At 42.4% G+C, this 72,089-nt stretch overlaps 1 protein-coding gene across 3 annotated transcripts; it reads right to left on the reverse strand.

Annotated features, from left to right (window-relative positions):
• Positions 1-1,718: 1,718 nt before the first annotated feature.
• Positions 1,719-24,332, reverse strand: LOC128695117 (golgin subfamily A member 6-like protein 25). Of its 3 annotated transcripts, none has more exons than XM_070091402.1 (2): positions 24,190-24,332; positions 1,719-5,864 (listed from the first exon to the last, which is right to left on the reverse strand). In XM_070091402.1, the coding sequence occupies exons 1-2, from the start codon at positions 24,221-24,223 to the stop codon at positions 2,020-2,022; spliced, it is 3,879 nt and encodes a 1,292-aa protein (XP_069947503.1). In that variant the 5' UTR covers positions 24,224-24,332; the 3' UTR covers positions 1,719-2,019. The 3 variants fall into 3 exon arrangements, with proteins under 3 accessions (XP_069947503.1, XP_069947505.1, XP_069947504.1); XM_070091404.1 differs by lacking the exon at positions 24,190-24,332 and adding an exon at positions 23,931-23,952; XM_070091403.1 differs by lacking the exon at positions 24,190-24,332 and adding an exon at positions 6,820-6,964.
• Between the last annotated feature and the right edge of the window lie 47,757 nt (positions 24,333-72,089).

Consider the following 72,089-nt stretch of genomic DNA (forward strand, 5'->3'; position numbering starts at 1 on the left):
TATAAAAACATACGAAAAAACACTGCAAAGTCGCTGTTTTAATAGAAAATCATGGTCTCAGTTTTTTTCTCTCATTATACACAGTGTGCTGCAGGATTTTTTTATGTGGTGCACACATACCACATAGATGCATTCTCTCATATCTAGGCCCAAATGTACCACTCACAGTTTATCAGAGTGAGCTGAGCTCATGGCGTAGATCTACGGTTTGGACCCTGAACGTAGTCGTAGATCTACGGGACGGACCCTGAAAGGGTTAATGATGTGTTTGGCCCAAGTTTGAAAAAATACCTCCTGGAAAAGAAATTGCCACTCAAGTGCCTCCTGGTACTGGACAATGCTCCTGCACATCCTCCAGACTTGGAATACAAAGTGTTTTGGGACTTCAATTTTATAAAAGTGAAGCTCTTGCCTCCTAACACCCCTCCTCTCCTCCAGCCCATGGACCAGAGGTCATTTCTAACTTCAAAAAACCTACATGAAAGACAAATTGTTGGAGGAGCTTAGTTTCATCACAGTGAAGTTCTTGCCCCCTAATACCACTCCTCTCATCCAGCCCATGGACCAGCATGTCATTTCAAACTTCAAAAAACTCTACACAAAAGCAGTGTTTCAAAAGTACTTTGAAGTGACTTCGGACACTCTGTTGACCCTAAGACAGTTCTGGAGGAATCACTTCACTATCCTCCATTGCATAAGCCTTATAGGTAAGGCTTGGTAGGGAGTGACTTCCAGGACTCTGAACTCTGCTTGGAGAAAACTGTGACCAGATTGTGTCCAAGAGAGAGATTTTGAAGGGTTTGAGGCTGACCCTGACCCTGTGGACTCTATTGTGGCACTGGGGAAGTCCCTGAAGTTGGAGGTGAGTGGCGAGGATGTGGAAGAGTTGGTGGAGGACCACAGGGAAGAGCTAACGACTGAAGAGCTGCAAGAGCTTCATCTCGAACAGCAACAGACTGCAGCTGAGGAACTTGCTTCAGAGGAGGAGGAAGAGGGAGTGAAGGAGGTGCCTTCTTCAGAGATTAAAGAGGTGTGCGCAATGTGGACTAGGGTGCAAGCTTTTGTAGAGAAACACCACCCTGACAAAGCTGAAACAAGCCATATCTCCCATGTTTAGTGACGAAACCCTGTCCCACTTTAGGGAAATCTTAGAGATGCCAGAAACAGAGCACTCTGGACAGTTATTTTGTGAGACAGGGGTCCAGTGACTCTCAAGCTGGTCCTAGCGGCAATAAAAGACAGAGAAGGGAAGTAACCCCAGAGAAGGATTTGCTACCTAGTCTTTATGGAGGGGGATTTCCCTTCCAAACACTAATTCCTTCCTCTTTCCTCCTCCCTATCTTCCAGAAGTCAGCATTAGCCTTCAATAAAGGTATGTAACACATAATTGTTAAGAAGAATTTTTTTGTGAATATTTTTGTTTGGAACAGATTAATTGTATTTCCATTAATTCTTATGGGAAATATTAATTCAGTTATTGGCCATTTCAGTTACCGGCTGACCTCCTGGAACGGATTACGGTCGATAACTGGGGGTTCACTGTATGTCTCTATCGAATTTGTAAAAGTCAATACTTCTTACCTAGTGTGAAACCAAAATAATTACAATAGAAAGATTAAATTAATAACAGAATTTCTTGTATGTAATTTTTCTGTATTACATTTTTATTATACTACTGCTAAAAATTATCTTTACAAATTACTTTACCTAAAACACAATATTAAAGCAGTATATAGATTTAAGATGTCTTACCTTTCACACAAGCTGGAATAACTGAACAAACTTCAAAGGTCTGCTGCTTCGTAAGGCCCAGGTATTCTAAGAAGGTTAATGCCTATGTCACAGTGTCCATTCTAATTCACCCTCCACACCTAGTTTTTTAGTTTACACATTTCGGTCTTTCTTGTTAATTGCTTCCCTCACACTTTCCTCTATATAAATTTTTTTCACAATTTATAATTTTCTTATTTATAAACATGTCAGGTACACTTTCACTTAATCTGGCCTTCTTTGAAGACTTTACTTCTGGACTTCCAGAATCTGAGGACTCGGCACTAAATTGTCTCCACTTTGAACTTTCCCCATGACTAGAACTACTGTATTTGTAGGCAAACTGGCTGCTGGGGTTGCATTTGATACATCACCTTTGATATTTGTGTCACACGTCCTTGACTCGACTTCATCTGAGGAACAGAGTTGGCTTGTTGCCACTAAACTCTTCTGACTGGTGGCTGCACTATTCAATAAAGGAACACTTTTATCTTGTTTATTAATCTTTTCATTTTCACACAACACACTCTGCTTTTCAGATTTTTCCTGACTCTTTTCACATGCTTCTGTCTGCTTTTGAGAATTATTTAACATATTCTCACTAAGCTCTTTTTGCTTTTCAGAATTATGTTGAATCTCTGTCTTGCATGATTCTTTTTCTACTTCAGAATGTTGCTTAACATCTTCCCTGTGTGAATCTTTTTCCTCTGAATATTGCTGAACCTCTTCCTCATGCAAATTCTCTTCTTCTGAATGTTGCTGAACTTCTTCCTTCTTCTTGCACATTTGTTTTTGTTCCTCGTCACACTGCTTAACCTCTTTATCTAATGACTTGCTTTGCTCTTCAGAACGTTGCTGAACCTCTCTCTCATATGCTTCTCTCTGATTTTTTGAATCTTGTTCAGCTTCTTTCTTGCATGACTCATTTTGTTTTTCAGAAAGATGATGAATGTCTTTTTTGCATGATTCACTCTGTTCTTCAGAATTTTTGAGAACAACTTCCCTGCATGACTCTTCTGGTTCAGAGTGATGCTGAATTTTTTTGTGACATGACCCACTTGATTTTTCAGATTGCTGTTCAACTTCCTCTTCCATTTGCTCACTTTCTTTAGAATGCTGTTGGACCTTTTCCTCTACTGGCTTTATTTTCTCTTCAGAATGTTGTTGAACCTCTTCCTCACACAGCTTTGTTTGTTTTTTAGAATGATGCTCATCTTCCTTGCATGACTCATTTTGCTTCTCAGAATGTTGTCGAACATCTTCATTGAATGACTTACTTTCATCTTCAGAATGTTCATGCGCCTCTTCATCACATAATTTTTCACATTTTTCGAAATGCTGCTCAATATCTTCTTCCACTGATTTGCTGTGCTGTTCTTCAGAATGATCCTGAACCCCTTGTCTGGATGACTCTTTCTGTTTATCAGAACATTGCTCAATTTCCTCCTCTACCTTCTCATTCTTTTCTTTAGATTTTTCCTGAATGTCTTCCTGGCACAACTCCTCTTGCTTTTCAGAATGCTGCTGAACCTTCTCCTCACATGCCTTGCCCTCTTTCTTGCACAGTTCATTCTGTTTTTCAGAACATTGTTTAACCTCTTCCTTACATGACTCACTTTGTTCAGAATATTCCTCAGCATCTTTCTTGCATGACTCGCTGTTTTTTTCTGAATGTTTTCGAACTTCTTCTTTACATGGCTTACTATATTCTTGAGACTCTTTCATGTATAACTCCCCTTGATCTTCAGAATGTTCCTGAATGTCTTCCTTGCATGATCTGCCTTCTTCAGAATGTTGCTGAACCTCTTTCTCCAATGACTCGCCTAATTCTTCAGAATGCTGTTCTCCTTTTATTAACTCTTTTTGCTCATCTTCTAGTGAATCTTCTTGAGCATCTTCCTCTATTGGCACTTGTTGGCCTTTAGAATGTGGTTCTTCCTCTTCCTCTATTGACTCTTTTTTGTCTTCTTTCTCTACTGACTCTTTTTGCTCCTCATTCTCTACTGACTCTTTTTGCTCCTCATTCTCTACTGACTCTTTTTGTTCCTCATTCTCTACTGACTCAATCTGCTCCTCTTCTTCTGACTCTATTTGTTCCACTTTCTCTGCTGGTCCTTTTTGTTCCTCTTCCTTTATTGAATCTTTCTGGTCTTCCTCTTTTGAATCTCTTTGGTCTTCTGAATGTTGCTGTTCCTCTTCCTCTACTGATTCTTTTTTTTCTTCCTCTACTGACTCTTTTTGGTCTTCAGAATATTCCTGCTCCTCTTCCTCTATTAGCTCTTCTTCCATTTTCTCTATTGGCTCTCTTTCTGCTTCTTCCTCTACTGTGTCTTCTTCTCCATGTTCCTCTATTGTGTCTTTATCTGCCTCTTCCTCTACTGACTCTTTGTTTTCCTCTTCCTCTACTGACTCTTTGCTTTCCTCTTCCTCTACAGACTCTCTATTTTCCTCTTCCTCTACTGACTCTTTGTTTTCCTCTTCCTCTACTGACTCTTTTCTGGCCTCTTCCTCTACTGATTCTCTTTCTTCTATTGACTCTGTTTTGGCCTCTTCCTCTGCCCCTTCCTCTAATGATTCCCTTTTTGCCTCTTCCATTACCAACTCTTTTCCTTCTTTCCCTGTTGACTCTTTTTGGTCTTCTTTTACTGTTTCTTTTTGGTCTTCAGAATGCTGCTGCTCCTCTTCCTCTGCTGATTCCTTTTCTTCCTCTAATGAGTCTTCTTCCTTTACTGACTCTTTTTCTTCATCCCCAATTGACTTTCTTTCCTCTTCTTCTATTAAGGCATCATTTTCCTCTACTGAGTTTTTTTCTTCCTCAAGTGACTCTTTTTCTTCCTCTACTGACTCTTTTTCTTCCTCTTCCTCTATTGACTCTTTTTCATCCTCTTCCTCTATAGACTCTTTTTCTTCCTCTTCCTCTAATGATTCTTTTTCTTCCTCTTCCTCTATTAACTCGTTTTCTTCCTCTTCCTCTATGGGCTGTTTTTGTTCCTTTTTCTCCTTTGATTGTTTCTGTTTATTTGGATGTTGCTGATTTTTTTCAGAAAGATCCTGAACTTCTTTTATGTTTGATTCTCTTTTTTCATCTGAATGCTTTTGAACCTCACTCTGTTCTGCATGCAGTTGAACCTCATTTTTGCATGCCTCACTGTCAGTTTCTGAATGCTGACCTTCACTTCCTTTCTCTGAATGTTCCTGAACCACGCTGTCACATTTCTTTTGATCCTCACCAACACCTTCCTTACACTCTTCATTATTTACATGAACAGAATCAACTTTTTTAAGTTCGGTCTCAGCATCACTTTTAAGTGAAGATGAAATGTTCTGAACTGTAAATGAAGTTTCAGTTTCTGTAAGTTTTGAAGAGTCTGTAGAATTCCCATGTGTACTATTTTCATCATCATTCAGGTGGGATGATTCCTCATTTGTGTTTCCATCTTGATCTTCCTGTGACTGAGTCTCGGATACACCCCTTCTGCTCCGAGTTCTGCGACTTGTCCGCCCATTTGCAGCTGGTGCAGAGGTTTCTACTTGGTCAATGACCTTTCTTCTTTTAGAACTTCTGGGGAAACACTGAGGTGATGCACCATTAGTTTTCTTTGAATGAACTACAGGTGTGCTATCAGATTTTTTTCTCTTGCATCCTTTAATCTTAGAAGGCTTATGTTGTGATTTCTCTGATGCCACACTCACACCTGAGCTATTACTCTCTCTCCGTCCACGTTTCCTTGTAGTAGAGGGAGATGCAACACGGCTTCTAACGCTTCTGGGACTGGAATCTGTACTTCCACCTCGATTTCTTTTGCCTCTACCTCTTGACGATACACTTTTAGTAGATTCATTAGCAGTAGCAGCAGGTAAGCGGCCTCTTCCACGTCCTCTGGTACTAGTTCTTTGAGGTGTGTCTGGTGTAGCAGCACTTCGACGAGTTTTTCTTGGAGGCGACTCCCGTGTGGACTGCGGACTGGCGTGTCTGAGATTCCTCCTTTTTCCACGCCCAGTCCCAGGTGGAGTTACTGATGCAGCACTGGATGTGGGAGAGACCTCTAACCTCCCTCGCTTCCTGGTCGTCATTTTTTCCTCAGTAACCTCATCTGCAAGTGCAAGTACAGTTCAGTAAAATATTAAAATACAATACATAATACTTACATGTACATTTTGTTACTATTTCCCACACTGAAATGGGTGGAATATGATTAATCAAATAGTAATTAAACTACTGGCCATTTCCTCATCTGGCAATGAGAACCTAAAAAGCAATATTCATAACATAGATTAAAAATGGATTTTTCCTTTACAATTAGAAGTCTCTAGTGCCTTGTGAACCCTTCCCAGAGAGAATGAATACGATGATTACTGAGGGGGGTGACCCATAACCTGGAATAACGAGGTAAAGGAAGTGGTAAGGGAGAAAAAGTTAGCATATGAGAGGAAGTGATATAAGGTGATATAAGCAGAAGTGATATAAGGAGGGAGGAGTATGTGGAGAGAAAAAGAGAGGTTAAGAGAGTGGTGAGGTAGTCTAAGGGAGAGCAAATGAGAGAGTGGTTGAGGTTCTGTCAACAAATTTTGTTGATAATAAGAAAACTTTTTGGAGTAAGATTAATAAGTTGAGAAAGAATAATAGACAAATGGGCTTGGCAGTTAAAAATAGAAGAAGGGAGTTATCAGATGGGGAGCTGGAGGTATTGGGAAGTTGGCAGGAATATTTTTTGAGGAGCTCTGAAATGTTGATGAAGAAAAAGAGGCAGTAATTTCATGCACTGAAAAGGAGGTACGAATCCTGTTTTGTTTAGATATTTTCAGTAACTTATTTATATTCCTATTATTTACTGGTTTTCCATTTATACACCTCAATCATATTCTCCAAAATTATATGCAATTCCGGAGAGCAAATGCAGTGCCTTCAGTCTATCTTTGTAGGGAAAGCTTCTGGTACACAGGATCAACTTCGCATGTTCATTCTGTGATAGGAGACCAGAACTGAGCAGCATAATCTACTGTAAATGAGACATTACCAAGAATGAATGAATGTGTGTGTGTACTCACCTAACTGTGGTTGCAAGGGTTGAGTCACAGCTCCAGCCCCTCCACTTCACTGGTCGCTATTAGGTCACTCTCCCTGTTCCATGAGCTTCCAATTCTTTTTTGGCATTTGGGTTGATAAATATCTATATTACAGCCTCTCCTCACTTAATGACAGAGTTCCATTCCTAAGACCATGTCAGTAAATGAATTTGTTGCTAAGTGAGGAGCATACTATAATGGAAGTGGGTTAGTGTCAACCATCTTTGATACTTTAATGTCACTTTTGCACCATTTATACATTTCTGGTATACAGTGGACCCCCGCATACCGATGGCATCACATAACGATTAATCCGCATACCGCTTGCTTTAATCGCAAAAATTTTGCCTCGCATACCGCTTAAAAACCCCCTCACCGATTTTCGTCCGAGACGCGTCCAATGCGCGCCCTCAGCCAGCCTCACATGTGCCGCCGGTGGCATTGTTTACCAGCCAGCCTCCGCGGTAACATCCAAGCATACAATCGGAATATTTCGTATTATTACAGTGTTTTCGGTGCTTTTTCTGGAAAATAAGTGACCATGGGCCCCAAGAAAGCTTCTAGTGCCAACCCTACAGCAATAAGGGTGAGAATTACAATAGAGATGAAGAAAAAGATCATTGATAAGTATGAAAGTGGAGTGCGTGTCTCCGAGCTGGCCAAGTTGTATAATAAACCCCAATCAACCATCGCTACTATTGGTGGTACAGCTGCTGCTGCTGCTGCACTGTCAGCTGCTGCTGCTGCTGCACTGTCAGCTGCTGCTGCTGCTGCTGTAGCATCGTCTGCTGCTGCTGCTGCTGCTGTAGCATCATCTGCTGCTGCTGTAACATCGTCTGTTGCTGCTGTAGCATCGTCTGTTGCTGCTGTACCACCGTCAGCTGCTGCTGCTGCTGTAGCATCGTCTGCTGCTGCTGCTGCTGTAGCATCGTCTGCTGCTGCTGTAGCATCGTCTGCTGCTGCTGTAGCATCATCTGCTGCTGCTGTAGCATCGTCTGTTGCTGCTGTACCACCGTCAGCTGCTGCTGCTGCTGTAGCATCGTCTGCTGCTGCTGTAGCATCGTCTGCTGCTGCTGCTGCTGTAGCATCGTCTGCTGCTGCTGTAGCATCGTCTGTTGCTGCTGTAGCATCGTCTGCTGCTGCTGTAGCATCGTCTGTTGCTGCTGTACCACCGTCAGCTGCTGCTGCTGCTGTAGTATCGTCTGCTGCTGCTGTAGCATCGTCTGCTGCTGCTGCTGCTGCTGTAGCATCGTCTGCTGCTGCTGTAACATCGTCTGCTGCTGCTGTAGCATCGTCTGTTGCTGCTGTACCACCGTCAGCTGCTGCTGCTGCTGCTGCTGTAGCACCGTTGTTGGTGTGGCTTATTGAGAATACCAAGAAACAATTAACCCCAGAGGATTTGCCACCCAGGATAACCCAAAAAAGTCAGTGTCATCGAAGACTGTCTAACTTATTTCCATTGGGGTCCTTAATCTTGTCTCCCAGGATGCGACCCACACCAGTCGACTAACACCCAGGTGAACAGGGAAAAATGCCTGGAACTAGTGCTCATATTGGTGAATTTAAAGCCAGCAAAGGTTGGTTTGAGAGATTTAAGAATCGTAGTGGCATACACAGTGTGATAAGGCATGTTCTGGAAGAAAATGCCAAACAGGACCTACAGTACTCAGGAGGAAAAGGCACTCCCAGGACACAGTGTCTCATCAGTCATTGCTGCATCTTCAATAAAGGTAAGTGTCATTTATTCTTCATTTAGTAGACTAGTACATGCACAATATATACTGTGCATGTACTACTCTACTATTGTGCATGTATCCTTCTCTTTGTGTGTAGGAAAATGTATATTTCATGTGGTAAAATTTTTTTTTTCATACTTTTGGGTGTCTTGCACGGATTAATTTGATTTCCATTATTTCTTATGGGGAAAATTCATTCGCATACCGATTATTTCGCATAACAATGACCCCTCTTGCACGGATTAAAATCGGTATGCGGGGGTCCACTGTATTTTTAAATGTTTATACAGCAGTGTTCTGTATATTGTAATAAACAGAATAGAGGAAATCAGCTCTAATATACATTATTTAGGTATGCATACTGGTAAGAGAGCCCGTTGTAAGTCCAAGTCATCTGTTGGTAAACGAGTACGTCACTAAGTGAGGAGAGAGTGTACAGTGGAACCTCAAGTTTCAGCCGCCCCAAGTTTCGGCCATTTTGAGTTTCGGTTACTTTTTTTAGCTAAATTTTGTCTTGAGTTTCGAACAGTGCCTTGAGTTTCGGCTGCCGTACCAGACCTGTACACACCCACACAAAGCATCCCATGCATGCGTTGCAAGTCAGTCTGGCTTTGTTTCTCCTCGAGTGAACATTACCCTGTGCTTTCATCCAGACATTTCACAATACTCCATTTTTTTTGTGCTTGTTGATTAAGTGCAACTGCTACATAATTAACCATGGGCCCAAAGAAACTTCCTAGTGCCAGCCCTTTGGTAAAGAAAGTGAGAAACACAATAGAATTGAAGAAAGAACTCGTAGCAAGGTACCAAAGTGGAGGAGGAAGAGAGAGGGGAGAATGTGCCTTCTTCAGACATTCTACAAAATTTATGATACTAAAGTAAAAGGAGCCAATAAAGGCTATAGTGCCAGCCAGCGATAGTGTAGCATTAACAGTGTAGCAAGTAAGTTAAGTGATTAAGCGATAGAAAAAGGGCATGAAACTAACTCCTCCAATGTTATTAGAGGTATATACAGGTCTCCCTCAACATTCACATTTTCCACTTCAACGGGCTTCGAACATTCGCAAACTCCCAGCCGCCCAATCATATTTAAAATACCGTATGTCATTACATATCTTAGGAATTGTGGTGGTGGCAGAGTTTGTTTGGAGATAGGACAAGATAGTCCTTCAATATGACACTAATATCAACTCTATGGCTTATTTATCTATCACTATTTATCTAATATGACATAATAAACAATATTAACAACATAGAAACATGACAAATACTTTAGAATGAATAAAATACGTCATTATGTCACGAGTGTTGTTGTGGTGTTGTTGATGGGTGTATAAGGGCCACTGAAACATAAGCCGTACATAGGGGTGGTGGAGGCAGCATCAGAGGCAGTAGAGACTAGAGACGGCGGTGTACCTTTGATATACCTTTGAAGAATTTCGAGAGTACAGTGGACCCCCGCATAACGATTACCTCCGAATGCGACCAATTATGTAAGTGTATTTATGTAAGTGCGTTTGTACGTGTATGTTTGGGGGTCTGAAATGGACTAATCTACTTCACAATATTTCTTATGGGAACAAATTCGGTCAGTACTGGCACCTGAACACACTTATGGAGTGAAAAAATATCGTTAACCGGGGGTCCACTGTATATCTACTCTCTGAGCCCGGCTCCAAGAACATTGGAGGAGTTAGGTTCCTGCTGTCCTTTTTCTATCGATTAATCGCTTAACTTACTTGCTACACTGTTAATGCTACACTTTATCGCTGGCTGGTGCTATAACCTTTATCAACTTATGCTGCTGTAGTATCGTACATATCGTAGAATCACTGAATAAGGCATATTCTCCCCTCTCTCTTCCTCCTCCACTTTGGTACTCTGCTACGAGTTCTTTCTTGAATTCTGTAGTTTTTCTCACCTTCTTTACCAAAGGGCTGGCACTAGTGCAATATTTTACGATGTTTTCATGTGTTTTATGATTGTTCATGGTTCAATAGGTTCAGGAAGCAGTACTGTATTATATTTCCCTACAATATATTGGGGCACCAAACATTAACGATTTTTTCAACATTTGCGAGGTTCTTGATCCCCTAACCCCCGCAAATGTTGAGGGAGACCCGTAGGGCCACTGACAACACTGCCACTGCCACCACCACTATACGGCTTATGCTGTCAGTGGGCCCTGATGACCCAACAACACCGCCACCACTCATGATATACGTAATGACATATTTTATTCATTCTAGAGTATATATCATGTTTCAATGTTATTAATATTGTTTATGTCATATTAAATCAATTGTGATAGATAAATAAGCCGTAGAGTTGATATTAGCATCATATTGAAGGAGTATCTTGGCCTGTCTCCAAACTCTCCTCCTCCCTGTCTTCTATAAGCCAACAAGAGTCTTCAATAAAGGTATGTTATGTTATATTTATTTATATCTATTTCTCATTATTTTCTGTATGCAAAACTATTTTTATTCTTTAAAAAATTAATTTTTGGTGAATATTTTTGGGTGTCTGGAATGGATTAATTGGATTTGCATTATTTCTAATGGGAAATATTGCTTTGACTTTCGAACAATTTGAGTTTCAGCAGAGCTTCTGGAACAGATTACAGCCAAAACTCAAGGTTCCATTGTATTTACTTTCTTAAGTGCCACTGTTCTTTTTTCCATCAATTCTTTTATTTGTCCACATTAACTGCATCCGACATTTTTCCAACCACATCGTCAACCTATCCCAAGTATCCTTTAACTTCTCTGCGGTATCTTGCTTCAGAAATTATTTGGTGGCCCCTTTTGTAAACTTACTTGTGCCACTATTTAAATTGCTCAATTTATTTATGTTGAGTATGAACAACAGAGAGCAAATACTGACTCCTGTGGAAAGCAACTGGTAAAAGGTCCACATTCTCATTTTTCCTCATTTTTGGAAACTCTTTGTAGCCTGTCAATCTGCCATGTCTTGATGAATGATATAACTTCTCCAATAAGATATACTGTACAGTGGAATCTCTACTTACAAGTGCATCCACGTGCAAGTTTTTCCAGATACGAACAGTCGCTTGGTCAATTTTTTGCTTCCAGAAGCGAGCAAAATTTCCAGATGCGAGTGGGCCTCAAGGGAGGTTCCTTGATGCTGGTGAGGGGCTCTTGCTCTTGATCTAGGGAAATGAATCTCAGTTATTTGTTACACTATCTTATTGAAACTTGGGCAATGTATGATGGAAAGATGCTTCTTAGCATACACCAAACATGAAAGAAATTGGCCCATTAGCCATTAGCCTCCCATTAGTGGTATATTTTCGTATGGTTTTTATGGCTGTATTCTAGTTTTTTTGGTCTCACTTGATAGAATGGAAGATATACTACAGAAATAGATATGATTTTGGTTGGTTTCATGACGAAAAGTACCTTGAAATTGAGCTCAAAGTATCAGAAATGTTTGACTCTTTGGTGATGTTCAAGAGTAAACAAATGACGTCACTGTCCAATACCTGTTCGACTGGCACTGCCCCTCAACCTTCACATATTGGAAAGCTCTTCAACACACTAGCAAAAGTGGGAGCAGCCATCATGTGGTAGCAACGCCAGGCAACATGAAGCAGCAGTGGCAGACATCATGAAGCAGCAGTGGCAGACATCACAAGGTAGCAGTGGCAGACAACATGAAGAAGCAGTGGCAGACATCATGAGGTAGTGGCAGACAACATGAAGACAACATGAGGCAGCAGTGGCAGACAACATGAGGTAACACTGGCAGACATCATGAGGTAGTGGCAGATAACATGAGGCAGCAGTGGCAGACATGAGGTAACAGTGGCAGACAACATGAAGTAGCAGTGGCACATATTATGAAGTAGCAGTGGCATACAATATGAAACAATAGTGCCAAAGTGTAGCAATTATAAGTCACTCTGACTTTTTTGGGTTATCCTAGGTTCTCTACACATGAAATCAGGAGCAGGAATGGCCACTGTGGTGGCCCTATAAACCCTAACAACAACAATGGCCGCTGTCACCACCACTAGCCACATACGTAATGACATGTATTTTATTCATTCTAGTGCATATATCATGTTTCTATGTTATTAATATTGTTTATTATGTCAAATTACCTGATTTGTGATAGATAAATAAGCTGTACAGCTGATATTAGGGAAATTATTGAAGTATTTTCCCATGCCTGGAATTCCACTGGAACGAATTAATTCCATTTCAATTAATTTAAATGATGAAAACTGGCTCTGCAAACGAGGAAATCCAGATGCGAGCAAGGTCATGGAACAGATTAAACTCATAAGTAGAGGTTCCACTGTACTGTTATTTTCCTCATTAATCACAGGTAAGAAACTTTATCAAAGACCCTTACAAATTTAGCACTTACTGTGATTATAACAACAATAACTACAACTATAATAATAATAATAATCATAACACTAGTACAGTGGAACCTTGGTTTTCGATTGCCTGGTTTTCGTTGAATTCAGTTTTCGACAACTTTTTTCGTAAAAATTTTGTCCCAGTTCTCATTCATCACGTTGGTTTTCGTCGGTCCGCCGTACCAAACGTGCCCACCTGCCCGTGCCGACACAAAGCATCCCATGCATTCTGAGTAAGTCTGGCTTTGTTTCTTGTCGAGTGAGCATTACCCTGCACATTCATCCGAAACATTTCGTAATAATCCATTGCTCTTTGTGCTTGTTTATTGAGTGTGACTGCTAAATAAACCACCATGGGGCCAAAGAAAGTTACGAGTGCCAGCCTTCTGATAAAGAAGATGAGAAACATGATAAAATTCAAGAAAGAACTCATAGCAAAGTACAAAAGTGGCATATGTGTGGTCGATCTCGCCAGGATGTACAGGAAGTCCTCATCAATGATCAGTTCCATCCTGGCAAAGAAAAAAGAAATCAAGGACTCTCATGTTGCGAAAGGCATAAATGTGCTAACAAAACAGAGATTACAAACAATCAAAGATGTTGAGAAGTTGTTGTTGGTGTGGATCAACGAAAAACAGTTAGCAAAAGATAGTACTACTGTGGAAGTGATAATTTGCAAAAAGGCAAGGCAGCTGCATGAGGATCTCGTAGAGAAAATGCCCGGAACAAGTGCTACTGTTAGTGAATTTAAGGCCAGCAAAGGATGGTTCGACAAATTCAAGAAGCAATCTGACATACACAGCGTGTTAAGACATGGTGAGGCTGCAAGTTCAGACAAATGTGTGGCCGAAGAATTCGTTGATGAATTCAAGGAGTATGTAGAGGCTGAAGGACTCCTCCCCCAACAAGTCTTCAATTGTGATGAAACAGGCTTCTTTTGGAAGAAAATGCCAAAGAGGACCTACATCATGCAGGAGGAAAAGACACTGCCAGGAAACAAGCCTATGAAGGATAGGCTAACTCTTTTGTTCTGTGGTAATGCTAGTGGGGATTTCAAAGTGAAGTTTTTATTGGTATATCACTCTGAAAATCCCTGAGTGTTCAAGAAAAACAATGTCATCAAGAGTAAATTGTGTGTTATGTGGAAGGCTAACAATAAGGCATGGGTGACGAGGCAAATTTTCATTGAGTGGGTCAATGAAGTATTTGGCCTGAGTGTGAAGAAATACCTCCAGAAAAATAAATTGCCACTCAAGTGCCTCCTGGTAATGGACAAAGCTCCTGCTCATCCTCCAGACTTGGAAGAGCAATTCTTTGGAGGAGTTTAGTTTCATCACAGTGAAGTTCTTGCCCCCTAATACCACTCCTCTCATCCAGCCCATGGACCAGCACGTCATTTCAAACTTCAAAAAACTCTACACCAAAGCAATGTTTCAAAGGTGCTTTGAAGTGACCTCAGACACTGAATCAACTCTAAGAGAGTTCTGGAGGAATCACTTCAATATCCTCAACTGCATAAGCCTTATACATAAGGCTTGGTAGGGAGTGACTCCCAGGATGATGAACTCTGCTTGGAGAAAATTGTGGCCAGAATGTGTCCAAGAGAAGGATTTTGAAGGGTTTGAGGCTGACCCTGACAACCCTATGCCTGTTGTGGAATCTACTGTGGCTTTGGGGAAGTCCATGGGGTTGGATGTGAGTGGCCAGGATGTGGAAGAGTTGGTGGACGACAACAGGGAAGAGCTAACCACTGAAGAGCTGCAACACCTTTAGCTGGAACAGCAACAGATCGCAGCTGAGGAAACTGCTTCAGAGGAGGAGGAAGAGAGAGGTTAGAATGTGCCTTCTTCAGTGATTAACCCTTTCAGGGTCCGTGCCGTAGATTTACGGCTTTACGTTCAGGGTCCAAGCTGTAGATCTACGCCATAAGCTCAGCTCACTCTGATAAGCTGTGAGCGGTAAATTTGGGCCTAGATATGAGAGAATACATCTATGTGGTATGTGTGCACCACATAAAACAAATCCTGCAGCACAGTGCATAATGAGAGGAAAAAAAACTGAGACCGTAATTTTCGATTACAACAGCAACTTTGCAGTTTTTTTGTATGTTTTTTATAGTTGTATTTGCGATTTCTTGGTCTCATTAGATAGAATGGAAGATATATTACAGAAATAGAGATGATTTTGATTGGTTTTAGTACTGAAAATGACTTGAAACTGAGCTCAAAGTAGCAGAAATGTTAAATTTTTACTGATGTTCAAGAGTAAACAAATGACCTCACACATCTAATACACGCCAGCTGGTGGGTCTAATATACGTTCACAAATGTGCTGATATTATTTATACAATTATTACAATATTGAATTACAGTAAACCTTCTATTTTTTGGTTTGAATAAAAATTCATTATGTGAATTAAAAATCAAAATAGAATTAATTTGTAAAGCCTGAAAACAAAACTAATGAAAAGAGGAAATGTTAGTTTAGTGCCAGGAATGCCTGCATTGTTTATTCTGGACCCTGTTTTGAAATTGGAATATTTTGAACTTTGCACAAAATTGGCCAAATTACCAATTTCCAATCACTATTTTGTAGTTGAAGCAGTTGAGTTGGCAATTTCTTGTGCTCAGTAGATAGAATAGAAGTAATACTAGTGAAATAGCTAAGAATTTGGTCGACTGGAATAAGGTAATTGGCCTAAAATGGGAGTCAAAGTCAGCAAAATCACTGATGCGTAAATATCGCTGGCACATCAAAATTCGCAAGAGCATAATTTCGTCAATTTTCCATCAAATTTCGTACTTTTTGTTTTATTACCTTCAGGAAAAGATTCTCTACCATTTCATAAGAAAAAATAACAAAATTACTTTTTGAAAGTTCTTGGACACTGGTGTGCACTTTGAAATTTGGCCTCTGGACCCCTGAAAGCGTTAAGGACATTTGTGCAAAGTGGAGTGAGTTGCAAAGTTTTGTGGAGAAATATCACCCTAACAAAGCTGTTGCAAGCCATGTCTGCAACATGTTCAATGACAATGCCTTGTCCTATTTTAGACAAATCTTAAGAGACGCCAAAAACAGACCTCTCTGGACAGATTTTTTGTGCGACAGGGGTCCAGTGCCAGTAAAAGACAAAGAAGGGAAGTAACCCCAGATAGGGACTTGATACCTGAAGTCCTTATGGAAGGGGATTCCATTTCCAAACAACAACCTCTCCTCCCTCTCCCCTCCTCGCTGTCTTCCATACACCAACAAGAGTAAAACCATACCACGGGCGGGATTTGAAACCGTGGTCAGAGAGTCTCAAAACTCCAGAGTCTTCAAATCCCGTCTGTGGTATGTTTTGTTTGCAATCGTGTCATTACGATTTCGTGAACCAACAAGAGTCTTCAATAAAGGTAAAAGTGATATTAAATGTTCATTTATCTATTTCATTAGTCCTTTATATGTATTTTTCAGTGTTTTCTGCATGTAAAACTATCAATTATTCTCTATAAAACGTATTTTTTGTTAATACTTTTGGGTGTCTGGAATGGATTAATTGTATTTACAGTGGACCCCCGGTTAACGATTTTAATCCGTGCAAGAGGGGTAATTGTTATGCGAAATAATCGCTATGTGAATGAATTTTCCCCATAAGAAATAATGGAAATCAAATTAATCCGTGCAAGACACCCAAAAGTATGAAAAAAAAAATTTTACCACATGAAATATACATTTTCCCACACACAAAGAGAAGGATACATGCACAATAGTAGAGTAGTACATGCACAGTATATATTGTGCATGTACTAGTCTACTAAATGAAGAATAAATGACACTTACCTTTATTGAAGATGCAGCAATGACTGATGAGACAGTGTGTCCTGGGAGTGCCTTTTCCTCCTGAGTACTGTAGGTCCTGTTTGGCATTTTCTTCCAGAACAGGCCTTATCACACTGTGTATGCCACTACGATTCTTAAATCTCTCAAACCAACCTTTGCTGGCTTTAAATTCACCAATATGAGCACTAGTTCCAGGCATTTTTCCCTGTTCACCTGGGTGTTAGTCGACTTGTGTGGGTTGCATCCTGGGAGACAAGATTAAGGACCCCAATGGAAATAAGTTAGACAGTCTTCGATGACACTGACTTTTTTGGGTTATCCTGGGTGGCAAATCCTCTGGGGTTAATTGTTTCTTGGTATTCTCAATAAGCCACACCAACAACGGTGCTACAGCAGCAGCAGCAGCTGACAGTGCAGCAGCAGCAGCAGCTGACAGTGCAGCAGCAGCAGCAGCTGACAGTGCAGCAGCAGCAGCAGCTGTACCACCAATAGTAGCGATGGTTGATTGGGGTTTATTATACAACCTGGCCAGCTCGGAGACATGCATTCCACTTTCATACTTATCAATGATCTTTTTCTTCATCTCTATTGTAATTCTCACCCTTATTGCTGTAGGGTTGGCACTAGAAGCTTTCTTGGGGCCCATGGTCACTTATTTTCCAGAAAAAGCACCGAAAACACTGTAATAATACGAAATATTCCGATTGTATGCTTGGATGTTACCGCGGAGGCTGGCTGGTAAACAATGCCACCGGCGGAACATGTGAGCGTGGCTCAGGCCGCACATTGGACGCGTCTCGGACGAAAATCAGTAAGCGGGTTTTTAAGCGGTATGTGAGGCAAAATTTTTGCAATTAAAGTAAGCGGTATGCGAAATAATCGCTATGTGATGCCATCGTTATGCGGGGGTCCACTGTACATTATTTCTTACGGGAAATATTGCTTCAGTTTTCGTCAGACTTTCTGGAATGAATTAATGACAAAAACTGAGGTTCCACTGTAATGGCTATTAGTGAATGCTGGTCCTTGGCAGAACTTAATCACTAGGGTATATTTCACAATACTGTACCTACAACTTTGCTACACCACAGAATAAAATATAGATATTTTTATGCAAATTGTTATTTTGGGAGATATTAACAAAAATAATACCAGTTTTAGTTCAAATGCAACATCAGGAATATTCAATGGTTACTATTTCAGTATTATTATTACAATCAAAACTAAGTGCTAAACCCACAAGGTCATACAGCAATTAGCCAGTCACACTGACTTTGTCAATGTGACTGGCTAATTGCTGTAAGACCTGGCTAATTGCTGACAGTCACATTGACTTTGTCAATGTGACTGGCTGATCACAACAAATGTAAACAAAGAAAGATACACCAGTTCCATTTCTGCCAATAATGGAGGTAGTAAGGTTCTGTTAGGTTTTGTTATGCATTTTCCCAATTGCACAATATATAACTATCATGACAGAACCTTGTTAATATTAAATATCTTAAGACTATATTTTATCAACAAAATAAGCTGAGGACCAACATTCCTTTACTACCATAATAATAATTATGCTGCTCAAACCATTCCCCCGGCCGGGATTGAACACCTTCCTATGGTGTAGAAATATACCTAGTTGGATGAATCTTATTGTGGCTAGCTGGTCTAGTGGCTAACGCGACGGGCTGGAGTTTTGAGACTATGACCACGGGTTCAATCCCGGCCGGGGGTATGGTTTGTTTGCAATCGTGTCATTACGATTTCTTGAGTAATTATGCTGCTCTATTACCAGAAAATGTCATCATTAGAAACTCATGGTTACTTTTATATATATGAAAAAAGAGTTCTCTTTATACTTTCCTTGATACTCTTTAACCCTTTGAGGGTCGACACGCCCTCTCCGAGACTCGTTCTCAGGGTCGGCCAAATTTAAAAAAAAAAAAAATTCTTATGAAAAGATAGAGAATCTTTTCCCGATCATAATGACACCAAAAGTATGAAATTTGATTGAAAACTTATGGATTTATGCTCTCATGAAGTTAGCAGTCTCAGCGATGTTTATGCATCGGCGATTTTGCCCACTTTGAGCCCCATTTTCGGCCAATTCCACTATACTAGTCGACAAAAAATGTGAATATTTCGCTAGAACTCCATTTTTTCTATCGAATGAGTGCAAGAAACCACCCATTTACCAATTTCAACTATCCAGTACAGTGGTCAAAATTTAGCAATTTTGCCAATTTCACACAAATTTCAAAAGATGCCAATTTCCGAATAGGGTCCAGAATAAACAAGAAAGACATTCCTGGCACTAAAATGACATTTCCTCTGTTCATTAGTCACGTCTCAAGGCCCCTCTTACATTCTTTTGCTTCCCACTTTGAATTTTTTTTCTCACAAAAAATAGAAGATTTACTGTTATGCAGACTACTGCATTAGTGTAAAAAATGGTATAAATAATATTGGCGCACTTGTAAAAGAATATTAGACTCACCAGTTGACGTGTATTGGACGCTTGGCATGATTTGTTTACTTTTGAACTTTGGTAAAAATCAAACATTTCTGCTACTTTGAGCTCAATTTCAAGGTACTTTTCATTGTAAAACCAGTCAAAATCATCTCAATTTCTGTAATATGTCTTCCATTCTATAAAATGAGATCAAGAAAACTAGAATACAACAATAAATACCATATGAAAATACAGTCTAAAGTCGCTGTTTTATTCCAAAAAAATGGTCAAAGTTTTTTTTTCTCATTATGCACTGTGTGCTGCAGGATTTTTTTATACTGTGCACACTGACCACATAGACCCATTCTTTCAAATCCCACTAGATTTGAGGGCGCTAGAATTTAGGCGTACTAGTACGTCAAAAACCCTGGGTTGTAAGCCGTACTAGTATGGCCGAAACCCTCAAAGGGTTAATTTGTATTACTAAACTGAAATGCATCTTTCCTATCAATCAATCAATGAGGATAGACTGAGGGCCCTAAATCTGCACTCTCTAGAAAAATTTAGAATTAGGGGGGATATGACTGGTGTGTAAATGGAAAACAGGAATAAAGAGAATGTAAATGTGCTAAAAATATCTAACCAAGACAGGACTTGCAGCAATAGTTTCAAGCTGGAAAAATTTAGATTCAGAAAGAATATTGGAAAGCACTGGTTTGGTAACAGAGATGTGGACGAGTGGAACAAACTCCAGAGTAGCGTCACTGAAGTTAAAAGCGTTGTGCATTTCTAAAAATTAGGTTAGACAGATACTACATGAGTGGGTGTGGGTGGTGTGAGTTGGACCTGACTAACTTGTGCTGGTAGGTCTGATGCTGTGCTCCTTCCTTTTTAAATGTATCTGACTTGGACCAGTAGGTGACTTGGACCTGCCTAGAATGGACCAGTAGGCCTGCTGCAGTGCTCCTTCCTTCTTATGTTCTTAACATTACATTCAAATTGCAGATGCAGTTTAATAGAGACAAATACAAAGTTCTAAATGTTGGACAGGAAAATAACCATGCCACATATAAACTAAATAATGTAGATCTTAATATTATGGACTGCAAAAAAGATTTAGGAGTCCTGGTTAGCAGTAATCTGAAACCAAGACAACAGTGCATAAGTGTTTGCAATAAAGCTAACAGAATCCTTGGCTTCATATCAAGAAGCGTAAATAATAGGAGTCCTCAGGTTGTTCTTCAACTCTATATAACTTTGGTTAGGCCTCATTTAGATTATGCTGCACAGTTTTGGTCACCGTATTACAGAATGGATACAAATGCTCTGGAAAACATACAAAGGAGGATGACAAAGTTGATCCCATGTATCAGAAATCTTCCCTATGAGGATAGACTGAGGGCCCTGAATCTGCACTCTCTCGAAAGGCATAGAATTAGGGGGGATATGAGTAAGGTGTATAAATGGAAGACAGGAATAAATAAAGGGGACATTAATAAAGTACTGAGGGTGTCGAACCAGGTGTAGCGTCTGATATGTGGAAGATGGCTGATGTAGTTCCTATTTTTAAAACAGGGGACAAGTCGTTACCGTCAAATTACCGCCCAATAAGCCTGACCTCAATTGTGGGCAAGTTGCTAGAGTCAATTATAGCTGAGATTATAAGAAGCCATCTCGATAAGCATAGCTTGATTAATGATACTCAGCATGGATTCACAAGAGGCCGGTCTTGTCTAACTAATTTATTAACTTTCTTCAGTAAAGCTTTTGAGGCTGTTGACCACGATAAAGAATTTGATATTGTTTACTTAGATTTTAGTAAGGCATTTGATAGAGTTCCGCACCAAAGACTGTTGAAGAAAGTAGCAGCTCATGGCATTGGGGGGAGGGTGCTCTTGTGGATCGAGTCATGGCTCACAGACAGGAAGCAGAGAGTGTCCATAAATGGGGTTAAATCCGAGTGGGGATCAGTAACAAGTGGCGTTCCACAGGGATCAGTCTTGGGCCCGTTGTTGTTTATAATATATATCAATGATCTTGATGAAGGAATTGCTAGTGATATGAGCAAATTCGCCGATGACACGAAGATAGGTAGGATAATTGATTCAAACGTAGATGTTAGGGAACTTCAGGAGGATTTAGACAAACTCTACTCTTGGTCAGAAAAGTGGCAGATGCAGTTCAATGTAGATAAATGCAAGGTTCTGAAGCTCGGGAGTGTCCATAACCCTAGCACTTATAAGTTAAATAATGTAGAACTTAGCCATACAGATTGCGAAAAGGACTTGGGGGTTATGGTAAGCAGCAACCTTAAACCAAGACAGCAATGCCTAAGCGTACGTAATAAGGCAAATAGATTACTGGGATTTATATCAAGAAGTGTAAGCAACAGAAGTCCAGAGGTCATACTGCAGCTTTATACATCATTAGTAAGGCCTCACCTAGATTATGCAGCTCAATTCTGGTCTCCATATTACAGAATGGACATAAATTCGTTAGAAAACATTCAGCGTAGGATGACTAAATTAATACATAGCATTAGAAATCTTCCTTATGAAGAAAGATTGAAGACTCTTAAGTTACATTCACTTGTTAGACGAAGAATGAGGGGAGACCTGATCGAAGTGTATAAGTGGAAGATAGGTATTGATAAGGGGGATATTGACAAGGTCTTGAGGATATCTCTCCAAGAGAGAACCTGCAGTAATGGATTTAAGTTGGATAAGTTTGGATTTGGAAAGGACATAGGAAAGTATTGGTTTGGAAATAGGGTAGTTGATGAGTGGAACAGTCTACCTAGTTGGGTTATTGAGGCTAGGACTTTGGGTAGTTTCAAATTTAGGTTGGATAAGTACATGAGTGGGAGGGTTGAGACACTTATGCAGCATATGGGAATCTTTATTCAGGAAACGTTTCGCCACACAGTGGCTTCATCAGTCCAATACCAAGAGGAAGGCGTAAGGAGAGGAGGAGAATGAGGTAATCAGTCCCTCAACCTGGAGTCGATGTGTCCAGGTTGAGGGACTGATTAACTCATTCTCCTCCTCTCCTTACGCCTTCCTCTTGGTATTGGACTGATGAAGCCACTGTGTGGCGAAACGTTTCCTGAATAAAGATTCCCATATGCTGCATAAGTGTCTCAATCTTCAACTTGTCGGTTTTTCAAACCATTCATCACACACACATGAGTGGGAGGGGTTGGATTTGAGTGGGACTTGCACATCGGAGCTTGTTTCTTGATTGGCATTGAAAATTGGGTTGGGTAAATGTTTTGTTAGTGGGATGAATTGTAAAGGACCTGCCTAGTATGGGCCAACAGGCCTGCTGCAGTGTTCCTCCTTTCTTATGTTCTTAAATAATGTGCTGAAAATATCTAGCCTAGACAGGACTCATAGCAATGGTTTTAAGTTGGAAAAATTCAGATTCAGGAAGCATATAGGAAAGCACTGGTTTGGTAATAGAGTTGTGAATGAGTGGAACAAACTCCCAAGTACAGTTATAGAGGCTAAAACGTGTAGTTTTAAAAATAGGTTAGATAAATACGTGAATGGGTGTGGGTGGGTGTGCGTTGGACCTGAGTAGCTTGTGCTACTAGGTCAGTTGCCGTGTTCCTTCTTTAAGTGAATGTGACCTGACCTGACTAGGTTGGGGCATTGGCTTAAGCCAGTAGGAGACTTGGACCTACCTCGCATGGGCCAGTAGGCCTGCTGCAATGTTCATTCTTTATGTTCTATGTTCTTAAATTAAAATTTTTACTTCTTTATATGCTGTACAAAGATCATGTAAAGAAACACTGTTAGACACAAAAGAAAATCATTAGTATGCAAAGGTACACAAAAGTACAGTCATCATACAAAAATAAGTATATTTAGGCACAGGTACAATAAGCAGTGTAAATTACCAAGGATAACACAAAAAAAGTCAAAGTGCATAGTGAAAATAACTTGACTTTTTTTTGGGTTATCCTAGGTAATTTACACTATGTAAGATCATTGTACTTATGCGTACCTTTGCCTAAATATGCTTGCTTAATTAATTCTGACACTCCAGTATCATGGTTCAAATTTCCCTATTTCCTTATTTTACACAAGACTTTTCAGCATCATGAAATATATTATTTCAATTATGTTCATTTTCTACTGTGGGGTTTACATACATTAAAATATACCTGGTCGCAAGCGAACGAATTTATTTATTTATGGGGAAGCAGCGAGCTTTGTTTGGAATTAGCTCGCGCGCGCGCGGTGTGACGTCACTACCGACGCTCATCCCGCGCAATTCCAGCAATAAAACAAAGAATACAACTGTCCTTGCTTGTAGTTCTTATGCTGCTAGGTTAATTTTTATTTTTAATGTAATGTCGTTAATACCGTCATTTCTTAGCTGCGCTGCGGGAGGCGGCGCTTGTGACTGGTATTTTTTTTTTTTTGTGGAAACAATCTGCATCAAGCTGGAACTTGTCACGGTTATCAGAATTACTTTAAATAGAATGTCAAGATATACTCGAGACAGAGAAGACAACAACATGAAAGAGATGGCAAAAATCGGTTTACAAAATTAAAAAGGGAAGTCTGCGTGGGGAAGGAAAGGAAGTGTTGGCGCAGACGCGCGCGCGCGCCATTGGCGTCAGCTCCTCCCGTCCACTTCCCGCCATTTTACGGTCCTCGTTACCTCACTAACAACCAGATAATTAACCCACTAAGAGCGTGACGATGCTACCCTTAGCATCAAGCTGAAACGCCTGAATCACTTCCCGTCTGCGTAAGAGGTCGATTAACGCCATCAAAAAGAGGAAGAGGCAGCCATGGTTGTTGGGGGGGGGAAGGGGTGAATACGCTGGTGATGCAGCCTCCCACTGTCTTCCCTTACAGACAATGTCCTTCCCAGTGCTTCTTCTACTGCCCCAGTCCTCCAGGATCTTTGTCACATCATGCACCATCGGTCCTGACTCAACTTACCGGGGTTTTTTCTAGTTTTCCTGCGGGTCGTCATGTTGATTGTCGACGTTGTTGTTGTTGGGATTAAAGGTTATGACGGTCCCAGTGCCGTATGAACCTCACCACCACCACCACCACCACCACCACCCAGACCAGCCAACTGTAACGCTACACTTTATATATATTTTTTCCTTGACCCAGTGGAAGGCACACTTAAGGATTAAGATGTTGTGGAAGGTCAAAGTCTGCGTGCTCAACCAAGTGCGGGAGGGACAGACATCTCGCCTCCAACAATGGACCCATATAGGATAGTCGAAGTTAGAGTGGAACCGGAGGTAACTAGACCAGGGCCAGGAATGATAAATTTATTTATTTATTTATTTATTTATTTGAACATGATACAGAGAAGTACAAGGAATACAATTTTTAAAGTGCAGCATGCCAAAGCCCCTTGTATGCAGAGCATTATGGGCTGGCTTAAAATTAACTTAAGATTAACTAAGCAATGATATATTCAGTGGTACAAAAATTATTGTAAAACAGATAACAATTTAGTACAAATGAGTATTACAAAGACAAGTCATATGGTCATTTACTGTGTTGCTGTGTAATCAGTAGAATGGAGTATTCTGTTAGGTAATGAAGTTAAATAGTAACAAAGTTTGATTGGGTCACAGGTTGACATTATGAGATACAATAATGAGATACATATATGAGATACAATTTATGAGATACAATTATTCAGTATTTATTTAGTTGTGGGTGAGTAAGTGATTTTTGAGAAGAGACTTGAATTTATAAAGACAGTGTTTCTTTTATATTCACAGGTAATGAATTCCAGATTTTAGGGCCTTTTATGTGCATTGAGTTTTTGCATAGCGTGAGATGGACACGAGGAACATCAAAGAGTGATCTGTGCTTTGTGTTATGGTCATGTGTTCTGTTGAGGTTGGCAAGGAGATGTTTGAGGGGAGGGTTTATGTCAGAGTTAAGTGTTCTATGTATGTAGTAAGTGCAGTAATAAGTATGGATGTTTTGTATTGTGAGTAGGTTTAGAGTTTTGAATATTGGTGGAGTGTGTTGTCTGTAGTGGGAATTTGTTATCATTCTGACTGCAGCCTTTTGTTGGGTGATTAGTGGTCTGAGATGGTTTATTGTTGTTGAGCCCCATGCACAAATTCCATAGGTGAGATAGGGGTAAATAAGTGAGTGATACAGGGCCAGGTGGGCTGACTGTGGAACATAGTACCGTATCTTCGATAGCAAATGAGAGTAAGTTTATTCAGTTATACAGTTACATAGATTATCATACATAGCAACATATGTGTAGAAACCTAGGATAACCCAAAAATAGTCATACAGAGTGACTTATTTCCATTGGGGTCCTTTATTTCCACAAAGTATTGTTTACGATCGATTAAGGAAAAGGCGACATTATTGACATGCTTTATAAAAAGCTCCTGGTTACCTGGAGTTTACCTGGAGAGAGTTTCGGGGGTCAACGCCCCCGCGGCCCGGTCTGCGACCAGGCCTCCTGGTGGATCAGCGCCTGATCAACCAGGCTGTTGCTGCTGGCTGCACGCAAACCAACGTACGAGCCACAGCCCGGCTGATCAGGAACTGACTTTAGGTGCTTGTCCAGTGCCAGCTTGAAGACTGCCAGGGGTCTGTTGGTAATCCCCCTTATGTGTGCTGGGAGGCAGTTGAACAGTCTCGGGCCCCTGACACTTATTGTATGGTCTCTTAACGTGCTAGTGACACCCCTGCTTTTCATTGGGGGGATGGTGCATCGTCTGCCAAGTCTTTTGCTTTCGTAGTGAGTGATTTTCGTGTGCAAGTTCGGTACTAGTCCCTCTAGGATTTTCCAGGTGTATATAATCATGTATCTCTCCCTCCTGCGTTCCAGGGAATACAGGTTTAGAAACCTCAAGCGCTCCCAGTAATTGAGGTGTTTTATCTCCGTTATGCGCGCCGTGAAAGTTCTCTGTACATTTTCTAGGTCGGCAATTTCACCTGCCTTGAAAGGTGCTGTTAGAGTGCAGCAATATTCCAGCCTAGATAGAACAAGTGACCTGAAGAGTGTCATCATGGGCTTGGCCTCCCTAGTTTTGAAGGTTCTCATTATCCATCCTGTCATTTTTCTAGCAGATGCGATTGATACAATGTTATGGTCCTTGAAGGTGAGATCCTCCGACATAATCACTCCCAGGTCTTTGACGTTGGTGTTTCGCTCTATTTCGTGGCCAGAATTTGTTTTGTACTCTGATGAAGATTTAATTTCCTCATGTTTATGTAGAACATTTTGGGCTAAAGCAAGGATTATAGGTAAATTTGTTTAGGTACAATTTTACAGTGTTGGTGTCCCCGTAGCTCGATCAGTAGCACACTCAGCTCACACACTGAGGTCCGGAGTACAAGGTATACAGTCCTACCTGACAGCAATGACACAGAAAGCCGCTTGCTATTCAGAGCATTTCTGGCAAATTAGGTAAATTTTGCCCCCATGATGTGACCCACACTAGACGACTAGCACTCAGGTACTATTTTGCTAATGGGTGAACATCTACATCAGGTGTCTTATAGAAGCACATTCTAATGTTTTCGAGCCGTACCGGGGATCGAATCTCGGACCTCAGTGTGTGAGTTGAATGGACTAGCAACCGAGCTACAGGAATGACAGTGCTGTATAACCCTGGTGGTTTAGCGCTTAGTTTTTATCATAATAATACTCCCGAAGGAATGTTAGAGAATGTACAAGTGGAATACCGTTTACAGCATTATGAAGGAGTCAGCCCTTTGGCAAGGGCCCGGTGAGTTTTATTTGTATAAGTGAACTACCGTATATGGCCCTATTTTCTTCCATTTAAATGGGATATCGTTTGCAGCCCTATGGCGGGGGCAGTCCTGTGGCAAGACCTGCTTCAAGAGGTGGCGTCAGTCCACTGTGTACTGTACAATACAAATAAAAGTTTATTTAAACATGATACATTGTTTATACATAAATGGATGACACTTGAGTGCATATTGAAAGCGCATAGTTATGCAGAACATTTTGGGTAAGTTTATCTCAAACTCAATAATCCATCTACTTTCCACACCCAAAGCTCGTAGGAAAGAGCATAGGTTTTGTTAAGCAAGTATCAGTGGCCCGGTGGCCTGGTGGCTAAAGCTCCCGCTTCACACACGGAGGGCCCGGGTTCGATTCCCGGCGGGTGGAAACATTTCGACACGTTTCCTTACACCTGTTGTCCTGTTCACCTAGCAGCAAATAGGTACCTGGGTGTTAGTCGACTGGTGTGGGTCGCATCCTGGGGGACAAGATTAAGGACCCCAATGGAAATAAGTTAGACAGTCCTCGATGACGCACTGACTCTCTTGGGTTATCCTGGGTGGCTAACCCCCCGGGGTTAAAAATCCGAACGAAATCTTATCTTAGTGTTGTTTCTCTGATATCTGCGGGTGGGTATTCTCGCTGGTATGAGGCTCTAGACTGCAGAGTCTAGACGAAACAACTCGGTTCCACTGGAGCCATCCTAAGCGCTTGAGACACAGCCCTAACTCCTGAGTGACTCCAGGAATTAACTAATTGCCTTTCAGGTAAAGAGCTGAGGAAGTGGTGAAATGCGAAGAATAGCGCCAGATAGGTGAATCTTCAGACCAGTGCCGGATTTACCTATAGCCTTGGCTGTGTGTGTGGTGTGTGTGACTCAACAATCAATATTTGCACCAATAACTCATTACAGTTGTGACCGGGTGTGGAAGTGTGAATTGCTCATTACTCTATAATTTGTTCATGATTGTAGCCAAAGTATAAACGTAAGTAACCATTCTACAGAATTCATTACCTTTGTAACTTGTGAGCTCATTACCTTTGTACCTAGTTCAGCTATCAAAACTTTGGGGGCCCAGTCCCTGGACCCATTACGTACCTCTGTAATCTGTAAATACCTTTGTAACTTGTCATGATTGTGACCAGACTTACCTGGAGTTCATTACCTTTGTAAATTGTGAGTTCATTACCTTTGTAAATTGTGAGTTCATTACCTTTGTAAATTGTGAGTTCATTACCTCTGTAACTTGCTCAGCTATCAAAACTTTGGAGTCCAGTCCCTGGACCAATTATGTACCTCTGTAATCTTTTGACTACCGCCCACAGGATGGGTATGGGGTGCATAATAAACATATTAAACTAACTAAAACTGGCTGAAGCCTAGGGCCTCAAAATCTACGAGGCCTCCGGCCAAGGTATAAAATATTTTTGACACTTAGTTTAGTTAGTTAGTTTAATATGTTTATTATGCACCCAATACCCATCCTGTGGGCGGTAGTCAAAAGATTGCAGAGGTAACATTGTATCAATTGTATCTGCTAGAAAAATGACAGGATGGATAATGAGAACCTTTAAAACTAGAGATGCCAAGCCCATGATGACACTCTTCAGGTCGCTTGTTCTATCTAGGCTGGAATATTGCTGCACGCTAACAACACCTTTCAAGGCAGGTGAAATTGCTGGCCTAGAAAATGTACAGAGAACCTTCACAGCGCGCATAACGGAGATAAAACACCTCAATTACTGGGAACGCTTGAAGTTCCTGAACCTGTACTCCCTGGAACGCAGGCGGGAGAGATACATGCAAAAGACTCGGCAGACGATGCAACATCCCTCCAATGAAAAGCAAGGGTGTCACTAGCACGTTAAGAGACAACACAGTAAGTGTCAGGGGCCCAAGACTGTTCAACTGCCTCCCAGCATACATAAGGGGGATTACCAATAGACCCCTGGCTGTCTTCAAGCAGGCACTGGACAAGCACCTAAAGTCGGCACCTGACCAGCCGGGCTGTGGCTCGTATATTGGATTGCGTGTAGCCAGCAGTAACAGCCTGGTTGATCAGGCCCTGATCCACCATGATGCCTGGTCACAGACCGGGCCGCGGGGGCGTTGACCCCCGGAACTCTCTCCAGGTAAACTCCAGGTACATAATGGGTCCAGGGACTGGGCCCCAAAGTTTTGATAGCTGAACAAGGTACAAAGGTAATGAATCATGCAAGTAAGTAAATTTACTTACTTACGTTTATACATGGCTACAATCATGAACAAATTATAGAGTAATGAGCAACTCACACGTCCACACCCGTTCACAACCGTAATGAGTTATTGGTGCAAATATTAATTGTTAGGTCACCCACACTATCATGTGTCTTTCTTACACATGATGTCAAAGCACTGTAGTCTCCAAACAACCTTTCGGTAATGTTCCTTGCACTCCATTTCAGAATAATGCTGTCTTAACCGATAACTCGACACTAACATTGATTTCTGTATTGATTTTGTCCGTTCACGAAAGCCGTGAAAGAACAAAATGAAAGAACTGGAATATGAAAGAATTGGAATTTGTGTTTATGTTTCATTTTTGGACCCGTGTACTACGTCATATTTACAAGGTCAGTAAAGACATTAAAAAATTAAAACTCTCACTGAGTACTTGTGCATGTTTGTACAGTACACTTCAGGATTTTTTAAGCAAAATTAGAAAAGATTTTGATGAGTTTGAGCAACAAGCAAAAGAAATTAATGTACAATTGCTATGGATCCCATCACACATTGGATTACTCCTTCATGATAAAGTTGATAAGTTAGCCAAGAAGAGTATCCAGAAGGAGAACGTAGAATATAACTTTGGTATAACTGTGTCTAACATTAGGAATAATATTAGGAGAGAAGTAAATAATGAAGATGATTGTTATAGGAATGCAGTTAGAAGCCTGAGTAGATCTATAACCCACTATGATAACATGAACGTAGATAAGTATGTTTATGGAGCAACTTGCAGTGTGAACAGACTGACTGATGTTGTAGTGGCCAGGCTTAGGCTTGGTTACAGTACTTCTGGTAGTTTGGGAGACACACAGATGATGATCAAACTAAATGTAAATTATGTGATCAGGCATATGGTCACTCTCTTGAACACTATGTGCTTAATTGTCCACTTATTGAGGAATACAGACAGACAGTATAATAACCTATGTGACATGTCAAGATATCTTATTAATGAAAATAAGATACCAGATATACTAAGCAAATTTCCTAAATTTGCTTGTAACAGATAAGTGAACTATAGATATGTAGATATAAATCCATATGTATTCCTGTTAACCCTTTGGGGCCTAGTTCCTAGGCCTTTTGTGTATCCACATGCTCTCGCGCTACCGTCCACAGGATGGATATGGGGTGCACAATAAACTAGCCACTTCGGTGGCAAAATCTAAATCTAATCTCTAAGCAAAAGACATCTTGGTAAATGTTAGCTACAGAACTGTCATAAGGAGACAAATAATAAGGAAACGGCAAGGAAATGACGGAAGTGCACCTGGTCCTGATGCCTTATCTCTTCAAGAGATAAGCTTAGGATAAATCTTTTATTTTTATACTAGCTGCACTTGAAGCCAATTTAAGAAGAGCTACTGTCTACAGTGATGTTGCACAAATGTTTTCCTTTCTTGCTAAATCTGATAACATCCAAGCAAGAAATTCAGTAAGGTGTTGAACTGTTGATGGAAACATACTCAGAAGATGTTGACTTGAAACTCACTGATGAACTTTTGCACTTTCATTTGTACATGAGACAAAGCCATAGGCCTACAGAAGAGCAGCTACTGTCTCATAAAGACCTTTATGAAATTATATACAAGGGAAAAATCAGATGGCCTCTCCCAATGTGGAAGCAATCTTAGTTATTTTTCAGCTCAGTGATCACTAACTGCTCGGGAAAGAGGTCTTTTTTCTAGTCTCAAAAGAATTAAAAATGGATTAAGGGCCACAATGTTTCAAGAGAGGTTGTCCGCAATGAACATTCTGTATATTGAAAGTGACAAATTTAGAAAAACAAAACTTGATGAACTTTTGGATGATTTTGCTCTGAGGAAGGATAAAAAAAAAATTTCAGTCTTAATGTATTTGATGACTGTAGTTTCTTTACTTCTTCACATGTATTTAATATATATATATATAGATCAGTGTTTGTATATATATATATATATATATATATATATATATATATATATATATATATATATATATATATATATATATATATATATATATATATATGTCGTGCCGAATAGGCAGAACTTGCGATCTTGGCTTAAATAGCAACGTTCATCTTGCCATATAGGACAAGCGAAAATTTGTGTATGCAATAATTTCGCCAAAATCATTCTGAACCTAAAGAAAAAAATATATTTCACTGTGTTTGTTTAGTATTAAATAATTGTAAACAAATCTAAAATATATTTTGTTGGGTTAGGCTAAAATAAATTGCGCTTGTTGTAATAAGGTTAGGTAAGTTTTCTAAGATTCTTTTGGAGCAAAATTAAAAATTTTTACATTAACATCAATGAAAAAAATATATCTTTAAAGGTATAAGAGAAAATTTTAGAAAGGACTTAATTTTAAATGAGTTCTTGCTAATTGACCAGTTTTACATATTCGGCACGACATATATATATATATATATATATATATATATATATATATATATATATATATATATATATATATATATATATATAAAAGAAATATAACAGTAAACTTACAATTTAATTTCATAAAAATTCCTGCTTATTCTACAAAATGTTAACAAAGTTCGGTTATCACAAAAGTTTTTCAGTGTTAATTTTAACATTTCTACTTTTTCTCAGTTATTAAGGTATTTAGCAATAACATCTTATGTCCTTTAGAGGTATCGGTATCGGTATCCAGACCAGAGCTTTGGTAAGATGGGCCCCTCAAGGAAGGTTCCTTGATGTTGGTGAGGGGCTCTTGATTTAGGGAACTGGATCTGTGCTCCAGTTCCTCGAATTAAGCCTGAATGCCTTCCACATCCCTCCCAGGCGCTGTATAATCCTCCGGGTTTAGCGCTTCCCCTTGATTATAATAATAATAATAATGGTAAGATGGGTAAGGAAGAAGGATGGGTAAGGATAGAAATATTGGAAAAGGGTGGGAGGGGGGAGAGAGGTAGGATATAAAAGGTAAGTGACACAACCACTTTGGTGTAATTTAAAAAGTGTACGTGAAATGATAAGATATTCTTTAAGAGGTATAAGACTAACCCATCAGAGTCACATAGATATAACAGAATATAAGTACATGACTCTGAATTGGTAGTAATGATACAAGTTGCAATTGCTTTTTTTTTTTTTTTTTTTTTTTTTTTTTTTTTTTTTTTTTTTTTTTTTTTTTTTTTTTTCGCGATTGCACAACGGATATTTATGCGACAATGAAGGCAATAATTTTCTGGCCAGTTTATAGAATTCCGTGACAATGGCTTCTTACAGATGGTGTCCAACCATAATAGCATAATTTTTACGTTAGGTTGTTATATAAGATGTCTCCCTAATTGGGGGCGATGATGTACTCAGTATACATAGAAGGGTTCTGGTGTTACCCAATCTTCTTCATCAGGGAGGTTGCTCAATATTATGGGTCGAGGGTAATCATCTTTATGTATAAAACGACAGACCCTCTGTGGGAGAGTCATTCTTTGAGTCCTGTGAGAAGGAGTATTGATGGTATAATCCGTGGTATTTACCACTTGTATAGGATGTTCTCTATCTGGCATGTATAGTTCTTGCATTGTATAGAGTTGTTTCTTTTTTAGGGACTCAAGGCGTACATTTATGGCAGTAATATCTTGTTGTATGTGTAAATCTGCCATTTTTACTCTGTCTCTCCTCCTGGTATCGGTAATGAAGCGAAGAGCTCTATTCTGGACCCTTTGCAACCGTAGCATATTTGTCTTTGTTGTTAATGACATTGGGACACAAGGGTATTCGAGTATAGGTCTTATTAACATTTTATACAGATTTTTTTGACATGTTGAGGGGCTTGATTGAATCGATAGAGACTGCTAAGACCGGCTTTGGCTATGTTGATCTTTTTAGTTACATGAGATGTTGAGTGGAGCAGCCTGTCTATTTCGTATCCCAAAATCTTGTTAGGGTTTCTAATGGCTACAGGTGTACCTCTGATGGAGATACCTCCTTTATCTTCAATTGTTGATGCAAAACATCATATCGTGCTAACAAAGACCTTGTCAGGATTAGTCGTAATTCTCCACTTCTTTTCCCAATTAGATGTTCGACGAAGTTCAATATTCATTTTTTCTATGACTCTCTCATACTTGTATTTTCCTGTTACCGGGGTTGATGAGACGACATGAATAACATCATCTGCAAACTGTGTCACAATCGTATCACTAAACTCTGTTTGAGGAAGGTCATTCACATAAATGTTGAACAGAAGTGGACTGAGACAAGAACCTTGTGGGACACCAGCCGTCGGTATAAAAGGCTCAGTCGACCTACCATGAAAGGTGGGAATGATTTTTCTTTGAGTTAAGAAATTATATATTACTCTGAGGAAAGTCCAGTTATGGTCTGGTAGGTCAATGAGTTTGTATATAAGGCCATCATGCCATAAGCTATCAAAAGCTTTATGAATATCTCTGGTGGCAATTAAGGCAAGATTCCCCTGATGTTTTAGACTTGCTACAGTATCGAAAATAACATTTATTGCATGATTGGTACCTCTATGTGTTCTAAAGCCAAATTGTTTTTCAGTAAAAAAGTGATTAAACTCCATATAGTAGTTCAATCTGTTGGAAATGACCTTCTCAAGAACTTTTCCAGTGACTTCAAGTAAAGATATAGATCTATAGTTCCCAGGTTGGTGAATGTCTTTATTGGGCTTACCTAGAAAGATCATCCTAGCAGTCTTAAAAACCACTGGAAAATGTCCTGAGGCCAAGATGGCATTAAAGATATTTACCAAAGACTGTTTACAATTTCTGGGAAGGAACTTTATTTGTTTCATTGTTATTCCAGAGAGGCCAGGGGCTCTATTACGCATTCTTCCAATAACCTGACTCATCTCTAGTAATGTAATAGGTCTAGTAAGCGGGTGGGTATCTTCAAGAGTTGAAGTATCGATGGAAGGTAGTGGTTGTAGATCATCCAAGTTCTCGTCTCTCCATTCATTTACCAACTGATAATGATTATTGTTAAATTGACGACTGTTATTGTGGGAGAGAATTTTCTCCCATACATCACCCATCAAATTAGCCTGGTCCTGTGGATCATCAAGTTTAATTTCAACTTCTTCATCATCCTCATCGGTGAAGGTATGAATTAGGTAGTTAGAAGCCTTGTGCTTTGCCCCTAAAAGTTGTCGGATCTTACTCCAAAATTTTGCTGGTTCACGTTTATACTGATTAGCTTGAAGAACTAGCAATTTCCATAAGTCCCGTTTGTGATGACTAATCAAGTTAATTAATTCTTGCCTTAAGCGGTGCAGTGTAGCTGCTGGTGGTTGTCGCGTTTGAAGATGCCTTCGACATTCTGCTTGATAATTTCTTAAACTGTCTCTAATTTCCCTAGTAGGTTTATATTGTTGTTATATCTTTGTGGAAGCTAATTGACAAGTTGCATTAGTAGCTTCAATTATTCGATTATGCAGGGACCTGATTGCATCATCAATTGCTGTGGAAGGTAGATTTTCCAATGACAATTTCATCGTCACCCAGAAATGCCCTGAAGGGGTCAAATCCTAGGGTGTTAAGATTGGGTTTAGGAGGTACAGGTATTCTAAATGGAGAAGTTTGTAGTTGTATTATAACTGGGATATGGTCATATCCTACGTTTCCACCAGGAGATATACGACAGTGGAAGATGTCACAGTCTCTGTTTGTCAGTACTATATCTGGTGTCCCTGGATGAGGTCCAATGTACGATTTAAAGAATGGGCCTTGAAATGACAAGTTTCTAGCTGTCACGATATTAAAGAGTTGTTTTCCTTTTAAGTCACCCAGTGGAATATCAGCTCCACAGTTGAAGAGGGCAGGGTGATGAGCATTAAAATCTCCCGCTAGAATTGTTGGAATATTCTATGTAGAGGAATTGACTCTTTATATTGTTGTCTCGGGGGAAAATATCCAGTTACTATCACTAGTTGTCCATGAGACGTTGTCATTTCTATTGCAAGAATGTTATCTTCATCAACATGAATATTTTTAAATGTAAAGCCTAACTTAACTAAGATGGCTACACCACTAAATGGTCCTCTCGATTTCTCCACAGTAGAGTAACCACGTAATTTAATATGTTGATCAACTCTTGCAGCTGTCTCGTTCAAAAGTATAACATCGGGATTGTAATTATGTAGTTCAACTTCAAGAAGGTAACGGTTATTAAAGAAATGTTGAACATTAAGTTGGAAAATTGTAATCCCCATTATTTCTTGCACTTCGCTCGTGTACTGCGGTCTGAACGCCTGCAAGTAATGTCACGTGTCGTATCCACACTATCCCTGCTGGACTCGTCAAGGGGAGGAGGGAACTTTTGCGTAGGTGCTTGTGTATTAAAAATGCCATCATCTTCACTAGAGGTAGTAATATTAACAGACTCATTAGAATCGTTAGAGTCATCATCAGAAAACGGAGGTATGATATTCCCAGTTACAGGAAGCAGAGGCTCGTGAGAGTTAATGGGAGACTGTGGAGGCTCCAAGGGAATATTAGGTAGGCAAGGTGAGTTATCCTGGGAAAGTTCCTGTTCAACAGGATCAGCTTCAATAGCGGGAGAGTAGGCACCAATTTCTGGGGCATTGTTATGTTCAGGTGTTGACTTATCGGGTTTAGGGGAGTTGACAACCTGGGTATGCGAGGTGGGCGATCCCTGGGCCAGGGATGACTTAGGCTTATTTTTAGATGTAGAGTAGGGTACATATTTCTTGTTATGAGAAGGCTGGGTCATAATAGCCTTCACATTTTCTGGGATAGTGATGGGAGTGATCCCATTAGCCATTAACAGATCATTTAAAACCTGAGAGCAGAGTTGAATGTCACCACCTGCTATGTCTTTGGCCATCATATACATTAGTTGTGCTCTCGTCATATCCCCGGCTGTGGAGACCTGAGACATAGATGAGACTGAACCTTGTTGTTGCGTTTGTGTATGTTGTAGGTGAGGGTTAGATTGGGGCGCTCCAAGAGGGGCAGAACTCCAAACATTGGAACCATTGGTAGAGACCTGAGGAGTCCCACTTGATCCAGGCAGAGCTGGGAAGGAAATTTGGGACATCGTTGGTGGTGCCTGGGGAGTGGTCTTCTTTGAAGTGGACAGTTTCTTGGCTTCAATAATTTTCTGCATTTCCTTTTTCCTTTCAGGACAAATAGCAGAAACAACATGATGTTTTCCGTTGCAGAGGACACATTTGGGTGTATTTTTATTATTGCAATCTCGATAAGAATGTTGGCCAGAGCAAATGCTACAAATTTGCCCTTGTGTACTGCATTTGTTGATGTTATGACCAAAGGCATAACATTTAAAACATTGTGTCACACTGACAAATCGTTCAAGAGAGATTTGGTCAGATGTACATCTGGTGCCAAAACATTTGAAGCCATTTTGACACACAAGTTTGGCCTCCTCAGGTGTCTCAAGTATTAACTTTAAGGTGACCTTGTTGTTGTTAGAATTAGAGAATTTATGTGCTTCTACAGCCCTAAATTCAGAATTCTCTGTATTAATGTCCTCAACAATTTCATTCACTGTGCTATGTTTCATGAAACTGTTGATTCTGGCCACAAACACAGTCCTCTGAGCTTGATAGCTCTCAGGTGCAACTGGGGTAACACCAGAAGTCTTCAGTTTTGCAAGGACATCATGCTTCAGCAGTTGAAGTAACTCTTCTTCCGAAGATAGGAGAAGTACTGCTCCAGTGTGGGTTTGAAAAACATCCACTGGAGCAACAGTTGAGTTGGAGCAAATACATGTTAGAATTTCTTTCATTGACATTTGATTACCATCAATACGTAATCTTACACGTATCCTCGCCATGATGTCTAGGAAGGAACATCTGGCAGAGGAGTTTCTTAACAAAAAGGGAACTTTCCTTGATGTTATACTAGCATCCTATTTCAGCTGACTTATGAAGGTCAGCCCCTAAGATACCCTACCCTCGAGTGGTGAGGGGGAAAGGGCCCAAGGCAAAGATCGGCCGGATTTTAAAAAACCACACGGGCACATTGGTCTTCAGATGCATGATAGAACTGATAAATTGGCTAAGCTGTATGCTTTCAAAGAGGGAGTAGATTACAATCTTGGCTTGTCAGGTAGTAGTTTGAGAACAATAATACGAAAAGAACTTCAGCTGAATTTTATGGACTTAAGGCTCGGGGAGATTGACACCAGTGAGTCCATCTATCATCATTCTATCATGCAGGAGGAGCCACATGTCTATGGTGCATCCAACAAAATAAACAGACTCTTGGATGTCACTACCGCCCGGCTCCGGCTGGGTTACAAGTATCTTTGGCAGGTTAAATCACCACCACCAGATGTAGACCAAACGAAATGTAAACTTTGCCAGATGGATTATTGTCACACCCTGCGTCATTATGTACTGGAGTGCGATAAAATTAATGAATTTAGAAACAACTCACTCAGAAGTGTTCAAGAAATGGCTAAGTATTTTATCCACAGTGGTATATTACAGACCATTCTGGAGAAATACCCTGACTTTGCTAGCTGTAAATAAAGCATTACCACATATGTGCATGTGTGTGTGTGTGTGTGTGTGTGTGTGTGTGTGTGTGTGTGTGTGTGTGTGTGTGTGTGTGTGTGTGTGTGTTTGTGTGTATGTGTATGAGTGTGAGTGAGTGTGTGTGTGTGTGTGTGAGTATGAGTGTGTGTGTGTATGAGTGTGTGTGTGTGTGTATGAGTGTGTGTGCGTGTGTGTGTGTGAGTTTGTGTATGTGTGTGTGTGTGTGTGTGTGTGTGTGTGTGTGTGTGTGTGTGTGTGTGTGTGTGTGTGTGTGTGTGTGTGTTTATATGTGTGTGTGTATGAATTTGTATGTGTGTGTGTGTGTGTGTGTGTGTGTGTGTGTGAGAGAGAGACTCAGCAATCAACATTTGCACCAATAACTCACTACAGTTGTGACCGGGTGTGGAAGTGTGAATTGCTCATTACTCTAAAATTTGTTCATGATTGCAGCCATGTATAAACGTAAGTAACCATTCTTACAGTATTCATTACCTTTGTAACTTGTGAGTTCATTACCTTTGTAACTTGTGAGTTCATTACCTTGTACCTAGTTCAGCCATCAAAACTTTGGAGCCCGGTCCCTGGACCCATTGTGTACCTCTGTAATCTGTAAATACCTTTGTAACTTGTCATGATTGTGACTAGACCTACCTGGAGTTCATTACCTTTGTAAATTGTGAGTTCATTACCTTTGTAAATTGTGAATTCATTACCTCTGTAACTTGCTCAGCTATCAAAACTTTGAGGCCCAGTCCCTGGACCCATTATGTACCTCTGTAATCTTTTGACTACCGCCCACAGGATGGGTATGGGGTGCATAATAAACATATTAAACTAACTACCGGATGGTCAAAATGCCTTGTGTTAACTCGCCAAAGCGAAGTTGCCGAAAAGGAAGATAGGAAAGTCAGAAGGATAGCAATGTATGTAGTGTGTTAAGTGTGTGGGCCAGTGTTGATGTTTGGGTGAGGGGAGGATGGGGATGAGAGGGGTGAACAAGCAAGCAAGTCACCGCCTTACCCTCTTGATGGGATGGGGCTCGAAGTGACTGCAAGCAAGTTTCCTCTCAGCTCTGGCGAAGAATTACTCAGGATAACCCAAGAAAAATCTCGAGCAACAGTGTTCAGAGTTGCTCAGCTGAAGAGCAGGAACGACGACGTCTTCTCTCCACGGTGGCTGGGCTGCTTCTCCCCTTTAGAGGAGAAATTGTGAACTGTGGCTTCAATGAGTTTTGTTTAAAACAGTCTTCTATCTTTCTTTAGAGAGGGTGGAGGGTTGGGAGGGGCCTAACAAGTGGAATAGCGTAGGGAATTTTTTTTTTATCTAAATCCGGCACTGGTTCAGTCGTGGAAACAGAGCCAGGGGTTAGCCTAGCAGCCGAGCACTTTATGGTGAAGGGTAACAGCCTTCGGGCTGGGGACAGATGGTAGGCGCTGAAGTTCATGAGTTAAATCTTATTTGAAATGATCCATTCAAGCCACTCCACCAGGGCAGATAGAGTGACTTGAGTTTCTTGTGAGGCGGCAGCTTTGTAGGTCTGGAGTGGCTTGGGCGGCGGTGATTGGAGGATCTGCTGGAATGATCATACCTCCTATACTGGGGAGGATTTTTAGCATGTATATAACAAATTCTAACCACACAATAGAACGAAAAACTAATGTAAAGGACCTGGGAGTGATAATGTCAGAGGATCCCATCTTCAAAAACCATAGCAATATATCTACCTCATCTGCTAGAAAAATGATAATGGATAATGAGAACCTTTAAAACTAGGGACGCCAAATCGCTTGTTCTCTCTAGGCTGGAATACTGCTGTACATTAACTGCCCCCTCAAGGCAGGTGAAACTGCTGACCTGGAGAATATGCAAAGAATTTTCATGGCACACATAAGTACGGTAAAGCACCTAAATTACTGGGAATGGTTGAAGTCCCTTGATTTATATTCCCTGGAATGCAGGCGAGAAAGACACATGATAATATACGCTTGGAAAATCCTAGAGGGACAGTACCAAACTTGCACACAAAAATCACTCCTTACGAAAGCAAAAGACTCGGAAGTAAGTAAGTTTATTCAGGTTAACACAAATACAGTTCCGTAGATTATCATACATAGCAGCATATGTGTAAAGAACCTAGGAAACCCAAAAAAGTCAGACAGGGTGACTTATTTCCATTGGGGTCCTTTTACCTTGTTGTTATAATATAAAGGATATAATGTCTTATTATTACACTATAAAGGAGATATACTAGGAATAAGGGAAGATTACATGTGTGTTATCTAAAAAAAAATAAAAATAATTCTCCTGCCTTTCTGTCGCTACATTCATTAGGTACTTTTTGGCTCTCTTCTTGAACTGGTTCATTCTATGACTCGCTTTGACATGTGCAGGCAATCTGTTCCATTCCTTTACTGCTGTACAATAAAAGGTGTTTGAAGCCTGGCCACTGACTGTGGGTACTACAAAGTTGTGCTCTCTCCCCCTAGTACATACTATGATTGCTCCGGTTCCCAGTCTTGACAAAATTAGCAGCAAGATATTCTGGACACTGTTAGTGAGCAATTTTATAAACTTGATTTAACTTCAGTTGTTTTACTCCGTCTTCAACATTCAGCATATCCAATTGTTGTAACTCATCCTGGCCTACATGTTTTCTCGGACCCAGGTCCAGGATGAATCTTACCATTTTGTTCTGGGTGATCTGCAGTCTCTCTTTCAGTTTTTTGTCATGAAGAGTAAGCGTAGGGTCCTGTGAGCGTCAGTAGGTGCACAGTGTTTGTTTGTAGAGGAGCTTCAGTTTGGCATTCGCTTTCTTTGCTAAACTGTTCCCTATCAATTCTCCTGACAAGCATGGGTCAAAAGGGATTCCCAGATATTTTACTGAGGAAACTGAAGTGATGGGTTCCCCATTACTTACCCTTCTCAGTTTATGTTTCGTGCCGAAGTGTATGGCTTCAGTTTTCCCGAGGTGTTTACCTGGAGTTTACCTGGAGAGAGTTCCGGGGGTCAACGCCCCCGCGGCCCGGTCTGTGACCAGGCCTCCTGGTGGATCAGAGCCTGATCAACCAAGCTGTTACTGCTGGCTGCACGCAATCCAACGTACGAGCCACAGCCCGGCTGGTCAGGTACCGACTTTAGGTGCTTGTCCAGTGCCTGCTTGAAGACAGCCAGGGGTCTATTGGTAATCCCCCTTATGTATGCTGGGAGGCAGTTGAACAGTCTTGGACCCCTGACACTTACTGTGTTGTCTCTTAACGTGCTAATGACACCCCTGCTTTTCATTGGGGGGATGTTGCATCGTTTGCCGAGTCTTTTGCTTTAGTAGGGAGTGATTTTCGTGTGCAAGTTTGGTATTAGTCCCTCTAGGATTTTCCAGGTGTATATAATCAAGTATCTCTCCCGCCTGCGTTCCAGGGAGTACAGGTTCAGGAACTTCAAGCGTTCCCAGTAATTGAGGTGTTTTATCTCCGTTATGCGCGTCGTGAAGGTTCTCTGTACAATTTCTAGGTCAGCAATTTCATCTGCCTTGAAAGGTGCTGTTAGTGTGCAGCAATATTCCAGCCTGGATAGAACAAGCGACCTGAATAGTGTCATCATGGGCTTGACATCCCTAGTTTTGAAGGTTCTCATTATCCATCCTGTCATTTTTCTAGCAGATGCGATTGATACACTGTTAATGTCCTAGAAGGTGAGATCCTCCGACATGATCACTCCCAGGTCTTTGACGTTGGTTTTTCGCTCTATTTTGTGGCCGGAATTTGTTTTGTACTCTGATGAAGTTTTAATTTCCTCATGTTTACCATATCGGAGTAATTGAAATTTCTCATCGTTGAACTTCATATTGTTTTCTGCAGCCCACTGAAAGATTTGGTTGATGTCCGCCTGGAGCCTTGCAGTGTCTGCAATGGAAGACACTGTCATGCAGATTCGGGTGTCATCTGCAAAGGAAGACACGGTGCTGTGGCTGACATCCTTGTCTATGTCAGTTATGAGGATGAGAAACAAGATGGGAGCGAGTACTGTGCCTTGTGGAACAGAGCTTTTCACCGTAGCTGCCTCAGACTTTACTCTGTTGACTACTACTCTGTGTTCTGTTTGTGAGAAAATTATAGATCCATCTACCAACTTTTCCTGTTATTCCTTTAGCACGCATTTTGTGCTCTATTACGCCATGGTCACACTTGTCGAAAGCTTTTGCAAAGTCTGTATATATTACATCTGTATTCTTTTTGTCTTCTAGTGCATCTAGGACCTTGTCGTAGTGATCTAGTAGTTGGGACAGACAGGAGCGACCTGCTCTAAACCCATGTTGCCCTGGGTTGTGTAATTGGTGGGTATCTAGATGGGTGGCGATCTTGCTTCTTAGGACCCTTTCAAAGATTTTTATGATATTGGATGTTAGTGCTATCGGTCTGTAGTTCTTTGCTATCGCTTTACTGCCCCCTTTGTGGAGTGGGGCTGTCTGTTGTTTTTAGCAACTGTGGGACGACCCCCGTGTCCATGCTCCCTCTCCATAGGATGGTAAAAGCTCGTGATAAGGGCTTCTTGCAGTTCTTGATGAACACGGAGTTCCATGAGTCTGGCCCTGGGGCAGAGTGCATGGGCATGTCATTTATCGTCTGTTCGAAGTCATTTGGCGCCAGGATAACATCAGATAGGCTTGTGTTTACCAAATTCTGTGGCTCTCTCATAAAAAAATTAATTTTGATCTTCGACTCTCAGTCTGGTTAGAGGCTTGCTAAAAACTGAGTCATGTAGGGACTTGAGTAGCTCACTCATTTCCTTGCTGTTATCTGTGTAGGACCCATCTTGTTTAAGTAGGGGCCCAATACTGGATGTTGTTCTCGACTTTGATTTGGCATAAGAAAAGAAATACTTTGGGTTTCTTTCGATTTCATTTATGGCTTTTAGTTCCTCCCGCGATTCCTGACTCCTATAAGATTCCTTTAGCTTAAGTTCGATGTTTGCTATTTCTCTGACCAGTGACTCCCTACGTATTTCAGATATATTGTCCTTTTTTAGCCGCTGTTATTCTTTTCCGTCGCCTGTAAAGGGAGCGCCTGTCTCTTTCTATTTTACATCTACTCCTCCTTTTTCTTAAAGGAATAAGCCTTGAGCATACATCGAGTGCCACAGAGTTAATCTGTTCTAGGCATAAGTTGGGGTCTGTTGCTTAGTCTATCTTCCCAGCTTATATCGTTTAGGACTTGGTTTACTTGGTCCCACTTTATGTTCTTGTTATTGAAGTTGAATTTGGTGAAGGCTCCCTTATGACTAATCTCATTTTGTCGGTCTGGGGCTCCGCGCATACATGTCTGAACCTCGATTATGTTGTTATCTGAGTATATTGTTTTTGATATGGTGACATTTCGTATCAGATCATCATTGTTAGTGAAGATGAGGTCTAATGTATTCTCCAGTCTAGTAGGCTCTATTATTTGCTGGTTTAAGTTGAATTTTGAGCAGAGATTTAAAAGCTCGTGTGTGTGTGTGTGAGTTCTCGTCAGATAGTTTGTTGAGATCGACACCATGCCTAACCCTTCTAGGGTAGGGTAGGTGCCTGAGCCTGAGCCTTTAGCTCATAAGACTGTCATTCCCATTAGCCCCCTTGGGGCGGGGATGGCAGACCAGAGAGGCCTAGCTTGTGTCTAGGCCTGTGGACAATTGGTCCCAAAGATGAGGAGGTACTTGTGCCTCCTCCCATGGGAGACTTAGGTCTCAGACACTCCCTAGAGAGGGAGCCAAGGCCGGGCCACCACTTGGAAAAGGCCCAGGCCGGGAGAATACCGGCGAATCTTTAATAATAATAAGATAGTTTGTTGTCTACTAACCATTTTGCTGTTACTAATACATTAGCTATATCTTGTGGGTCTTTACCTGACGCTAACAGAGCACTGTCATCTGCATACAGTTGGAGTTTGCACTTAACACTGTTGGACATATCATTAACACAACAAAGGAATAACAAGGGACCACCAATTGCTATCGGCAGGGGTTCTGATTCCGTTTTGTTGATTTTGACAATTTGTTTCCTGTTGCTAAAGTAGGACTTAGACCAGTCTACAGAACCTATGCCGATAGTTTGAAATTTCTTGCATAATATGTTGTGGTTGACAGTATCGAAGGCCTTTTGCAAGTCTAAAGTTACCATTCCTATGAGGTTCCCGATCGACATTCCATTTCTCATGTAATCCATCAGATTAATTAAGGAAGTGTCGGTTAAGTAAGAACTTGTAAAACCTGATTAATAACTATGGAGAAAGGTGTTGTAATTAAGGTACTTAACTACTTGACAGTACACCGTCCTCTCAAGAACTTTGGATATTACACTGAGTATACTAACAGGCCCATAGATGCTTACACCAGACCTACATTTTTCTTGAAGATAGGAGTAACTCTGGCCTCCTTGAACCCCCCGGTAAGGTATTAGTGGTGATGGACATATTTATTATGTGAACAATAGGGATTGACAATTCAGAGGCACCATATTTTAGGAACTTAGACGGGATGTTATCAGGGCCGGTGCTCTTAGCTGGGTTTAACCTGCTTAGTTCTTTTTGCACGAAGTCCCCTCAAGGAAGGTTCCTTGATGTTGGTGAGGGGCTCTTGATTTAGGGAATTGGATCTGTGCTCCAGTTCCCCGAATTAAGACTGAATGCCTTCCACATCCCCCCCCCCCAGGCGCTGTATAATCCTCCGGGTGTAGCGCTTTCCCTTTGATTATAATAATAATTTGCACGAAGTCATGAGATACACTTGCTAGTTGACGACTGTTTGGGGTTACCCCTTTATTGGTATAATATGTTTTAAACTTATCAGAGTCTGTGTTAAAGGCATTTGGTGCAACCGGTAGTTTACTTACTAGGGTTGAGGCGACAGATGTGTAGTAGGAATTAAAACAATTTGCCGCTTTAGTTGTTTCGTGGCATACCTCGTTATCGATATTTAGTGCTATGTTAGATCTATATCTACTGGTTTATGGCTATACCCCAACTGTTTTATTTGTTGCCAGAGCTTTCTGGGGTTATTCTTATACTCTTCATTTTTTGAGCAATAGTGCCTTGCCTTTGCTCCTTTTGTAAGTCTCTGGACTCTGTTCCTCACCCCCCAATGAAAAGCAGGGGCGCCACGAGTTCACTATGATACAACACAGTAAGTGTCACTGGACAAGCCTCCCAGTATTTATAAGGGGGATTACTAGTGGCTCGTACAGTGATCAGCCGGGCTTTCTTATGTCGTGCAGCCAGCAGCACACAGCGCTGGTTTCAGATCAGTCTTCAAGCTGGCACTGGACAAGCCGGGCTGTGGCTCGTACGTTGGTTTGCGTGCAGCCAGCAGCAACAGCCTGGTTGATCAGGCTCTGATCTACCAGGAGGCCTGGTCACAGACCGGGCCGCGGGGGCGTTGACCCCCGGAACTCTCTCCAGGTAAACTCCAGGTTAAAGCTAGGCAGGTCGCTGAGGCTAATGAGTTCGTTGACGGTAACTTTAAAGCTCCCAGGGAAATCAGAGTTGTGTATGTGGGCATAGATCATGCAATACATGATTTTGATGTGAGCGTTGTTTTGATGTGAGCGTTGTTTTGATGTGAGCGTTGTTTTGATGTGAGCGTTGTTTTGGATTGTTCGAACAGTGTTGACTGCACAGTATGGCTGAATAGTGCTCCGAGGATTTAGCGTTCTAGTGGCTGTCCTAAGATATTATTAGCGGTCATCGTACGTGAGTGAATCAGTGAACATACCTAGAAGAGTGTAACAACTTTCGAGAGTGTGAATAATGTGATAAGATCAAGAGTTAAAATTTAAATTTGAATGAATTGTGAGTGAGAGAGGGTAGCAGTCAGCTGATGAGGCTGCTGGTCGCAGTGTTGACAAAATATCCAATTGGGTTAACGGTGTGATCTGAAATATTAACAAATACAGATATTGGTGGGTTATAACAGCAGTGTAGTGATAAGGTTATAAACGAGTGATTAAGTTAATACTGAAAGTAAGAAAAAATTAGTCAATCCCCAGCTGTTGGTGTTGTGAATGTGGTTAATATCAGATTTGTTATGACCAATACTGTACTAAAGAAAAAAGAGTGAATACCAAGTCTTAAAAGAAAAATAAAATAAAAACGAATGCATGATAAAGTTCCTGAAGGAGTTACAAAAGTGAAGAGTTAATAGCAGCCAACCAGCAGGAACTTCCACTGTGCAGAGGACATCACTTGCCATGTGTGGTTAATTTTGGTTAGTGTCTAAAGTCTCAGTGCCTCGCCCTGCTGGTTGTATGCTATACCATCACTCTCTTCCTAACTTTCAGTGCCAGGAGATAGATAATGGTAACCCTGATAATGTTTAGTAAATTACCTAAATATCTTCAGAAGAGTTGTGTAGCCTAGTGAACCCCCCCCCCCCGTCTTTCTGAGCGACAAGCTAGTAAACAAGTACGCACATACAAACACACGTGTTCACCAGTAATTATTATTATAATAAATATTAGTATATATTAATAAGGAATTGAGTGAGAAATAATCCTATAATCTTCAAAAACGTAACGTAGCCTAGTGTGCAAAGATCTGGGCCGGGAGAGTACCGGTGAACCAAGAACAATAAAGATCCGGGCCGGGAGAGTACTGGTGAACCAAGAACAATAAAGATCCGGGCCGGGAGAGTACTGGTGAACCAAGAACAACAAAGATCCGGGCCGGGAGAGTACCGGTGAACCAAGAACAATGAAGATCCAGGCCAGGAGAGTACCGGTGAACCAAGAACAACAAAGATCCGGGCCGGGAGAGTACCAGTGAACCAAGAACAACAAAGATCCGGGCCGGGAGAGTACCGGTGAACCAAGAACAACAAAGATCCGGGCCGGGAGAGTACCAGTGAACCAAGAACAAAGATCCGGGCCGGGAGAGTACCGGTGAACCAAGAACAACAAAGATCCGGGCCGGGAGAGTACCGGTGAACCAAGAACAACAAAGATCCGGGCCAGGAGAGTACCGGTGAACCAAGAACAACAAAGATCCGGGCCGGGAGAGTACCGGTGAACCAAGAACAAAGATCCGGGCCGGGAGAGTACCGGTGAACCAAGAACAACAAAGATCCGGGCCGGGAGAGTACCGGTGAACCAAGAACAACAAAGATCCGGGCCGGGAGAGTACCGGTGAACCAAGAACAACAAAGATCCGGGCCGGGAGAGTACCGGTGAACCAAGAACAACAAAGATCCGGGCCGGGAGAGTACCGGTGAACCAAGAACAACAAAGATCCGGGCCGGGAGAGTACCGGTGAACCAAGAACAACAAAGATCCGGGCCGGGAGAGTACCGGTGAACCAAGAACAACAAAGATCCGGGCCAGGAGAGTACCGGTGAACCAAGAACAACAAAGATCCGGGCCGGGAGAGTACCGGTGAACCAAGAACAAAGATCCGGGCCGGGAGAGTACCGGTGAACCAAGAACAACAAAGATCCGGGCCGGGAGAGTACCGGTGAACCAAGAACAACAAAGATCCGGGCCGGGAGAGTACCGGTGAACCAAGAACAACAAAGATCCGGGCCGGGAGAGTACCGGTGAACCAAGAACAACAAAGATCCGGGCCGGGAGAGTACTGGTGAACCAAGAACAACAAAGATCCGGGCCGGGAGAGTACCGGTGAACCAACAACAACAAAGATCCGGGCCGGGAGAGTACTGGTGAACCAAGAACAATAACAATAGTGTGTTAACGTGACCCCCCCTCTTTTTCAAAGAACAAGCTAGTAAACACACACACACACAAACACAAGTGTACACAGTAAATATTATATAGTATATATTAGTGTATATTAATGAGGAATTGATTGTGAAAAATTTTTATCATCTTCAAAAGAGTAGCGTAGCGTAGTGTGATATATGAACCCCTCCCCCCTTTTTTTTATAGACTAAGACAAAAGCGCGTGCGCAACCCCAACCCACCCACCCGCCCACACACACACACACACACACACACACACACACACACACACACACACACACACACACACACACACACACACACACACACACACACACACACACACACACACACACACATATGCACAGGCAGAACTACAAAGGGATCTGGATAGGCTGCAGACCTGGTCCAGCAACTGGCTCCTGGAGTTCAATCCCACCAAGTGCAAAGTTATGAGGATTGGGGAAGGGCAAAGAAGACCGCAGACGGAGTACAGTCTAGGGGGCCAGAGACTACAAACATCACTCAAGGAAAAAGATCTTGGAGTGAGTATAACACCAGGCACATCTCCTGAAGCGCACATCAACCAAATAACTGCTGCAGCATATGGGCGCCTAGCAAACCTCAGAACAGCATTCCGACATATTAATAAGGAATCGTTCAGGACCCTGTACACTGTGTACGTTAGGCCCATATTGGAGTATGCGGCACCAGTTTGGAACCCACACCTAGCCAAGCATGTAAAGAAACTAGAGAAAGTGCAAAGGTTTGCAACAAGACTAGTCCCAGAGTTAAGAGGTATGTCCTTTGATGAGAGGTTAAGGGAAATCAACCTGACGACACTGGAGGACAGGAGAGATAGGGGGGACATGATAACGACTTTCAAAATACTGAGAGGAATTGACAAGGTGGACAAAGACAGGATGTTCCAGAGACTGGACACAGCAACACGGGGACACAGTTGGAAGCTGAAGACACAGATGAATCAAAGGGATGTTAGGAAGTATTTCTTCAGCCACAGAGTAGTCAGGAAGTGGAATAGTTTGGGAAGCGATGTAGTGGAGGCAGGATCCATACATAGCTTTAAGCAGAGGTACGATAAAGCTCATGGTTCAGGGAGAGTGACCTAGTAGCGACCAGTGAAGAGGTGGGGCCAGGAGCTTGGACTCGACCCCTGCAACCTCAACTAGGTGAGTACAACTAGGTGAGTACATACACACACACACACACACACACACACACACACACACACACACACACACACACACACACACACACACACACACACACACACACACATACACACATACATACACATACACACACACACATACACACACATACACACACATACACACACATACACACACACATACACACACATACACACACACATACACATACACATACACACACATACACACACACATACACACACACACACACACACACACACACACACACACACACACACACACACACACACACACACACACACACACACACACACATACACACACACACACATACACACACACACACATACACACACACACACATACACACACACATACACACACATATACACACACACACATATACACACACACACATACACACACACATACACACACACATACACACATACATAGCAGGTACACTTCAGTCTGGGGAACACAAAGTGGTCATTGCAGTGATGTATAATCCACCACAGAACTGCAGGAGGCCAAGAGAGGAATATGAAGAGAGCAACAGAGCAATGGTGGACACACTTGCTGAGGTGGCAAGAAGAGCTCACTCCAGCAGAGCAAAGTTGCTGGTTATGGGGGATTTCAACCACAGGGAGATTGACTGGGAAAACCTGGAGCCACATGGGGGTCCCGAAACATGGAGAGCCAGGATGTTGGACGTGGTGCTGGAAAACCTCATGCACCAACATGTTAAGGACACTACCAGAGTGAGAGGGGAGGATGAACCAGCAAGATTGGACCTTGTGTTCACCCTGGGCAGCTCAGACATTGAGGACATCAAGTATGAGAGTCCCCTAGGAGCTAGCGACCACGTGGTTCTGTGCTTTGAATACATAGTAGAGCTGCAAGTGGAGAGAATAACAGGAGTAGAATGGGAAAAGCCTGACTATAAAAGAGGGGACTACATAGGGTTGAAGAACTTCCTGCGGGAGGTCCAGTGGGACAGAGAACTGGCAGGAAAGCCAGTAAATGAAATGATGGAATATGTAGCAACAAAATGCAAGGAGGCAGTGGAAAGGTTCATTCCCAAGGGCAACAGTAACAACGGGAAGACCAGAACAAGCCCCTGGTTCACCCGACGGTCTAAGGAGGCAAAAACAAAGTGCAATAGAGATTGGAAAAAGTACAGAAGGCAGAGAACACACGAAAATAGGGAGATCAGTCGCAGAGCCAGGAATGAGTACGCACAGGTAAGGAGGGAGGCCCAGCGACAGTATGAAAATGACATAGCATCGAGAATCAAGACAGACCCGAAACTGTTGTATAGCCACATCAGGAGGAAGACAACAGTCAAAGACCAGGTGATCAGATTAAGGACAGAAGGTGGAGAACTCACAAGAAATGATCAGGAGGTATGTGAGGAGCTGAACAGGAGATTTAAGGAAGTTTTTACAGTAGAGACAGGAAGGGCTGTGGGAAGACAGAACAGAAGGGAACATCAAGAGGGAATATACCAACAAGTGTTGGATGACATACGAACAACTGAGGAGGAGGTGAAGAAGCTCTTAAGTGACCTTGACACCTCAAAGGCGATGGGACCGGACAACATCTCCCCATGGGTCCTTAGAGAAGGAGCAGAGATGCTGTGTGTGCCTCTAACCACAATCTTCAACACATCCCTTGAAACTGGGCAACTACCTGAGAAATGGAAGACAGCTAATGTAGTCCCCATATTTAAGAAAGGAAACAGAAACGAGGCACTAAACTACAGACCTGTGTCTCTGACATGTATTGTGTGCAAAGTCATGGAGAAGATTATCAGGAGGAGAGTGGTCGAACACCTGGAAAGGAACAAGATTATAAATGAAAACCAGCATGGGTTCATGGAAGGCAAATCTTGTATCACAAACCTCCTGGAGTTTTATGACAAGGTAACAGAAGTAAGACATGAGAGAGAGGGTTGGGTAGATTGCGTTTTCCTAGACTGCAGGAAGGCCTTTGACACAGTTCCCCACAAGAGATTAGTGCAGAAGCTGGAGGATCAGGCACACGTAAAAGGAAGGGCACTGCAATGGATAAGGGAATACCTGACAGGGAGGCAGCAACGAGTCATGGTACGTGAAGAGGTATCACAGTGGGCGCCTGTTACGAGCGGGGTCCCACAGGGGTCAGTTCTAGGACCAGTGCTATTTTTGATATATGTGAACGACATGATGGAAGGAATAGACTCTGAAGTGTCCCTGTTCGCAGATGACGTGAAGTTGATGAGAAGAATTAAATCGGACGAGGATGAGGCAGGACTGCAAAGAGACCTGGAGAGGCTGGACATGTGGTCCAGTAACTGGCTTCTCGAATTCAATCCAGCCAAATGCAAAGTCATGAAGATTGGGGAGGGGCAAAGAAGACCGCAGACAGAGTATAGGCTAGGTGGACAAAGACTACAGACCTCACTCAGGGAGAAAGACCTTGGGGTGACCATAACACCGAGCACATCACCGGAGGCACACATCAACCAAATAACCGCTGCAGCATACGGGCGCCTGGCAAACCTGAGAATAGCGTTCCGATACCTTAATAAGGAATCGTTCAAGACACTGTACACTGTGTATGTTAGGCCCATACTGGAGTATGCAGCACCAGTCTGGAACCCACACCTGGTCAAGCACGTCAAGAAGTTAGAGAAAGTACAAAGGTTTGCAACAAGGCTAGTCCCAGAGCTCAAGGGAATGTCGTACGAGGAAAGGTTAAGGGAAATCGGACTGACGACACTGGAGGACAGAAGGGTCAGGGGAGACATGATAACGACATACAAGATACTGCGGGGAATAGACAAGGTGGACAGAGATAGGATGTTCCAGAGAGGGGACACAGGGACAAGGGGTCACAACTGGAAGCTGAAGACTCAGACGAGTCACAGGGACGTTAGGAAGTATTTCTTCAGTCATAGAGTTGTCAGCAAGTGGAATAGCCTAGCAAGTGAAGTAGTGGAGGCAGGAACCATACATAGTTTTAAGAAGAGGTATGACAAAGCTCAGGAAGCAGAGAGAGAGAGGATCCAGAAGCGATCAGTGAAGAGGCGGGGCCAGGAGCTGAGTCTCGACCCCTGCAACCACAATTAGGTGAGTACAATTAGGTGAGTACATATACACACATACATATATACACACACACACACACACACAAGTAGCAACCGGTGAAGAGGCGGGGCCAGGAGCTAAGACTCGACCCCTGCAACCACAATTAGGTGAGTACAATTAGGTGAGTACAAGCCTAACCTAACCTAACACATTAGCTCATAAATCCTCCCACCACACACATTTTTACGATAAGCTGAAGCAGCTAGAACATCCCAACAGGATAAAAACAAAATGGGCTCTCTAAAGAGAGGACGTAAAGGCAAGGGAACCGATGATGGCTGGTCGGAAAAGGAAGAATGGGTAGAACGGCTCAAGAACAAAATGGAACAACAATGGGAGAAAAGGTTAAACGAGCTTTGCAACAACACGTTAGAGCAAATATCTGCAGAGAGCAAGAAGTGGGAATCACGAGCTGTAGTAGCTGAGGCAAAGATAGAGATTGGAGGGAGAAATGGATGTGCTGAAGAAGGATCTAAAGATGAGGTCCGAAAGGATCAAGATGACTGAAATGGGAACAGCAGGCAGCGAAGGGACTGAAGGAGGGGATGGATCTAAGCAGTCTTTTGCAGCAGTAATTTCAAACCATCATCGTATCTAGGAGGTGATTAGGGAAACAGCAGAGGAGATGCTTAAATCAGATCCAGAGATAAAGAGGTAAAAGAAATGGGAAGAGGAGAGGGAGAGGTCAATAATTATTCATGGGCTTCAAGAGGCTGAAGGGCAGACCTATGTTGAAAGAAAGCATTGGGAGAAAACAGAGATTAAGAATATCATTGCAATAACAGGAGAGAGGGACATGTCTCAGGTAGAAAATTTTCACAGACTTGCGGGGGTATTCGAGGGGAAAAAATCGACCAATCAGATTGACATTCAAGACAGATGTGGTAAGGAACAGGATACTACAACAGAAACCACTGTTAAAGGACTCTCCAGATTATCAAAAAGTGTTCCTCAATCGAGACAGAACACGAAAGGAAAGGGAACAACTGAAAATGAGAGCAAGACAGAACCAGTGGAAGGAAAGAGAGATAGGACAGGCAATGACAGACAGGAAAACTCAGACTTTGGGGGAACATCAAACACAAATGCTTACAGAAACCTCTCAACCCCTGTCACCACATATCAACCAAACACAGTAAACAGAAACGAACCTCACTCCATAGCCACCATCCCCCTAAGCACTAATTCCACAATCACAGCAGCCTCCCATAATATTGTGCCCTGACTCCCACCCTCCCAGCCTGCACCTTCCTCTTCCATCTCCCAAAATACAGTAATGGAAAGGAAGCTAAAGGTATGGTACACCAATGCAGATGGAATAACAAATAAGAGTGAAGAGGGGCAAGAACGCATCATTGATGCATCACCTGACATCATAGCACTAACAGAGACAAAACTTACAGGGATGATAACAGATGCAATTTTTCCACCTGGATATCAGATTATGAGGAAAGACAGAGAGAACAGAAGAGGGGGAGGAGTAGCATTGCTCGTAAAAAACCAGTGGAGTTTTGAGGAGATGGGAGGAATGGAAATAAGGGAAACAGACGACTTCATTGTAGGAACACTTCAGACTGGTGGTCTAAAGGTGATGATAGCAGTGATGTATAACCCACCACTTAACAGCAGGAGAACAAGAGAAGAGTATGATGTGCACAATAGGGCAATGGTGGATACATTAGCTGAAGTGGCCAGGTCTCATATGGTTAGGACAAAATTGCTTATAATGGGGGATTTCAATCATAAAGAGATTGACTGGGAAAACCTAGAGCCACATGAGGGACCAGAAACATGGAGGGCTAAGATGTTGGAGACTGTATTGGAGAACTTCATGCATCAACATGTTAGGGATACAACCAGAGAGAGAGGAGAGGATGTTGCAGCAAGGCTGGATCTCATATTCACCTTGAATAGTTCAGACATAAGGGATATCACCCACGAAAGACCCCTTGGCGCTAAAGGATCCCAATGGAAATAAATCACTTTGTCTGATTTTTTGGGGTTATCCTAGGTTCTCTACACATATGCTGCTATGTATGATAATTCTATGTAACTGTATTTGTGTATACCTGAATAAACTTATGTCCTGAGTTTTGAATATCTTGTTGAGTTAACAGTGGAGAATGCAGCAGCACGAGAACAAAGAGAGAAACCAAACTTCAAAAAAAGGGGACTACATAGGAATGAGAAGTTTCCTGCATGAAGTGCAGTGGGAAAGAGAACTAGATGGAAAGACAGTAAATGAAATGATGGAAATAGTAACCACTAAGTGCAGGGAGGCAGAGGAAAGGTTCATACCAAAGGGCAACAGAAAAAATGGTAAGACCAGAGTGAGCCCATGGTTTAATTGGAGGTATAAAGAGGCGAAAGCTAAGTGTGCTAGAGCATGGAAAAGGTATAGAAGGCAAAGGACTCAAGAAAACAAGGAGCTGAGCAGAAGAACCAGAAACGAGTATGCAAGGATAAGGAGAGAGGCCCAGAGGCAATACGAGAACGACACAGCATCTTTTATTTATTTATTTATTTAGAAATTTTAGCATACATACAGAGGTACAAAAAAAAATACAGGTAAGAGCAGCATGCCAAAGCCACTTACATGCATAGCATTACGGGCTGGCTTAAAATTAACTTAAGATTAACTAAGCAATGATGAAATCAGTGATAAGACATTATTGTAAACAGATAACTATAAAGCACAAATGAGTATTACAAAGACAGGTCATATGGTTCCATGCATTGCTGTTCATTCAGTAGAATGGAGTATTCTGTTAGGTAGTGTATTTAAAAAAAATAACAAAGTTAGATTGGGTCCTAGGTTTAACATTTATGTGATATAATTGTGAGTAACATTTTGGATATACAATTTATAAGGTTCAGTTTTTCAGTATTTATTTGGTTTTGAGTGAGTAAGTGAACTTTGAGAAGAGACTTGAATTTATAAACAGGTAGTGTTTCTTTTATATTTACAGGTAATGAATTCCAGATTTTAGGGCCTTTTATGTGCATTGAGTTTTTGCATAGCGTGAGATGGACACGAGGAACATCAAAGAGTGATCTGTGCCTTGTGTTATGGTCATGTGTTCTGTTGAGGTTGGCAAGGAGATGTTTGAGGGGAGGGTTAATATCAGAGTTAAGTGTTCTATGTATGTAATAGGTGCAATAATAAGTATGGATGTTTTGTATGGTGAGTAGGTTGAGTGTTTTGAATATTGGTGGAGTGTGTTGCCTGTAGTGAGAATTTGTTATCATTCTAACTGCAGCCTTTTGTTGGGTAATTAGTGGTCTGAGATGGTTAATTGTTGTTGAGCCCCATGCACAAATTCCATAGGTGAGATAGGGGTAAATAAGAGAGTGATAAAGGGCCAGGGGGGATGACTGTGGAACATAGTACCGTATCTTCGATAGTATGCCTACAGTCTTGGAAATTTTCTTAGAAATTTGTTGTATATGTGTATGAAATTTGAGTCTATTATCGAGGTGGATTCCTAAGAATTTTCCCTCTGTTAGCTTTGTGATAGGTGATCCGTTTTGTGGAAATTTATTTGGTCCAAATAGTTCCACAGCTCAGATCCAGCATGAGCGTCTGGTCGTCTGAGCCGAGCGACCCTTAAACCCTCCCAAACAAGCAAGGCATTCTCTGGTTGGCGGTTGGTAAGCTTATTTAATTTATAGATTTACTCTTCAGGGAAGGAGTAGGTAGGTTTACTGGTAATACACTAATATTAGGTTTACTAAGGCATCTGTAGATAATGATAGAGTAGACCTAAGACCTTAACATAGGTAGTAATAGGCCGATAATGTAGGCAAACATTAGGATAAGTTAGCTAGGGAGAACTGGCAGCCCTAGCTTGAATGGCGGGGCGCAGGTCACAAAGACAGAATAGCGTCCTTCTTACGATAGACTTCGACTAGACAAGACGTGCCGTGAACATCAGGCGGCGCCCCCACGTGTCTTCACATCTGAGACCTGGGGAAATCTGGTAGAGACACCTCGATGTACCGTAGATGATCTCCTCCATCAGCCCATACAGTAAGACGAGATATTCACCTTTTTCCGTAGGATCTGGCCAGTGACTTAGGAGATTTGTGGGTTGAGTTAACTGAGGGCTCGGCGTGCTACAGAGAGAGTATGCCCAGTAAGTACCAGCGTCTCAGAGTCGTCTGAAGCTAGCGTCTGAGTCTGCATAGTTATACTAGGGGATACATACCCTCTTGGATATAGGAATTTCTGAGGTGCAGGCAGGACACTAATAACGATTGAATATTGCAGGAATTAATGCTCCCGGTTGCACGTGGTTCCCAAGGGGAAGTCCAAGGGGGCTAAAGCTAGGCTTAGGAAGTTGAAGATCAGGATATATGCTGCAACACCAAGTAAGTTAGTCCTTTATACGTGCATGCAGGCGAGGTTTCTTGCAATACCAATCATTTGTGAAAAAATCTGTCCTATAAGCCACTTGTGAGGCTGAGGTACCCATCTCAGAGCTCGGTGTCAACAGAGTTTGCCAGGGTAGGCGACTCACTTGGAGGCAGCCCAGACAAATTTTCACAAAAGTGGTCCTTCGAAAACCGGATGTGGAATAGCTAGGTTAAGCTATCATAGCTAGGCCACAGTTAGGAACCAGTTTTACAGAGTTAGGTTAAGCTATCATAGCTAGGCCACAGTTAGGTTAAGCTATCATAGCTAGGCTACAGTTAAGAACCAGTTTAACAAAGTTAGGTTAAGCTATCATAGCTAGGCCACAGGTTAAGCTATCATAGCTAGGCCACAGTTAGGAACCAGTTTAAAAAAGTTAGGTTTAAGTTAGCACACCTAGGTCAAAGTTACTCAGAGGCTAGGCCAAGCTGACTATACACAGAAGTTGTTATTTGCAGTAATTTACAGGCAGGCCAGGTAGGCTAGAGAAGCTTGTGAATTTAATTATTTACAGTGATTACAAGTAATCCAGAGTAGGAGACTTGTGTGTTAATTACTTACAGTGGATTTGCAAGGTAGCCACAGTTAGGCTAGGCTTGTGCAATATTTACAAAAGGTTATAGTAGCTAGGACAGATTTAACCTAGTTATTATTTACAGGGAGTTATAAAGCCAGGTTTAAGTTATAGCACACTAGCTAGGTTAGGATTTACCTTATCCAACCATCCACGCTAAACAGAGTAAGCTGGGCACAGTTAGGCCAAGCTGTTTACATACATTATTTATTTACTGTTTCACAAGTTGAATTGTTGAATTTGCTTGTGTTAACCAAGTGATTTAATTTGTACACTGCACTTTTATTGTGATTTTCATCATCTTTGATTCATGTTAATGTGGGATTTGTGAATTATACCTGAGACTAGGTTAAGTCCTGTAATTATTTGCTGGCATTGTACAGTTAAGTGCTAGGTTAAGCTTTCACATCGATACACATTTTGATTGGGATTTGAGAGCTAACAGTGTACATTTTTGATTCATAGTAGAGTCAATATAACAAAGGGAATTGTTAAGCTTGTTGAGAAGCCTTAAGACTCGTTCATTCTTACCTAACACCGTGACGTGCTGTGGGGTGGACTGGGTAAAGTACAATTAGTGTCACACTCCTCATTAAACTTCGACAATGGCAGATGGGGGTTCAGGAGAGTCTGGTTCAGTGCTAACAAAATTAAAACGATCAGTAGCAGCATACAAAGGGCATCTGAACAGAACGCGTAACAGGTGCAAGGCTACTTGCCAACGCAGTAATGTAGACTGCGATGATTTGCAGAACTGCTTGAAGAGTTTGGGGGAAAAATGGGAAGCCTATGAACAAGCATTCTCAGCATATGAGCTACAGGCTATTGAGGATGAGGAATCCCAGGGAAGTCTTCAGCAGGCTGTGGACGAATTCACTAAGGATGATGTAGATTGTCATCAGGAGATGAATATGTACAAAGATAAGTTAAGTACATTAAAGGCTAGTATTCCAAGGATGGTGTTGAACACCGCAGGTACCCCAAACAACCACACACCTGTCAATATGTTGCCCAAGTTGCCCCAGCTGAATTTACCAACGTTTGACGGAACCTTAACAGAGTACATTGGTTTCTGGGATCAGTTTAGAGCCCAGATAGATGACAGAAATGATTTGTCAGATGCCGTCAAGTTGCAGTATTTGCGGTCGCAGCTCAAGGGTAAAGCCTTAGATCTGGTCCGGCACTACCCGATTACTGACGCCAATTACCAACATGCCAAAGACCAATTAGAAGACATGTTTGGCAACACTGAGGAGATAAAGGTAGCTATACTTTATCGGTTGTTGGATCTAGAGGCTTGCCGACATGACCGTCAAAGTCTAGAGAAGTTCCGTATTGAGGTTATGAGCTTGTCCAATAGTTTCAGAGATTTGCATGATGAGAATGATTCAAAATGGATCCTTAGCCAGGTGATTCAGAGGAAACTGGCTAGCACGACAGTGCATGAGTTACACTTAAAACATCGGACGAATAGGTTCACGATAGACCAAATTGTTGAAGGGTTAGGGGATCTCATATCTCACCTGAGCATAGGTCAGGGGGAGAAATTACCTACCAAGGAGAAGTCGGTCGACTTCCCCAGACATTCGAGAGATAGACCTAAACCACCTCCCACTAAAGTAGGCACGTATTATGCCCAGGGCGAACCCTCCACCCACAGGGCCAAGGGAGAAGCCACTAAAGCGGCCAGTATGAGACGGTGCGTGTTTTGTGATGAAGAACACGCTAGTTCAGGGTGTTCAAGCTTCACCACCTATAACCAAAGGGTTCAACGGCTAAGAGAGTTGAGACTTTGTTTCAAGTGTTGTGGAGAACATTTTGCCAGGGACTGTAACACCATGCTCAGGGAGTGTCGGGGCTGCCGGAAGGGAAAGCACCACAGTGCACTGTGTCCTAATGATGCCGGATTAGCACAAGTTAAGGAGAGCAAACCGCAAGAAAGGGCGGAGAGCAAGAACAAGTCAGAAGTAACGATGAGTGTGGTGAGTACGGCACCGAGAATTTGTTCTGGTGAGCAATTTCAAGGCTCGGTGGCCTTGCCCACCATAATGGCGGTGGTCGCGAACGGGAAGAAGTCTGAAACAACCCGTTTGTTCTTCGACAGTGGGGCACAGAGATCCTTCATAGCAGAGAGTCTAGCCACTAGGTTGAAGCTGGAGACAGTTGGTAAAGTTGACATGAAGGTGGAAGGGTTTGGTGGGGAAGTCCCACGCAGGTCTTATCCAGTAGTCAATGTGACGGTCAGGTTAGCCGGGCATCGACGGGAAATTTCAGCCTTGATGGTGAAGAGGCTGCCCAATATCATTACCACTAGGGGACTGGCTGAAGCAGTCAAACGTTTGAGGGAGTTGGGTGTGAAGCTAGCAGAACCAGACATTGCTACAGACAATGTTAGTAATGTAGGCATATTGGTAGGAGGGGATTACCTAGACGAGTTCGTGTCTACGAGAAGGGTTATCAAGGAAGGTGTGGGCCTGTACAGGACTCCAGCGGGGTACATCGTAGGAGGCAGAATACCAGCTCACTTCCCTGCGACCCCGGGAAAGGAGGCCTCTGGTATTACAGCGACTGAGGCTGTACTGGTGATGCAGATTGGTGTGCACGAAGGCCTGTCAGAGGCGCAAGTTGGCATATCCGACAGTGAGCCGGTCCATAAACTATGGGACCTGGATGTAGTAGGGATTAAAGGTGACCAGCCGCCCCCCGAACACGAAGAGACGTATCGAGATTACTTGAACCATGTGCAGTTCAGGGACGGGCAGTATTGGGTGCGACTCCCATGGAAACCGGGCCACCCAACGCTGCCCACTAATTTCAAGAGGGCACGTGGTCAGTTGAATTCATTGGTGAACAGCCTGACCAGGAAGGGTCTGGTGGGGAAATATGATGATATTATTAAGGAACAGCTGGCCCTTGGGTTCATCGAGAAAGTGCCCAATGCCAGCCCTGGGGAAAACACCCATTATCTTCCACACATGGCAGTCACCAAGGAGTCGGTAACCACTCCCATCAGAGTAGTCTTCAACTGCAGCTCGCAGGCGAGTCCCCGAGAGCCATCGTTGAACGACTGTCTGCTCACAGGGCCCTCCCTGATGCAGAAATTAGCAGATGTGTTGTTGAGATTCAGGACGGAACAGTACGCCTATGCGGCAGACATTAGCAAAGCCTTCCTACGTATTGGGTTGCAGCCACAGGATAGGGACTACACAAGGTTCTTGTGGCTGGCTAACAGGGAGATGCCCAAGCAAGGGTATGATACCTATAGATTCAGGGCAGTGTTGTTTGGTGCCACTAGTTCACCATTCCTATTACAGGCTACCATAGACTACCACCTTGTGAACTGTAACAGCCCGCTTAAAGAATTACTGAAGACCCTATTTTATGTAGACAACATGCAGGGTACCACCTCAGATGAAAGGCTGTTGATGGATATTTACCGAGAGTCTAATCAGGAGATGCTCTCAGCTAACATGCCATTGAGAGAATGGGTGACAAACAATCCAACGTTGCGGGGCATGGTGGAACATGACTATACTGGCTACTCAGTGCCTGAGGTAACATCGGTGTTGGGACTAGAGTGGGAAGTCAAGGAAGACAGACTTAGGCTAAAGAGGAAGCCTGATGGGGAAGGGAAGCTGACCAGGAGGTCTTTGCTGAGCAAAGTGCAGACTGCCTTCGATCCTTTGGGTTTGTTGACACCCATCACCATTCGAGGGAGGATGCTAGTACAACAGACCTGGGAGCTGAACCTAGGTTGGGACGACCCACTGCCAGAAACAGTCTGCCAGGAGTGGGATCTGGTTAACAAAGACCTAGCGGAATTGCACGAGTTCACATTCCCCAGGTCCATCGGGTGCACCGGGCGGGATTATGACTTGCACGTCTTCTGTGATGCCTCCTCCAGGGCCTATGGGGCAGTAGCGTATTTGGTGGCCGGGGACCAAGTCAATCTGGTCACCAGTCGTGCGCGGGTGACACCCCTGAAGGATTGCTCGATCCCAAAGCTAGAGCTCACGGCGATGTTGCTGGGAGCAAGACTGGGTAAGTACGTAGAGGAGGTGTTAAGTAATCTGAGGGTGACACACACCTATGTATGGACAGACTCGGAGGTGGCCTTACAGTGGGTCCAGAATGACAGGTCTAAGCTCCCCTATGTCAGGAATCGGGTAAAGGAGATACGGGAACTACAGTCAACATCAACAATTCTGTATGTGCCTACAGATCAAAACCCAGCCGACCTGATAAGCCGAGGGGTGACACACAGAAAGTTGAGTAAAAGCGAGCTTTGGTTCAAAGGCCCAGACTGGTTACCGGCAAGGGATTGCTGGCCGGAGCAGAAATTCGTGGAGACAATCAGCAGCATAGTACATTTCGCGGGGAAACACGACACTGAATTATTTGACCCCAGGCGCTACTCCTCGTGGAGAAAACTTATAGGAGTCACGGAAATGGTATTTCGATTCGTGAGGAAGCTGCATGACAAGGTAAGCCAGGGTCGACAGTTGTCTCTAGTGGGTCCCAGAGAATATTGGATAAGGCAGTACCAAAGGGGGAGGTTTCCAGGAGTGCTGGAAGTACTTGCGACCCGGCAGCAGGTTATGGCGTCAGGACGCGTGTCCAACGATGACGACTCAGGGAACAGCAAATTGGTTCACTCATTGGGATTGTTCCTAGATCATGCGGGGCTAATAAGATGCAGGGGAAGAATACAAAACTCTGAGCTCAGCTATGGGGCCAAACATCCCGTGCTGCTGGGAAAGGAGGGATGGGCGACAGAGCTATTGATACAAGATGCCCATCAGAGGACCTTACATGGGGGGTTTGGAGATACCCTCACCTGCCTACGTCAGAATTACTGGGTACTGAAGGGTCGAGCTGCCGTCAAAAGGGTGCTAAAGAGTTGCACGGTCTGCCGGCGGTACGATGGGAGGACCCTACCCTACCCAGGTCCACCACCGCTGCCTCAGGAGCGGGTACATAGTGACAGGCCCTTTGAGACTGTAGGAATAGACTATACTGGGGCTATCACATTGAAGAACCCAGGAGACGTTAAGGAGGGCCCTCAGAAAGTATATGTCTGCCTGTTTACCTGTGCCACTACTCGAGCGGTGCATTTGGAGTTGGCAGAAGATATGACGACAGAGACTTTCGTGAAGTTGTTCAGGAGGTTTACTGCCAGATTCTCGTGCCCGCGATTGATTATCTCGGACAATGGCACAAGCTTTAGGGCGGCCGATAAAGTTTTCAGGAATCTTAGGGACAACGGAGAAGTACGAGAACACCTGAAGAGAATAGAGTGCGAGTGGAGGTTCATAGCTCCCAGGGCACCCTGGCAAGGGGGATTCTATGAACGCATGGTGGGCACAGTCAAAAGGTGCATTCGGAAGGTCTTGCACGGCAGGAGGGTGAGCTGTGATGAACTGAGGACAGTGTTAGTTGAGATAGAGGCAAGAGTTAATAACAGGCCTCTGACCTACGTACAAAATGGGATTGACGAGCAAGAAGCTCTCACCCCCAATCACATGCTGTTTGGAAGAAGGATTGAGCCCTTCCCCGCAATTTTGAGTCAGTCTTCCAAGGAGCTGGATTATTATGGGCCAGATGGTCCCCCCATCAATGAAGAACTGCACAGGAGTCACAACAGACTGGTGAACATCCTGGACAAATGGAACCAGGTGTGGCGCAGGGATTACTTGACAACCTTGCGGGAACATTTCTATGGTGCCGACCCCGAGGCGAATAAGATGATGCTAAGTGAAGGGGACCTGGTGCTGGTAGAATCCGAGGCGCCGAGGGCATACTGGCCTCTTGGCCTGGTAGTGTCAACCCACCCAGACAAGGCTGGGCGGTTGAGAATGGTGAAAGTGAGAATGAACGGTGTCGAGACTATAAGACCCATCAACAGGCTTTTGCCTCTCGAGGTCCACACGGTGGGACCGGGACATGAGAAATCAGACCAGAGGTTGAGCGAGCTGAGCGGCCGGACGACCCGTCGAACGGCGCTCGAGTCCAGGGCCCACTGGGGGGGCCTGCGGGAGGCAGACTTGATCTAGACTTAGCGCCTACCTTCGCCGGCGGGAGGATGTGGAAATTTATTTGGTCCAAATAGTTCCACAGCTCAGATCCAGCATGAGCGTCTGGTCGTCTGAGCCGAGCGACCCTTAAACCCTCCCAAACAAGCAAGGCATTCTCTGGTTGGCGGTTGGTAAGCTTATTTAATTTATAGATTTACTCTTCAGGGAAGGAGTAGGTAGGTTTACTGGTAATACACTAATATTAGGTTTACTAAGGCATCTGTAGATAATGATAGAGTAGACCTAAGACCTTAACATAGGTAGTAATAGGCCGATAATGTAGGCAAACATTAGGATAAGTTAGCTAGGGAGAACTGGCAGCCCTAGCTTGAATGGCGGGGCGCAGGTCACAAAGACAGAATAGCGTCCTTCTTACGATAGACTTCGACTAGACAAGACGTGCCGTGAACATCAGGCGGCGCCCCCACGTGTCTTCACATCTGAGACCTGGGGAAATCTGGTAGAGACACCTCGATGTACCGTAGATGATCTCCTCCATCAGCCCATACAGTAAGACGAGATATTCACCTTTTTCCGTAGGATCTGGCCAGTGACTTAGGAGATTTGTGGGTTGAGTTAACTGAGGGCTCGGCGTGCTACAGAGAGAGTATGCCCAGTAAGTACCAGCGTCTCAGAGTCGTCTGAAGCTAGCGTCTGAGTCTGCATAGTTATACTAGGGGATACATACCCTCTTGGATATAGGAATTTCTGAGGTGCAGGCAGGACACTAATAACGATTGAATATTGCAGGAATTAATGCTCCCGGTTGCACGTGGTTCCCAAGGGGAAGTCCAAGGGGGCTAAAGCTAGGCTTAGGAAGTTGAAGATCAGGATATATGCTGCAACACCAAGTAAGTTAGTCCTTTATACGTGCATGCAGGCGAGGTTTCTTGCAATACCAATCATTTGTGAAAAAATCTGTCCTATAAGCCACTTGTGAGGCTGAGGTACCCATCTCAGAGCTCGGTGTCAACAGAGTTTGCCAGGGTAGGCGACTCACTTGGAGGCAGCCCAGACAAATTTTCACACGTTTATCATTATGTTAAGAGGTACATCTGTAGCTGTGTTACCAAACTGAATGAAGTAGGTTTTGTCAATGTTTAGTGTAAGTTTGTTAGTCCTCATCCACGTAGATATTTTCTGTAATTCGGTGTTTACAGTATTGGCTAGCGTGACTGGGCTCGGGTGAGAGAAGACGTATGTAGTGTCATCTGCAAAAAGTGTGGGTTTGAGTAATTGCGAAGCATTTGGTAGGTCATTTATGTATAGGAGAAAGAGAAGAGGGCCAAGGACACTTCCCTGTGGGACACCAACTGTAATTGGTTGTGCGGAAGAGCTTGCCCCATTTGCGTACACATATTGGCTTCTGTTGCTGAGGTAAAACTTGAGGTAGTCGAGGGAGTGCCCTCTAATACCATAGTGTGACAATTTTACGTGGAGCAAGTCATGGTCAACTGTATCAAAAGCTTTACGTAAGTCAATGAAGATCCCCAGTGGGACTTCTTTTTTCTCTATTGCAGTGTATATATGTTCTAGCATGTGTATAATAGCATCATTAGTATTTTTATTAGGCCTGAATCCAAATTGGCAGGGGTTGAGAATGTTTTGGGAGATGAGGTAGGAGTAGATTCGTTTATGAATTAATTTTTCGAAGATTTTTGAGAGAGGGTGTAAATTGGATATTGGCCTATAGTTATTCAACTCTGTTTGGTCTCCTCCTTTATGGATCTAAAGCCAAATCTGAACCAAAGTTGTTATACAGTCACATTAGGAGAAAAACAACAGCCAAGGACCAGGTAATCAGGCTGAGGAAAGAAGGAGGGGAGCTCACGAAGAGTGACCAAGAAGTATGTGATGAACTCAACAAAAGATTTAGAGAAGTATTCACAATAGAGTCAGGAATGCTTCCAGCAAACTGTGGAGGTAGGGTGCACCAGCAGGCGCTGGACACAATACACATAACCAAGGTAGAGGTGAAGAAACTGCTAGATGAACTCGATACCTCAAAGGCGGTGGGCCCAGATAACATATCTCCATGGATACTGAGAGAGGGAGCAGAGGAACTGTGTGTGCCATTAGCAGCAATCTTCAGTAAATCTATCGAAACAGGGCAGTTGCCTGAGGCATGGAAGACAGCACATGTAGTTCCAATTTTTAAGAAAGGGGACAGACAGGCAGCATTAAACTACAGACCAGTGTCACTGAATTGTATAGTATGTAAAGTCATGGAAAAGATTATCAGGAGAAAAGTAGTGGAACACATTGAAAAGATTGGGCTCATACATGAGTCAGCACGGCTTCAGAGATGGGAAATCCTGTGTCACAAATTTACTTGAGTTCTACGATAAGGTAACAGAAGTAAGACAGGAGAGAGAGGGATGGGTAGATTGCATCTTTTTAGATTGCAAGTAGGCTTTTGACACAGTACCACACAAGAGACTGGTGCAAAAATTAGAGGAGCAGGCAGGAATAACGGGGAAAGTACTGCAATGGATCAGGGAATACCTGACAGGAAGGAAACAACGTGTGTTGGTACGTGATGAAGTGTCGGAGTGGGCGAATGTGTTGAGTGGGGGTTCCACAAGGTTCAGTCCTAGGCCTGGTGCTGTTTCTTGTATACATGAATGACATGGTGGAAGGAATAGATTCAGAAGTGTCACTGTTCGCTGATGATGTGAAACTGATGAGGAGAATACAAGTGGGCGAGGATCAGTTAAGATTACCAGGGGATCTGGACAAACTACAAGTATGGTCCGACAAATGGCTCCTGGAGTTTAACCCCAGTAAGTGTAAGGTCATGAAGATTGGGGAAGGACACAGAAGATCGCAGACGGAGTACAGGTTAGGAAACCAAGAACTGCAAACGTCAGTTAAAGAAAAGGATCTTGGGGTATAAGCATTATAACGAACATGTCCCCTGAGGCACACATCAATCAAATAACTGCTGCAGCATATGGGAAATTGGCAAACCTGAGATTGGCATTTAGACATCTGAGTAAGGAGTCATTCACGACATTGTACACAGTATACATAAGGCGTATACTGGAATATGCAGCGCCAGTATGGAACCCTCACTTAGTCAAACACGTCACGAAATTGGAGAAAGTGCAAAAATTTGCAACATGATTAGTCCCGGAACTGAGGGGTATGTCTTATGAGGAGAGGTTAAGGGAACTCAACCTGATGACACTTAGAGGATAGGAGGGATAGAGGGGACATGATAACAACGTATAAAATACTAAGAGGCATTGACAAGGTGGACAAGGATCGAATGTTTCAGAGATGGGATACAGAAACAAGGGGACACAATTGGAAACTGAAAACCCAGATGAGTCATAGGGATGTTAGGAAGTATTTCTTTAGTCTCAGAGTTGTAAGGAACTGGAATAATCTGGAGAGTGAAGTAGTGGAAGCAAGTTCCATAAATAGCTTTAAGAAGAGGTATGACAAATATCATTTAACAGAGAGAGAGTGAATTAGTATTGACCAGTGAAGAGGCAGGGCTAGGAGCTATGACTCGACCCCTGCAACCACATATAGGTGAGTACACACACACACACACACACACAGTAACACACGAGCGTCTGGCAACTAAGAATAGCGTTCCATTCCGATACCTCAGTGAGGAATCGTTCAAGACTCTGTACATCATATACATCAGGCCCATATTGGAGTATGCAGCACCAGTTTGGAATCCACACCTGGTCTAGCACATCAAGAAATTAGAGAAAGTGCAAAGGTTTGCAACAAGACTAGTTCCAGAGCTATGAAGAAAGGTTAAAGGAAATCGGCCTGATGACACTGGAGGACAGGAGGGTCAGGGGAGACATGATAATGACATATAAAATACTGTGAGGAATTGACAAGGTGGACAAAGACAGGAATTGGTTCCAGAGATGGGCTGTGGTTTGTATGTTAGATTGTGTGCAGCCAGCAGTAACAGCCTGGTTGATCAGGCCCTGATCCAACATGAGGCCTGATCACAGACTGGGCCGCTGGGGCATTGACCCCCGGAACTCTCTCCAGGTAAAGACTCCTATGAGTCAAAGGGACTAGGAAGTATTTCTTCAGTCATAGAGTTGTCAGGCAGTGGAATAGCCTAGAAAGTGATGTAGTGGAGGCAGGAACCATACATAGTTTTAAGATGAGGTTTGATAAAGCTCATGGAGCAGGGAGAGAGAGGACCTAAAGATAAAAAGATAAAGGTTTATTTCTTTGTAAAGGTTACAATGTGTAATTACAAAATTGGTTTGCTAAGTCCAAAGAAAGCCACTAGCATGCTAGGGCATTTCAGGCAGACTAATCTTAATGCATAGTACCTACTTAAAACTAGACAAGATAGTAGTGGTTAACTGTACTATTACAATTTTAAAGTGGGTGCGGGAGGGAAGAGGAGCGATTGGTGGAATGATGATGTAAAGAGAGTAGTAAGGGAGAAAAAGTTAGCATATGAGAAGTTTTTACAAAGTAGAAGTGATGCAAGGAGGGAAGAGTACATGGAGAAAAAGAGAGAGGTTAAGAGAGTGGTGAAGCAATGTAAAAAGAGAGCAAATGAGAGAGTGGGTGAGATGTTATCAACAAATTTTGTTGAAAATAAGAAAAAGTTTTGGAGTGAGATTACCAAGTTAAGGAAGCCTAGAGAACAAATGGATTTGTCAGTTAAAAATAGGAGAGGAGAGTTATTATATGGAGAGTTAGAGGTATTGGGAAGATGGAGGGAATATTTTGAGGAATTGTTAAATGTTGATGAAGATAGGGAAGCTGTGATTTTGTGTATAGGGCAAGGAGAAATAACATCTTGTAGGAGTGAGGAAGAGCCAGTTGTGAGTGTGGGGGAAGTTCGTGAGGCAGTAGGTAAAATGAAAGGGGGTAAGGTAGCCGGGATTGATGGGATAAAGATAGAAATGTTAAAAGCAGGTGGGGATATAGTTTTGGAGTGGTTGGTGGAATTATTTAATAAATGTATGGAAGAGGGTAAGGTACCTAAGGATTGGCAGAGAGCATGCATAGTTCCTTTGTATAAAGGCAAAGGGGACAAAAGAGAGTGCAAAAATTATAGGGGGATAAGTCTCTTGAGTATACCTGGTAAAGTGTATGGTAGAGTTATTATTGAAAGAATTAAGAGTAAGATGGAGAATACGATAGCAGATGAACAAGGAGGCTTTAGGAAAGGTAGGGGGTGTGTGTGGACCAGGTGTTTACAGTGAAACATATAAGTGAACAGTATTTAGATAAGGCTAAAGAGGTCTTTGTGGCATTTATGGATTTGGAAAAGGCGTATGACAGGGTGGATAGGGGGGCAATGTGGCAGATGTTGCAGGTGTATGGTGTAGGAGGTAGGTTACTGAAAGCAGTGAAGAGTTCTTACGAGGATAGTGAGGCTCAAGTTAGAGTATGTAGGAAAGAGGGAGATTATTTCCCAGTAAAAGTAGGCCTTAGACAAGGATGTGTGATGTCACCGTGGTTGTTTAATATATTTATAGATGGGGTTGTAAGAGAAGTAAATGCGAGGGTCTTGGCAAGAGGCGTGGAGTTAAATGATAAAGAATCACACATAAAGTGGGAGTTGTCACAGTTGCTCTTTGCTGATGACACTGTGCTCTTGGGAGATTCTGAAGAGAAGTTGCAGAGGTTGGTGGATGAATTTGGTAGGGTATGCAAAAGAAGAAAATTAAAAGTGAATACAGGAAAGAGTAAGATTATGAGGATAACAAAAAGATTAGGTGATGAAAGATTGAATATCAGATTGGAGGGAGAGAGTATGGAGGAGGTGAATGTATTCAGATATTTGGGAGTGGACGTGTCAGTGGATGGGTCTATGAAAGATGAGGTGAATCATAGAATTGATGAGGGGAAAAGGGTGAGCGGTGCACTTAGGAGTCTGTGGAGACAAAGAACTTTGTCCTTGGAGGCAAAGAGGTTAATGTGTGAGAGTATAGTTTTACCAATGCTCTTATATGGGTGTGAAGCATGGGTGATGAATGTTGCAGCGAGGAGAAGGCTGGAGGCAGTGGAGATGTCATGTCTGAGGGCAATGTGTGGTGTGAATATAATGCAGAGAATTCATAGTTTGGAAGTTAGGAGGAGGTGCGGGATTACCAAAACTGTTGTCCAGAGGGCTGAGGAAGGGTTGTTGAGGTGGTTCGGACATGTAAAGAGAATGGAGCGAAACAGAATGACTTCAAGAGTGTATCAGTCTGTAGTGGAAGGAAGGCGGGGTAGGGGTCGGCCTAGGAAAGGTTGGAGGGAGGGGGTAAAGGAGGTTTTGTGTGCGGGGGGGGCTTGGACTTCCAGCAGGCATGCGTGAGCGTGTTTGATAGGAGTGGATGGAGACAAATGGTTTTTAATACTTGACGTGCTGTTGGAGTGTGAGCAAAGTAACATTTATGAAGGGATTCAGGGAAACCGGCAGGCCGGACTTGAGTCCTGAGGAAGGGAAGTACAGTGCTTGCACTCTGAAAAAGGGGTGTTAATGTTGCAGTTTAAAAACTGTAGTGTAAAGCACCCTTCTGGCAAGACAGTGATGGAGTGAATGATGGTGAAAGTTTTTCTTTTTCGAGCCACCCTGCCTTGGTGGGAATCGGCCAGTGTGTTAATAAAAAAAAAATAACTAGTAGCAATCAGTGAAGAGGTGGAGCTAGGAACTATGAATTGACCCCTGCAACCACAAATAGGTGAGTACACACATACACATGAGGGTCTCCTACCAAATGTAAACTTAACCAGAGAAACTTGTTGTCATATCTTTCATCATTGTGTTGGAAATGTGAAAAAAAATTCATGAATTCAGTGACTAAGTAAATCACACAATAAAGAAATGTCACAATATTTTATCTAGTAGAATATTACCAGTCATTAAAACGAGAACAAATAGTGGAAATAAGTCACGCTGACTTTTTTGGGTTATCCAAGGTAATTTACACTATGTATGATAATTGCATGATAAGAGACAATAAGTGTCAGTGGCCCAAGACTGTTCAACTGCCTCCCAGCATACATAAGGGGGATTACAAATAGACCCCTGGCTGTCTTTAAGAAGGCTCTAGACAGGCACTTAAAGTCAGTACTTGATCAGTCAGGCTGTGGTTCATACGTCAGTTTACGTATGGCCAGCAGTAACAGCCTGGTTGAACAGGCCCTGATCCACCTTGGGGCCTGGTCACAGACCGGGCCGCGAGGGCGTTGACCCCCCGAAACCCTCTCCAGGTATACAGTGGACCCCCGCTTTATGATCACTTCCCAATGCGACCAATTATGTAAGTGTATTTATGTAAGTGCGTTTGTACGTGTATGTTTGGCGGTCTGAAATGGACTAATCTAATTCACAATATTCCTTATGGGAACAAATTTGGTCAGTACTGGCACCTGAACATACTTCTGGAATGAAAAAATATCATAAACCGGGGGTCCACTGTACTTCCAGTATGTGTAGCGGTACTTAAATAAACTTACATAACAAACTTTATTTAGTAATACGTAATAATCTTTATATCTACAAGTACATGTACAAGGTATTCTTGCCTAGCTGACATCAGTGACATACTACTCTACAGAAGCTCTTGGTTATGCAAAACATTTTGGGCAAATTAGGTAAATTTTGTCCCCAGGATTGTGGCCCACACCTGTCGACTAACACCCAGGCTGTTTGAACATGGACAGCGGGTGTCTTAACCCTTAAATGGTCCAAACGTATATATACGTTTTTTCAACATCTGAAAGTATGTAAAAAAATGTAGATCTTTTTTGTTTTACATTTGAAAACATGTAAAAAAAACTTTTATCTACATTTTTTTTGTTACATTTGAAAATGTTAAAAAAAGTAGATCTACTTTTGTAGCACTAGGAATTTGAACGTCGATTTGTTTGGACCGTTTAAGGGTTAAGGAAACACGTCCTAATGTTTTCCAGCCGTACCGAGGATTGACCCCCAGACTTCAGTGTGTGAGCTGAGTGTGCTACCAATTAAGCTACGGGATACTGCATCACATCCCCACTATTCGAGTCTTAATTTACTCAACACATTCACACCTGCTACTGTGCATATTATATAGTGTACAGGATGGACCAAACATGGGCTTATGACGAAGGAGGTCACTTTTTCTAGGGTGTTCCCCAAACTGGAAACTGGAGAGCTCCACAATTCAAGCTTAACCAAGCTAGCACAATTGCCTACTTTTCCAGTATTCCTCAGTCTGGACATCCAACCATGCAACATAAGGTGATCACTCTTGTGAAGAGTTAGCAAAATATAATGAAGTCCTACATAGGTCGCAGTGATTAGTCGAGTCCATACAGCCAAAATAGCATGAGGATACCTCAACCATCATTCCAACTTCATCTATGTGCCCAGTGAAATTATCTGCTGGGTCATAGTAGGAACACAAGCTCTCAACAGCCACAAGATTGCCGCTTCTGGGATGACAAATTACAGGCAGGCCCCACTTTACAGCACTTCGCTTTACCACATTTCACCACTGCAGCAGTTGTCATTTATACTCATTCTTCATTTATTCAGACTTCCTACAATAAATATATTCACCACTCACTATAAGCTAAGGACAAAAATATTTTAAGGTAAGCAATGTGTACTGTATATGCATTTTTAGGCCTAACTCTGTTGCTCATTTAATATGTACTCACCTATTTGTACTCACCTATTTGTGGTTGCAGGGGTCGAGTCACAGCTCCTGGCCCCGCCTCTTCGCTGATTGCTACTAGGTCCCCTCTCTCCCTGCCCCATGAGCTCTATCATACCTCGCCTTAAAACTATGTATGGTTCCCGCCTCCACTACGTCACTTTCTAGGCTATTCCACGGCCTGACTACTCTATGACTGAAGAAATACTTCCTAACATCCCTTTGATTCATCTGAGTCTTCAACTTCCAATTGTGACCTCTTGTGTCTGTGTTCCCTCTCTGGAACATCCCGTCTTTGTCCACCTTGTCTATTCCGCGCAGTATTTTATATGTCGTTATCATGTCTCCCCTGACCCTCCTGTCCTCCAGTGTCATCAGGCCGATAGTGTAAACATGTTATCAGGCTTTTATATGCATTTGAAAGTGAAAAAAAGGCTATATTTCACTTTACAGCAGTATTTTTACTTTACAGCAGTAGCCCAGAACCTAACTTGCTGTATAAGCAGGGCCCACCTGTACGCTCTTATATTAGTCTCTTAATGTATGGTACCATCTGTGGTTATTTAAGTAATATCAATATTAATTTATATACTTA

Source organism: Cherax quadricarinatus, chromosome 35 (genome assembly GCF_038502225.1).
Source record: "Cherax quadricarinatus isolate ZL_2023a chromosome 35, ASM3850222v1, whole genome shotgun sequence".
NCBI lineage: Eukaryota > Metazoa > Arthropoda > Malacostraca > Decapoda > Parastacidae > Cherax > Cherax quadricarinatus.

Bases quoted from the DNA above. Each gene is read 5' to 3' on its own strand.
- LOC128695117 (XM_070091402.1), bottom strand. From the start codon at position 24,223: ATGACGACCCGCAGGAAAACTAGAAAAAACCCCG. The intron at 5,865-24,189 runs GTAAGTTGAGTC...TTGCACTTGCAG, and splicing joins GAAAACTAGAAAAAACCCCG to ATGAGGTTACTGAGGAAAAA.